Below are 72,089 nucleotides of genomic sequence, written 5' to 3'. Positions count from 1 at the left end.
ACACAAACTGACGGTAACACAATAGTTTGCAGATATCTAACTTTCTTACCAAATATTCTTGCATAAATCCTATAAATAGCAAATCTAATCCTACAGTACATGCAGTTTTACAGAAACACAATACAAAATGGGAGCTGTTTTTCATTTTTTATGTAGAATATTTGTCATATCTATGCAAAATGGAGTTATGGCTCCTATTTTTTTTTTAAGAATTAAAATTTGACTAGTAATAAATACAGTAATAAATTCTTGTAATATATAACAAATACATATAATACATTTGGGGACAGTGAATTATACTAAAACAGAATAAGCAAGATGTGCACCTGCAGGTATAAACCAGTGCACAGTGAATATAACAAACAAAAAAGTCCAGGTAATGATATCTTGTCTCAATATGCATGCTATATGATTGTTACAGTCATATCTGGAGATAGTGTTTTGGGTGGTTGAAAAAAATAAAAAATGGCAACTGTCATGTTTTATTTTGATCCACCAGCATCAATGACAAGAAATCAAGAAAAGGAAGAAACATTTGCAGTTATTTATCTTTCTGTATACAGATATTATTCTTATGTATAAAGATGGTCAAATTTATTTGAGAAGATCTGTGAAGAAGCCATGCACTAGTGACCTGCGAATATTTTTGCGAGGCATGGATTTGCAGTGAAATTCCGCATTTCCCAATCTGTGAATCTTTTCGTAAAACTTTTCTGAGACAACAAAATCATTGCAAGAAAAAATGCCCAAAAAAGTTGCGTGTATAAAAAAATGATGTCCACAGATTGAAACCAAGGTTTTATATTTTGATCACAGGTATTTAGATGGCGAATGGTTGAAGTCGGATTTTTAAAGAGACAGTACATGATAAATTTCGATATTGAATTATCTAATTTTTTTCAAATTTGAATCGAATTTGGACTATCGTCTAGTTGAAGTAAACAAAAATAGCTTGAAATTCAATTTTTCATTCAAAATTTCACCTCGACCATTGATAAATCTGCCCCATAAATATAAAACTCCTTGTAAAGTTCTACTAAGTGATAAACAATGTATAAGAGCATTCTGAAATCAGACCCTATTTCTCTATCATCCCTATTTCTTTATTTTTTTCAGATTTACAGGTTTTAGGTGGCGAATATTCTAATTAGAACTGTTTCCAGGGATGAGGGGTGATAATTCTCATATTTCAATTTAAATTCAAGTTGGCGATTTAACATTTGAATTTGTGAGTTTTGAAAGCTTAAATTCAAATTTACCATTCTAACTGTAATAAATCTGCAAGTGTCTGCAAGTGTCTGCAAGTTGAAATAAAGGATTAAACTTAATTGACCCCTCTGTGGTTAGCATAAAAGCTTACACTTTTCCAGACTTAAATTTGCCTTAGAATATTGTGTAATACTGTATAACATAATTCTGGAGGCAAAACAAACTACTTAATTTAAAATGATTGTTAGTTTTATTATTTATTATAAGAAGTAGTGATGGGTGAATTTAATCGCTAGGCATGGTTTGCAGGGAATTTCCACATTTTACCGACTCCGAATTTTTTTTTCGTGAAACTGACATGAAAATTCGCTGTGGGAAAATTAGCTGTGTCAAAAAAATTATTGTGTCTCAAAATTGTTGCACGTCAAAAGTATTCGGATGCCCATTGACTAATGCTTTTATACAGAAGAGTCACATGTGTAAAAACTGCAGTGCATCAAAATTATTCGGAGACTCATTGACTTTAATGCATTTGGACAAAACAGTCACGTGTATAAAAATTGTTGTTTGTAGGTTTATTTCCTCAGTATTATTTCATTTCTTGGAAAAAGTTGAGTTTTTTGTTTGCTTTGTGCCGGGGAGCCTAGATATTCTTTTCAGATCAGAGCCAGCATCCTAACTGACAGAGCAGGACCAATTAACCTGTATCTAAATGGTTGATTAACAACACCTAGGCCTGGAGAATCTCTGATTTAACAATGAGGGGCAGATTCATCAATGGTTGAATTGAAAATTCAAATTTTCGAGTTTTTTTATGGCCAAAACTGTCAAATCACATTAGGGAATTATTAAAATTCGATTTGAGTTTTTTTAAAAATTAGAATTTGATTTTTGAGATTTATATTATACACTGGCCCTTTAAGAATTCAAATTCGACTATTCCCCACCTAAAACCTGCCGAATTGCTGTGTTAGTCAATGGAAGATGTTAGTTAGTCAATTTGGAGTTGTTTGCAGTCTTACTTCCATTTTTAAAACTCAAATCGAATTTTGGTTGATTTTATTCACCCGAGTTTTGGAAATTCCATTTTTGTTTTTATTCATGGGAGTTTATGGGAGCTTTTAAAACTCACATAAACTCAAAATTCTCCTTTGATAAATGTGCCTCTGAGTGTCATATTGAATAGAAGCACTCAACCTCTAATCTTTTTAATGAAATCTAAAGCATAAATCTGACAGGAATGCAAAACTATTAAAGCTGACAGAAAAAAAAATTAATTGAATTAATAATAAAATGGGCTAATGATATAATGACAATAACCTTGTAAATATTTGTTTTGTGCTTGTGCTAAAAGTATGTGTATACTGTATTTTTCAAAGAAGTGATCTGCGCAGGAATTTAATCTAAAATAGAATCTTGCTCAAACATGTATATTTATTCACTGAGAGACTCTGAAAAGTATTAATCCTGCAGGCCATTGTGCAGTACATGGGACTATCCTTCTGATAAACTCAGTTTTCATTGTATGAGGCTGTTACAGCATATTCCTCAAATAAATGTAAGAAATGGTATTTGTAAGAACCAAAATATTATATAAATAGACCAAACTGATTGTCTCCTTAATAAGTAAAGTAACATGGAAAAATATAATGCAGTTTAGAAGTGTTAAACTGTTTTGGTCTGTGCATTTCTCATCTCTCTTTTGGCTACATGACAATAGATTTTGTTGTTCATTTATTTTTTCACGGGAAAAGATTTTAGAGGTAAAATATTTTGACAGAAATCCTTACACCATTTAAGAAATGAAAATTTGACATTTGTAGTTTTCATTAGAAAATCCTGAAAACATTTTGAATACAGGTATTGCCAAGGGTATATCTGAGGATACAAGTTAATTTAGTTTTTGTTTGGTCTACGTTTCGAAAATAGTTTGAACTCACAAAATATATATGGGTCATACTTTTTACTAGGAAACCATTAATGCACACACATGCATTAATTAATTGGACATGAGCTATTATATACCTGGACTATAGATGTAAAAAATAGAAAACTCCATAGGGGTTATTTATGACAAGAGCACTAAGAAAGTCTCATTGTGCTAATGCTGATATCACATATGTCTAAGTCTGGCTGCTCTCTGCAACTAGATCAGGATACAAAAAAAACTTATCACAGACAATTCTATGTAAGTTTATCCAGAAAGCGTATCCAAACAATGCAAATTTTTAAAAATTATTCCCTTTTTCAATTACTTGCTATATGTTCTGGGTAATTAAAGATCACTAGATCTAGTATAGCTTTTTTTCTTCAACAACCTGTGCCATATAAATATCATGAAACAAGTTTGTAGACTTGTTCCTGGCAGTACTGTTGCTCCAGTAAATATCTGGGTAATTGAAATCACCCATTATCTCATCATCTCTCACGTGTAAATACTGCATGGAGCTTCAACACAACATACATGTGACACACCAGTAAACCCACTTGCACTCATATTTACACTGGGTACTTACAGTCTCCCAAGTGGAATTCCTCAAAAACACCTTTTTTTTAAAAAAAACCTTTAGGTTTTTAACGCTGCTTAACACTTAATTCACATGCAACACTTGCTTAGCAGCTCCCATACTCTCTGTGCAGTCACATACTTATTGAAGTATCAAATCAAAGAACACTAAGCCTGATCAGAATTTACTCCACCCCTTAATTAACAGATAGTTTGCTACCAGCAGTAACAACCCCTTATCAACTTTTAAAAATGTTCCCCTTAGAAACTATATCTCAGACAAAAACACAAAAATAAATGCACAAAACATTCTTAACGCCAGCTAAACACTTAATTCACATGCAACACTTTGGTCACAGGCAACACTCACTTAGCAGCTCCCACACTCACTGTGTGACTTATTGAAGTATCAAACCTGTACTCCATTGATGCCTAAAGGATTAGGATACTCTTTCTTGAGGAAACGTATGTTTATGTGTGGATTTTGAGGTTTTTCAGAGAGTACCCTTTCATATAAAATATGCAAAAAATATATTTATAATTAACAAAAGTATTACATCTACTTTTTACAGTATAATACAAGCCACATTTCCCACTGCTTTTCATTATTTTGGTACTCAGCAGGTGACAGGTAGGATGTAGCAGAGCCCTGCAGAATAATAAAATGATTACCTAGAAATGATGTACATACTGTATATTCCTTGTATTTTACAGTACTGTATACTACACTTAATATATGCAACTGAAATGTCAAAATTCTGATCACCTATAACATAAGCTATAATATCAATAAACAGTCCCCTCAAGCATTAATTTCATTGGTTAAGAAGTGGCTGGGGAAAGGGGGTTGTTCAACAGTTTTTTTCAGTGTTATCACACTGTATGCCTAGTTACTGATAGGAAGAAAGCAAATGGAACTCACAGCATGTTCAAGCAGGGAAACCCTTGCGTATATTTATTTGCACACGATGCAACGTTTCGGGGAGGGTAAGAGAAAAATGAAAAAGCAACAAAGTATTGTTAGTTATAATTAATATTTGACATTGTGGCTGATTGCTTTGCTACTATCTCGTAATAATCCTGTACTTGTAAGACTGTTTAAGAAACTAGTGGAATAGATACATTTTGGTCTTGTTTTGGATTTTTTATGAGATTGCCGAAATGATTCTTTGTACTATATGTTTTACGTGAATTTTTGATCTCACTTCACTTTTACTTGTATTTATGCATTACACGTTGTATTTATGCGTCCTGTTTTGGATTTTTTTGTGACTTTTTAAACTTGTTTTGCTTTTTCACTTGTGATGTCACACGATTAATTATTCAATTTTGTAACTGACCAATCACTGTGAACGTGTGGTGTTAAAAGCTTTTCACTGTTTCACTGGAATATGCTTGACAAAGGGGACCTCCCTGAAACGTTGCATCGTGTGCAAATAAATATACGCAAGGGTTTCCCTGCTTGAACATGCTGTGAGTGCCATTTGCTTTCTTCCTTCGTTGTATGAGGAGGGTGCCGATCCTTCCAAGCAATTGAGCACCTGGCGGATCTTTAGAAGGCCTGGGTGTGCGAGTTTGCCATACTTTCTTAGTTACTGATAGGGCCACATTTACTATGGGTCGAATATCGAGGGTTAATTAACCCTCGATATTCGACCAGCAAAGTTAAATCCTTCGACTTCGAATATCTAAGTCGAAGGATTTACTGCAATTCCATCGATCGAACAATCGAAGGAAAATCATTTGATCGAACGATTAAATCCTTCTAATCGAACGATTTTAATCCATCGATTGAACGATTTTCCTTTGATCAGAAATTGCTAGGAAAGCCTATGGGAACCTTCCCCATAGGCTAACATCGGTGCTTGGTAGGTTTTATGTGGCGAAGTAGGTGGTCGAAGTTTTTTTTAAAGAGACAGTACTACAACTATCGAATGGTCGAATAGTCGAACGATTTTTAGTTCAAATCGTTCGATTTGAAGTCGAAGTTGTAGTCGAAGGTCGAAGTAGCCAATTCGATGGTCGAAGTAGCCAAAAAAATACTTTGAAATTTGAAGTATTTTTCATTCTAATCCTTCACTTGAGCTAAGTAAATGTGCCCCTAAGTGTCAGATATTTTAAAGAACTTTTCTGTGAAACCGCTATTCATAATAGATGAGTTTCATTGTATAACTACATGAATACAACTGACCCTGAAGCATATATTTATAATAATTACAAAGTACAATGTATTACACATTTATGATAACTACAATAAAAAATAAATGTTTCTGTGAACAGCTGTTGGATAGCAGCATCTGTACAGTTTACTGTACTTCTATAATATTTACAGTACTGTAAGGCACTTATATGATCATGTTCCTCAGCAACGGATACCTACTATTTACAAATGTTTTAGGATAACATTTTATAAGTGGCCTTTATAACAGTTAATAATGATATAGCTTTTGGGGCAAGGTGGGCATGTATGCAGCATGAAGGGCATCAGCACAATTAAAGAATACTTTTGGTTTTTTGCCATTGTGCTTCTCCATTGATGTTAAATGTCCAGTCTTTAATCAATTTGTCGGTGTTGCTTTCTGGGCCAGTGTAGTTTTATTCACGAGGAGATGGCGCTCCTGATGGTGGATTCTAGTGGCGGAATATGTGCCTCTGTACTAATACTGGTTGTAAATAATTGCATATTTATGTACTGGAAAAAATGAATTTTATGAAAACAAATGCATTTAACATTTAATTCAGTAAATTGTTTGATAAATGTGATTTCCCTTTTTCATTAATTTCCTTTTATTTGTAGTTCCTGTATATTCTCATGTTCTTTCTTTTTATGACATACTCCTTACTTCCCCCTTGTGTTATTCTCTGTCTCTTGCAGCATTATTTCAAAACTCTTTATTTTCAACCCTTGATATGCATTCTCCCCCCTTTCCAATGTCACATCCTTCTCGCTTTGTCAGGTCTGGGGCAGGGCCTGAGAAGGATGGTGATGCCATGTGACAAATATGCTCTGGGCTCACAGATCATCAAAACATCTATGGAAGGGCGAGAGGACACAGATACTGGAGAAAGATAAAGGAGTAAATCTTGAGTAGATGTTGAGTAGACTTTGGTTATGTGGTAAAAAAGGCAGGGAGGGTATGGGGATCAGGAAAAGTCCAGTGAGTTGTGTAAGAAAGCATAAACAATGTGGAAAAAGTGTGAAGGATGCAAAGAGGAAATGGGGGAGAGATATGATTATATTGACTTAAGGCAAATCTACCTAAAGCTATTACAGTGCAGCAATATGATCATTTTGTGATGCAAAGGTTTTATTGTTTTATTGTTAATTGTGTGAGCTAATACCTTCCTAAAACATGGCTTTGTCTTAGAATTATACAGTATGTACGGTAACAGAGATAATGACCGGGGGGTGGTAATGCTAGGAATGCAGAGGCTAAGGCAGTGGAAGCAGATTGTCAGCAAAGCAAGAGTTAACTGAAACCATTCATGCAGCATATCAGCAGGAATCAAAGCTTTATTTAAACCCATGGTGCACACCACTCCTTGCTCAATTTCGTTCAATTTTGGTTAACAAAGTAACTAGCAGCTCTGTGTCTCTGACAACGTGCTAGTGATTACTAAGGGGCCAATTCACTAACTTCGAGTGAAGGATTCGAAGTAAAAAAACTTTGAATTTCGAAGGTTTTTTTGGGCTACTTCGACCATCGAATGGGCTACTTCGACCTTCGACTACGACTTTGAATCGAATGATTCGAACTAAAAATCGTTCGACTATTCGACCATTCGATAGTCGAAGTACTGTCTCTTTAAAAAAAACTTCGACCCCCGAGTTCGCCATATAAAAGCTACCGAAGTCAATGTTAGCCTATGGGGAAGGTTCCCATAGGCTTGGCTAACTTTTTTTGATCGAAGGATATTCCTTCGATCGTTGGATTTAAATCCTTCGAATCGTTCGATTCGAAGGATTTAATCGTTCGATCGAAGGAATAATCCTTTGATCGTTTGATCGTACTATCTGCGCTAAATCCTTCGACTTCGATATTCGAAGTCGAAGGATTTTAGTTCCTAGTCGAATAACGAGGGTTAATTAACCCTCGATATTCGACCTTTAGTGAATCAGCCCCTAAGTATTTGCTAGGGTGGGGGGGCATGGTAATTCCCTGAACTGCTCTTTTCCTTATCTGATACAGAACTCATTTTAGGACACCCTGCAGTGAAATACGTGTTCTTCATGCGGTTGCTTTTACCATCACTCATCATCCAAATCTGCAATCACACCTCCGTCCTCTACCCTCCCTTCTCAGTCGTCAGTCATACGATCTCCGCCCTCAGCCTTCTGCCCTCAGCCCTCCATACTCCGCCCTCTTCCTTTTAGTCATCTTCCTTCCGCCCTCTTCCCTCCGTCCTCCCTTCTCAGCCCTCCACCCTCTTTCCTCAGCAATCCTGCCTCAGACCTCTCTTTTCAGCTGACAGTCTTATCCATATGTTGCTAAATTGGTGAGCGAGGGCGGAAAGAAGAGGACTGAAGGAAGAGGACTGAGGGTGGAAGGCAGATGACTCAGGGAGGAGGATGGAGGGTTGAGGGTGAAGGATAAGGGCGGAGGATGGAGGACTGAGGGAAGAGGCTGGAGGACTGAGGGCGGAGTTCGTATGACCGACGGCTGAGAAGGGAGGGTGGAGGACGGAGGTGTGATTGCAGATTTGGACGATGAGTGACTGTAAAAGCAACCAATGCGCCATTCCAAAGACATAGGACATTGTATGAAGGACAGGTATTTTGCTGCACGATGTCCCAAAATGCGTTCCATAATCTGATTCAGCTGTCTCTGCTCTAACACTTTGCCTCCCTTGCCCAGTGACGCATAGCAGAACCCCTTGTTCCTTCCTCTGAGAGGAGTTTATCACTGCAGCAATGCTGTAGGGTCCGTGCAGCCTGGCGTTTCTCTTCCTCTTTCTCCCCCTGTCATGTGCAAGGATCAGTAGCGTGCAAGTGTATACTGTGAGAAACACCAGCCAGCAGGCATTGTAGCAAGCAAACTTCAGGGTATTACTACATAGTTTTGAGGCTCAGCCACTGGGATCCCTAAAGTATTGCAACATTGTTTTGAGTGTCATAACAGAGAGAGCCTGATAATCTAGTTGCCACACTTCCTTGCTTTCCTTGCATAAGTTGTAACAAAACAAACTTCTTATGTAAACAATGCAAATTGATTTTTCAGATGCTTTTGAAATTGTTTTGTAATTTTGATAGTCGAATGCTAGATATTTGTTTCAAATATCCATTGGTCAATTGATATTATGTGTATGTTGTTTCATCTGCAGTGGAGTCCCTTTGGGTCTACTGTTTTGTGATGACCGGAGACATATGATGACAAAGAGGTTTGAAAATTAAACAACATTTAAGCAACTCATTTCACCTACCTAAACATTAGTCATGTAAAGAGATAAAAATTTCAGAACCCTATAAAATGGCTATGCAGAGACAAGACAAAGATATGCACATAAACCTTGGCTTTACAGGTTGAGATTGGTATAGCAGAGCCAGTATGAGAGTTATTTTGATTAGGCGGATCCATACACAAATAGAATATTATCTTTTCACAAGTTTGCTAATGCATTCATCAAAACACTTATGCAATCAAAGACAATTATGTGCAAATAAATACAATTATGTGCATAATACAAAATTAAATCATCTTATGTTCAGTCCATTATGTCATCCTTGATTAAATACATTTTATTGATCCCAACCTATTATATTCTTTAGAGTTTCAAAGCCCAGCTGTGCAAGAAAACATGTATATAATGATTTAATTAATACTGAGGTACAGCGTTGTAAAGTGGCAGTCAAGTTAAATTAGTTAGTGCTTGCAACATTGAGGCAATCAAGGCCCAAAAGCAAACATACAAAATTCCAAAAGCAAAGAGCTTAGCATTGTACAAGAGTTGTACCTTAAGGGTTAGTTCACATGAAGAGATTCGGGGAGATTTTGTCGCCTGGCGACAATCTCCCTGAACTGCCTCCTTGTGTCTTCCCATCCGCTATAATGAAAAGTCGCCTGCGCTAAACCACATGCGGCGCTGCGTTTTCAGAAGTCGCCCTAAGTTGCCTCACGTGGAAACTTTGGGTGACTTCAGAAAATGCAGTGTTGCGTGTGCTTTAGCACAGGCGAATTTTCATTATAGCGGATGGGAAGACACAAGGAGGCAGTTCGGGGAGATTGTCGCCCAGAAGAAGAGGCGATTAGTTGCCAGATGACAAAATCTCCCATAGAGTAAATTTTAAGCTAAATATTCTACTTTTTAAAGATTATTTCCTCTGTAATTATAAACCTTGTACTTATACTAGGCTACATGAATCCATATTGGAGGCAAAACAATCCTATTGTGTTTAGATTTTTAGGTATGGTGATCCAAATTACAGAAAGATCCCCCTCCACGAAACCCAAGGTCCCAAGCATTCCAGATGATTGATCCAATATCTGTACATACAGAAAGACAGAATTCCAGAATTCACACAACAGAAGACTTCTAGGTGTGGATACATGAACTCATCGATATTGGGAAAAGAACCCAACTCCAATCATTAAAAAGCATGAACAGAAAACACAAGTCCAGGTACAAGTGAGCAGCATTAGTTTAGGATATTCTAATCTAGGCCATTAATCTAGTATGAGTTTGGAATCACTCCATAAGAAGGGTGTCTGACCAAATATTGACAGCAAAACAGGAAAAAAAATGTCTTTTTACGGGAGAGTTTCCAAAATACAGATAGAAGTGGGAGGACTCTCTGATCTGACAGTTGGAGCAAGGAACCTAAACTGTATGTTTTTCTTGACATGGAAAGTAGGCAGGAAATACAATTTTGAAGCAAATATTCTTTTTTTGCTTGCACAAGGAAATATAAATCATGCTAATCTTTTGCCTTTCTGTGGTTACAGGATACTAGCTTTCTGTATCATAGCAATTTAACTGAATGACGCGTTTCTTTTAGAGCAATGGTAAATGTCAACTTTGAGTTTCAGCTAGTTCCACAATTCTCCTACAGTAATCAATAGTGGATGTGATGGTAAAAATGCTACCCAAAACTCCCAAACAGTGTAGGAAGAGGCCAAGACTGAATTATATTCAGTTGACCATTTGTAAGATAGTAAATCTAGCATTGCAAAGGGGTTTGTAGTAAGGGGAGCACAAGAAGCAACTACAAATTAGTAATCCATATGGCAGCCTAATAAAAACAGATGGGTGTAACTAACTTTGCAAGTAGTTGTCATGTATTTTTAATTGAAGATGATAGGTGTATTGTGTTTAGTATAGCACATATCAATACATGCCTTGGAAAATAAGGTGCAATTTAAATAAGAAAATGGATTAACCTATTTTAATCAATAACAACAGAAGAAAATAATAGCAAAGCTTTCTTTACCATGCCAGTGCGGATAGGAGCAAAAAACAGTGACAAGTGAAGTTATTAATGCAATTATACATTATAAGAATGGGACTGTGTGTTCACATAGGGGCAGATTCACTAAGCTCGAGTGAAGGATTCAAATGAAAAATACTTCGAATTTCGAAGTATTTTTTTGGTACTTCGACCATCGAATTGGTTAAATTCATTCGAATTCGAACGAAAAATCGTTCGACTATTCGACCATTCGATAGTCGAAGAACTTGCCCTTTAAAAAAAACTTCGACCCCCTACTTCGGCAGGTAAAACCTACCGAAGTCAATGTTAGCCTATGGGGAAGGTCCCCATAGGTTTGCTAACCTTTTTTCGATTCGAAGGATTTAATCGCGCTAAATTTAATTAATTTAATAGCGCTAAATCCTTCGACTTCGATATTCGAAGTCGAAGGATTTCAATTCAAGGGTCAAATTTCGAAGTATTTTTAACTTCGAAATTCGACCCTTAATGAATCTGCCCCTTACTGTCTCATATAAACTCTGTATACAGCTGTCTGTTTCTTCTTTATTTCATTTCCATTTCAAAGCATAAAGCCAATGTCTGCTATAAGAAAGGGAGTTTTTTTGATAAAATACCTTGTCGACTCCAAGTTAATAATTGCTTGACAATTAAAAAACAAGGAAAGCCGATTTTACTTGATTGTGCCAATATGTTCAGCACACGCCATCCCCCCCCCCCCCAGTGTAATAACTCACTACATTTTTACCACAGGATTGTCCTCCTATTTGGAGAAAAATGCACTGACTCACGGAAAACCTGTCTAAGTGCTGTGCCGGATTTTACTTACCTTTTCCCCATCGTCCCTATCACAGATTTACATGTGTGCATGCACAATGGAAAAAAAGTGGACAGTTTTACTCTACGACACATGCACATATGCCCAAGCTCAACACATGAACATATGACCAAACTCAAGAATGGACAAATAGATGGTAAGGAAATGTTGGCACTGACTGCAGTTTTTCACAGGCTGAAACAGTTTTCTCCAAAGAGGAGCACCATCTGTGTAGAAGATTTTAGGCAAAAGGTAAAAACTGTAACACTCAGAACCACAACCAGCAAACAAACATACATACCCCTTTAAAGATGTCTGCCAAAAGGTTGCTAGGTAATGGTGTATGCAGACAGTACATGTGTTAGAACTGTTAGAACTGTTATTAAGCATTGATTTATCACTTGTGATGAGCTTATTTATTTGCCAGCCATGGATTTGCAACAAAATTCCGAATTTTGTCACATGCAAATTTTTTTGTGAAACTGCAGTGAAAATTTACTGCGGAAAAATTTTCAGAGGAAAAACGCCCATAAGAAAAAACGCCCATTGACTTTAATGCATTTGGACAAAAAAAAGTCACAATAAGTAAAAACGCCAATTCAATTTAATGCATTAGGACAAAAGTCTGCCATAAAAAAAAACGGCCATTCAGTTTAAAGAATTAGGACAAAAAAAGTCACCATAAGCAAAAACACCCATTGCAGAAAAATTTCACGTGTAAAAACGCCTATTGACTTCGTCATTTCGGAGATTTTTTCTCAGTTTCGCATATTTTTTGGCAAAGCAAAATGGGACACGCTCATCACTATTTATTACTGTCTTGAATAGCCTTTCTCTTGCAAAGTTTGTTAGCTAAAGAAATTTTTCTTTAACAGAAGTTTTTTCTGGCTTTCAGTAGTTCCTGCCAGAGACATGTGGAATTATCTGTATACCTACAGATGCTTTATTTGAGCTCTCTTATATTAATTGCTAGATGCTAGTTGCTCTTTTTTTTTTTCCTGACCAGAAATAATTGAAGCTACTGTATTTCCCTCCTCCTATGGGCTTCCCAAAGGATAGTTACAGAGCATACAGACTTCTTATTTATTTTGAAGAAATCTTTCAGGGTTTTTTAGATCTTAGTTTACAGTTTTGGAATACAATAAGTTTCCGTTCATGAGTCAGTGTGGTTGCCTATGTGGAGGTTGTATAATAAATATATATGTATTAGCAGTATAGGAATGTAATTAGACCAGGTGATGGATAATACATTCATATGAAAAAGTTTGGGAACCCCTCTCAGCCTGCATAATAATTTACTCCACTTTCAACAAAAATGATAACAGTGGTATGTCTTTCATTTCCCAGGAACATCTGGGTGTTTTCTGAACAAAGATTTTTAGTGAAGCAGTATTCAGTTGTATGAAATTACATTAAATGTCAAAAACTGGCTGTGCAAAAATGTAGGTAATTTTGCTGATTTGAATGTGTGTAACTGCTCAATACTTTACTGACAATGCCAAATTGGTTAAATTAGCTAGTTAAGCCTTGAACTTCATAGGCAGGTGTGTCCAATCATGAGAAAAGGTATTTAAGGTGGTCAATTGCAAGTCGTGCTTCTGTTTGACTCTGAAGAGTGATATCATGGGACCTTCAAAGCAACTCTCAAAAGATCTGAAAACAAATATTGTACAGGGCTATCTCAGAGGTTTAAACTCTCAGTTTCAACTGTAAGGAATGTAATCAGGAAATGGAAGGCCACAGGCATAGTTGCTGTAAAACCCAGGTCTGGCAGACCAATAAAAATACAGGAGCAGCATATGCAGAGGATTGTAAAAATGGTTACAGACAACCCCATATATTAAAAGGAAGTTGCTACTTTGAAAGCTCAGCCAATGATAAACAAAACTCTAAAGAATTAAGAGGGGTTCCCAAACTTTTTCATATGGCTGTTTCTCAGAGGAAAATTTAAGATTGAAGATGGAGGCTCTACAGATTCATAATTTCACAATGGAACAAGACATGGGGTTGTATTACTCTTTGGGGCTGAATTATTATTACAAATAGCATCCCCTTTATGAGTATGTATATGCTACACAGATAAAAATCTATGTTTTCTAGCTTCAAGAATCTCAGGACAATTAGCGCAACCCAAGGGCATCCAGGCTTAAGTGACCTTTATGACTGCACATATTTTATTAGGGTAAACTGTGTTCTGTGAGAACCATTAAATTAAGTTTTACCCTGCTTTGATTCTGTTATTCACTACAGGTAATAAGGTCATGCAGGAGCATATCCTAAATAGCTAAGGAGTATTGTTGAAGAAGCATTGTTGGTCTAAAATGTCATATTTTCTAATATATCTAATATCCTTTAATGGGATTCCTAATCTTACAGTCAGGCTTGGGGGATTGAAGTAGCTATTGTTGATCTCCTAGAAGGACCGCAGTCATACAATATGACAATGAGTCGCATGACAGCAGTTAATATCAGTAGCTATACTTTGTTTTGGAGGGACAGAGGCAATAGAAAAGGAGGAGGGGTATGTCTGTTTGTTAGGCAGGATTTAAAAGCTTATATAAAGGAGGAGGTTATGTTAGAAAATGTGGGGGCAAAAGCCTTATGGGTAGAGTTCTTCACCAATTGTAAAGAGTCCAGTAAATTAATTGTAGGAGTATGCTATAGACCCCCTAATGTAAGTGAGGAGGAGGAGGCTAAGCTCCTGATGCAAATAGAAAATGATGCTAGTTTTGGTAAAGTAATGATAATGGGGGATTTTAATTACCCAGATATTGACTATAGCAACCGTACTGGCAGATCAGTTAATGGGAACAAGTTTATAAACTTTTTGCATGACAATTTTATGGCACAGGTTGTTTAGGAGCCAATCAGAAAAAATGCTATTCTGGTTCTAGTGAGGCCAAGACTAACCCCAAATTGTTTTTTTTAAAATATTCTTATAGTAAAAAGATGCAGGTTTAGAGTGTTGCTCCATAAAATAATGGTACCAGTATGGTTGTAACAGATACAGAAAAGGCAAATGTGCTAAATCATTTATTTTCTTCAGTGTATACAATAGAGGAGTCTGAGTTCCCAGGCTCACTTCATAGTTTCACTGGTGGCTCAGCTCAATCTAGTCAGTGGCTGACTCAGGATATGATCCATAAAGCTTTCATAAAAATTAATGCAAACAGGGCTCCAGGGCCTGATGGCATAAACCCCCAGGTTCTAAGAGAGCTTAGTTCAGTTTTAGACTACCCCCTATTTCTGATTTTCTCTGATTTTCTTTCATCTGGTATAGTACCTATGGATTGGAGAAAAGCTGATGTCATTCCAATATTTAAAAAGGGATTATGATCTCAGCCTGGCAATTATAGTCCAGTTAGTGGTGAGCAAATTATTTGAAGGCTTTTTAAGGGATCACATTCAAAATTTTGTCCTAGTGAATGGCATTATGAGCAGCAATCAGCATGGCTTTATGAAGGATAGGTCATGTCAGACAAATTTGAATGTTTTTTATGATGAGGTAAGTAAGATGATGGACAGTGGGGGAGCAGTAGATATGATCTATTTGGATTTTTCCAAAGCGTTTGATACTGTGCCTCACAAACTACTGCTTTCTAAACTAAGGTCTGTTGAATAAAGTCGTTTGCACACGGATAAGAAACTGGCTACAGGATGGGGTACAGAGGGTGGTTGTTAATGGTACATTCTTACTTGGAGTAAGGTTCTTAGTGGGGTCCCTCAGGGCTCGATATTGGGCCCACGTTTATTTAACGTGTTCATTAATGACATAGGTGAGGGTATTGTAAGTAATGTATCAGTGTTTTCAGATGACACAAAACTATCCAGCCCAATTAATTCCATCCAGGATGTGGCATATAAGGTATGGGCTGTATTAAAAGGGGTATTGATTCATGGCAGGAAGCGGTCATTCTTCCACTTTATAGAGCACTGGTAAGGCCCTGTCTAGAATATGCCGTACAGTTTTGGTCTCCATCCCTCAAACAGGATATTATTGTATTAGAGAGGGTCCAGAGAAGGGCAACTAAGCTGGAAAATCTTAGCTATGAACAAAGACTAGCCAAATTGGGGATGTTCACGCTGGAGAAGTGGCGTTTAAGGGGTGATATGATAACTATGTATAAATATAAGGGGATCATATAATGATCTCTCTAATGCTTTGTCTTTCCAGCTGACACAAGGTCACCCATTCCCTTTAGAAGAAAAGAGGTTACATTAGATAGCTTTTAGAAGGGGTTGGATGGCTTTTTAGCAAGTGAGGGAATACAGGGTTATGGAAGATAGCTCATAGTGCAAGTTGATCCACAAGTTGCCTTCCTCTGGTTAGGCAAGTTAGGCAGGTTAAAAAAATTTAAAAGGTTGAACTTGATGGACATGTGTCTTTTTTCAACTTAACTTACTATGTTACTATGTAATATTTTTAATGGCAATAACAGTGCTGCTCCATTATTACAACCTTTAAAAAAGAACTAAACCCTAAAATGAAATATGGCTAGAAATGTCATATTTTATATACTGAACCTAAAGCCTAAAGGTTCAGCATGTCTACAGTAACAAGGATTCAGGTTGTCAAAGTTGTCACAGGAGTGACATCTTGGATTTGGTTAGGAGCATTTCATTTTGCCAAAAAATCGCTGCCGGTGAAATGTCGTGTTAAAGGCTATGGGCGTCAAAACTTTTATTGACACGCAGCTAATTTTTTTTGATGCGTGTAATTTTTTTTGACGTACAACGCCATACAAGTCTATTGGCGTCAATTCCGCATCAAACAAGGTGAAAAAATTCACCCATCCCTAGTAAGGAGTGTCAGTGACGCACATGCTCAGTGTGTGAGCAGTAGTGATGAGCGAATATATTCACCAGGCATGGATTCGCAGCAAAATTACACTCTCCGCCACCTGTAGTTACTCCCTAGTTAGGAGTGTCAGTGACACACATGCTCAGTGTGTGAGCAGTAGTGATGAGCTAATATATTCGGCCTGGCATGGATTTGCAGCAAAATTCCACTCTCCGCCACCTGTAAATTTTTTCATGCAACTGAGGCAAACATTTTCAACAACAAACGTTTCCACACAAAAAAAGTCTGCATAACAAAAAACGCCCATTGACTTTAATGCATTTAGACAAAAAAGTCCCAGAGATACAAAAGTCACCAAGACAAGACTGCCAATGAGACAAAAAAAGTTGCCATAAGAAAAAATGCCCATTGACCTTAATGCATTTGGCGTAAAAAAAAATTGTCACACGTAAAAAATTGCACATAAAAAATGTTTTGAAATTTTTGCTGTTTTGCTGTTTTCAGCATTTCGCTAATTTTTCAGCAAAGTTAAGTGGGACTGATTTGCTCGTCTCTATTGAGGGGTTGTTAAGAAGCTAAGCTTAGGGGTCATCAGAAATCATCAAGCAGAAAATAAGGTTTGCCTACTGATGCTACAGGACTGACTGTTACATTCTGATGCTAACTGTGCTGGTTTCTGAGCTGCCATGAACTAACAATTGGAATTATTTTCTAATCAGCCTTATATTGTGACATTTACTGTGCTGGCCCAAAAAAAGCTCAATAACTGATAGCAGCCAAGAGCATGCACAATGAATCAGCAGAAAAGAAGTTGGAGTGTTACAGGGCCATCTTTGGAGGCACAGAGCTTCACTGCTACATTGCTCCTTTGTCAAGGATAAAGGCCCCAATGCATGCTGAAATGTTGGACACAAGAGTGATGTTTGAATAAAGAAATTCTTGATAAAAGCTTTTGGAGTGCTGGTCCATATTGAAATATATATATATATATATATATATATATATATATATATATATATATATATATATATATATATATATATATATATATATATATATACTGTTTATATACACACTGTACACAGTGAGTTTGATTAAGCTAATGAAGCTCATGAGACTGATTTTATAAAAGATGAGCATACATATGGAATATTTTACCCAAGGTGATTTTATCTCACTAGATGGAAATGCCCTTGACTTTGCCATGCCAGAGTGTAAGGAGCCCAGCAGCAGGCAATAAAACCAATTTTCAATGCGTTGATTTAAGATGCTCTGGCATCTTGCACAGTCTCCAGTATTGTGAAGATTACAGCTGGATTGTAACATCCTTTCAGAGCTATATATTTTTTTCTTCTTAACTCATTGTATTACTTGTACTAAATGGATAATTCTGTTTTTTCTGAAACATTGTGCAATCTTTTTTTTTATACATATATTTTTTTAAAAATCGTATTTCCTAAAATATTTTGTGATTTATCTTATTATAGAGAGAATATATATAATCATTGTACAAAGAATATTTCTTTTTTTCTCTGTGTCTGCCTCTTTCCTTTTCATTGCTAAATTCAAATACACAGTATGAGCCAGGCATGAGCAAACAATGGACCTTCAGATTTAGTTGATCTAAAATCCATGCTATTGGAGAATCAAGGGAACTGACACATTTTCTACTTGGCTTAATCATTGGTCCATATCTAAACCTTTTTCTTGATAATATTCAGTGATAAAAAAAAGAGAAATGTCTACTATAGTCATATCCTAATGCTTATTTCCTTATCTCTTCCTTTCTACTTCGATCTCTTCTCTTCTACATTGTGGTATAAGAGGACAAGGAACCAATGACTCGTGGAATATTTCTCAGGAGATACTGAGTTAGAATCATAACATTATTCTCTCTCGTGAAACCATGCACATAGATTTCAAACTGATGATATTATCCTTTTTAGCAAATACTGTACGTTTGCATTTATACATTTCAGTTAAAGAACGTATCTAAGTTAACTGTGGTTTTGTACTGCATTTCCCTGACGGCCATGTCTTTGCAGCTATTTAAAAGCCTTCTGAGAAAACAAAATTTATAATACTCAAAAAAACAAAAAACATCCTACTCCTACATCAAAAAACAAAGCGATCTTAAAAGTCAATCAGTACAGGAAATATGACGAGTGCCTGTCTGATCACGTCTAGGCCTGTAAGCCTTTTATGATTATACTTTTATCTTATTCATTATTGTTCTGAGCTCATGATTAATTTGCATTAAAACTTATCTTGATGTCCTTCTGTTTCTAGAAATAGGTAGACAGCAGAGACACTTTTACCTGCTATGTGTAAGACTGATATATTATTTTAGGACTTTTTATTTGACATTGTTTAGCTGAAAGGAGAGATTTTTACTTTCCTCTGGGAAGCCAATTCTGTATCATGCATCTTGAGATCCCATTAATAAGTAAAACGTATTTTTGATAAAATTATTGTATTATTATTATTATTAATAATAAAAACATTAATAATAATAATAATAAAATACCATAATATGGGGTATAATGTACCCCAATCTAGGTCATTGAACTCTGAGGTGGCTTCTTATATCTGAATATTGTAGAATAGAAGATACAGTATTTTTAACAACACACATTTTGGTGATTTGTGACCCAAATTATTGATGAAATCCAATAAACGACATTCATTAGCATATATTTCACAAATATATTCATAGACTTTGTGTATTATTTAGTAATAAATAATTTTTTGGCCTACTTATATTTACTTTTGGTTTTGTTTGAATGTAGCATTTCATTTAAGACTGACAGGGTTATGTCATAAGATTTTAAATAAGTGGGGTTTAACGGCTGCTAATAATCATTGGTCAAACAACAGCACTGAACCAAATCTGGAAGCTATGCACCATGGTAGGAAAATGATGGCACAGTAAAATCATCATCATTGGTTTTATGTTCTGTGTGTATTTTAATAGCCATATTTGTTGTGCATATTGCAGATAGTAGGGATATAGGGGCAAATTCACTAACCTGCGGAAATTCAGCAGCAACAGCTTCACTCACATCGCAAAACTTCGTCTGGAGAAAATCCGCCAGTACAACGCTAATTCACTAAAATGCAAAGTTGCGTCCAGGGCGCCGAAAGATGGTGAAGTTTCACTAGCGTTAATTCAGAAAACAAAGCGAAGTTGCGCTAGTGTTGGCTAATTTGCATACGGCGGGAAGTTAAATTTCAATGGACGTATATGTTGCAGCAAATACAATATACTACACAAGCCCAGGAAACCTTAATAAAATAAACTAAAGTTGTTATAATGCCCTACACATGTGCACAGTGTATAGTTTATGTGCCATATGTAAGGAAATGTAGGAGGGAAGCGATCTTTGCAGCCTATCACCCTGAAAAACTGAAAAGTTGCCAGCATTTTTTGGGACTTAGAAAAATGTTCCAAATTTTTTTTGAGGAACTCTTATCTACTCTATTGCACTTCGCCTGGTCTGAGGTGGCGAAGGCAAGTCTGGCGCAAGAGGTAACATTCATTAAAATCCGGATCTTAGTGAATTTGCATAGTTACATCCATTCACCAGAGCGAAATTCGCCTGGCGTTGAGTGCGAAGTAGTGCTACAGTCTATCTCCTTCACTAGCGAATTCATACCAGTGCCCATTAGTAAATCGCTGAAGTCCCGAAATGATGTCACGCTGTCGAATTTTCGCCAGCGTTAGTCACATCCCCCTCTAGTAAATTTGCCCCATAGTTTTTAAAATCTACTGCACCAAAAGAAGAAAATACTGTGCATGTATATAGCATCTCTGGCATGATGGCAAATAATATGTAAACTAGTCCTGAATTAAAGTCTAACCTGGAATTTGAGGGTCACTTAACACTAACACTAGTTAATAAAACCTACTCTTTTCTTTACACACAACAACACAAAGAGAACTGTGCCTGTGATCCAGCTATTCATTTGCATTAAAATATAAACTTACATACTCACGCGCACACATTCATATATAGTTTATTGCCAAGTTCTGAGGCACAATTTACATTTACCCAAAGTGTTTCACACACACAGTCTATAGCAACGTTTAAATTAAGAAACAAAAGGAAAAAAAAATGATTTGTAGATGAGGAGTCCGGACACAGTGTATACACTTTGCTGGCTATGGCAGCAGTTCAGGAGCCAGAGCAGAGACATCTGTGATTATGCTGCCTGTGTCAAATTAAACCAAATTATAAATAGCTGGAGTACAAGAATGTAAATGCTTTGAAGAAAGGACTGTCTTTTTTTTCAGAGCAAAGTAATATTATAAACTACTAGACCCCCTTAGATAAAATTTCTATTTATCCAAATAATATGTTATTTCTATTTTCTTTTAATAAATAAAACACAGTACCTGCCCATCCATTATATGGAAACCCATTATCCAGAAAGCTCATAATTCTAGTTAAATAATCCAAATTTTTAAAAATTTCCCTTTTCTCTGTGATAATAAAACAGTGCATTGTACTTGATTCAAACTAAGATATAGCTTATTGAAAGCAAAACCAGCCTATTGGATTTATTTCATGTTTACACAATTTTCTAGTAGACTTAAGGTATAAAGATCAAAATGATGGAAAGATCCATTATTTGGAAAACCCCAGGTCCCAAGCATTCTGCATAACAGGCCCGTTACCTATACTAATTTTCCCAATTCCCTATGGCAACAAATCAGCAATTGGTTTTGATGTCAGCTACTAGTTAGAACATGTAGGGACCCATTATTTAGAAACCTGTTATACAGAAAGCTCCAGATTATGGGAAGACTGTCTCCTAAAAATAATTCAATTTTCTCTTTAATAATACAATTGTACCCTGGGCTTGATGGTGACTAAGTTGCATGAGTCCATATTGGTGGCAAAAAAAAACTATTAGGTTTATTCAATAATTAGAGGATGTTTACCAGACTTAAGTATGGAGATCCAAATTATATAAATATCCCATATCTGGAAAACCACATGTCCTAAGATTCTAGGTAACAGATCCTCCTAAACCTGTATCTGATTGGTTGTTGTAAACTATGTAATTTAGCCCTTATCTTTGTAAATCAGCCCCTATAACTTTATAAAAAAGTTTTTAGTATCAAAATGATAAAGTACAGGGACATGTTCTGCCTTGATCACCACATGCAGGATAGATGTAGCCATATTAGACCTCTTAAATATAAGCATCCGATAGGTATTGCAATATTTGTTGATATTTTGACAAAATTCATGTGTAACACTATGTGATAACCTCTGTCTTCATCAGGTGTAAGCATACATAAATGTTTTTAGGCTACTGTCATTTTCTGGTGTGACTGGTCTTTCAAGCTAGATGTATAGATTACCTGCAACAAGTAGAGCAAATGCAATATGCAGGTATCCTCTGATTGTTAGATGTTAAATGCTACCAGCACATTGCATGTACCTTCAAAGCAACACTAATATATTTTTAATAAGCTATGCAAACACCAGCAGATAAACAAAGAGAGAAGCATGTGACATGGATACCATAATACTCTAAACCAAATTGTCACAGTCTATAGTTCATTTTGGTTCTTAACTTTTTTTTCTTGCCTGTCTGCAACTGGACATGGTATATAAAATGTTGTTACTAGTCTTTTTTATGATTAACTTAAATTTAACTTTTACTGTGATTATTAAAAATTTATTTTTAGTTCATCTTACTATAATTTTTAGCTGCATTATTTGATGGAACGGCTCATTTAATTTCCTCATGTCTATCTCTAATTGGTCACCATATGCAAGGATATTTGAACAATATCCATAGTTTTCTGCATATAGAATTATTTATTTTCTTAAATGTCTTCTTCTAAACTTGAATATAATTCTCTCTTTTTCCTAACTGCATCTGAACCAACAGAAATATAGTATTACGTTTCTCATCATTTTTTGTGTGAATTTGCTCAAGTGTGAAGAAGCCAAGCCAGGTAAATGTTTCCTCACATTGTGCAAGGTTTCCAAAGAATTTAATGGTAGGGTAATTTGAGAATTTTAAAGAACTCGAGAATTCTTGAGTAAGGGAAATGCTAGAAAGATTTCCATTCAAACACAAGTTGATATGCATTGGTATAAATGGCTCGACAGCTTTCTGCTAACAAATTCAACCATTTTCTGACTAATAAGGCACTTAAAATTTTTAAAATATGTACTTTCATTTAAAATGACATAAATGTAAAATTTTAGGGGTTGGTTAAGGTGGCATACAAAAATTAACATTATATTTTTACTCTGTTTAGCGACCCTTTTGTTTCTAATTTTTTGTAAACATTTATATCTGAATTCGGGAATAAAAGTAGGATTTTAATCTAAAAGGGATTCCACTGTTTCCTTTCATAACAGTTTTGGATTCTTTATACTTGCGAGCGATTTGCCTCTCATCTAATACAGTAGATGCCACTGTTAGTATCTTGCCCTACTGCTTTTTCATAATACTTTCTCAGAGGCTATTTTGCTCCTTTGTTTTAGAAGCATTCCTATTATGCATTACTGGGCAATCAATACTATGCATGTGCTGATGCATTATGTCCTTTGTATTATGTTTATGTAATCATAGGTGCTACCCCACTGCTAGCAACACTTTAGCAGCCAGTCATTAAGTAGCATTCACTGTTCAAAATGTTATTCTGCATCAGTCACTTACCTAATTAATACACAATCTCTAACTATGGAGTGTAAGCATGGCAACATCCACAGTTTTTGGTTTCTTGTAGCACATCTGGGTACATCTTGACCACAAATTGAGGCCTCTTATCTTATCTAAACATCTTATAAGCAATGCCCCATCTTAATGACCTTCTACCAATCCCTCTGCTAAATTTAAATTGCACGCAAAGAGATTGCAGCTGGATTTTCTACTTTTAGGGAGCAATACATAAAGACCCGTAAGTGGTAGTTAGAAAAAGCAAATGATACAGGGAGAAATGAGGATAATGGCTTATATGCAAGTCAACACATGAAATATCGATTTAACAGGTTCTGTCAGTTAGGAAGCCATTAACACTACAATATAAAATCCCTAGACTATACTCAGTAGCAAAGGACTGATGAAATGCAGTAATTTGTACCAAATAAGAATTAAATTGTACCAAATAAAAATTTAAATAGTAAATCTGGATAGAAGAGAAAATACAAGTACTTATCAAAATCAGGCAAGCACATCAACCCCCTAACCCCCAACCACAGGTGTGTACGTGCACATGCATGTAGGAACCAAAGGACACAAAGGCTCGGACTAGGGGTAGGTGGCAGAAACGGTACGTATCTGGTGCCTTCAACTATTGCACCATAGTCACATGCCTCTTCTTCCTACCCCTAATTCCATCCTTTATCAGAATGAAGATTTGGATTCATTTTGATGATACGGGTATGGGATCAGGAAACCTGTTAGTGCCAAATTACAGAAAAGCCATCTCCCATAGATTCCATTTTATCCAAATAATCCAAATGTATCTCTTTAATAACAAAACAGTACATTGTACTTGATTCTAAGACATAATTAATGATTTTTGGAGATAAAATCAGTCTATCTGGTTTATTTAATGTTAAAAGGATTTTCTAGTAGACTTCTGGACAGGGGTGGGCCAAGCTGACTGGGCCGTAGGCAACCCAGCTGGCCCCCTCACTCACCTGCGCATGCTTGCACAAACATGCTCGTGCACAAGTAGTTCCAGGGGGAGCGAGTGGATATGAGGAGAGCCAATAACTGCAAGAAATACCAGACTAGGGGCAGGCAGAAAGCTTTTCAAGAGATACCTGCCCAGTGCCCCCTCCAAACATTGCTCCCTAGGCAGGAACCTATTTTGCCTACCCATAGTTCTAGCCCTGCTTCTAGATAACAGGTCCAATATATGTATTTGATTTTATCTTTGTTTTTTATAATTTTAATGGACATTTCATGAAAAGTTTTTCAAGTATCCAATTGAATGACACACTTATAATTTTTTAGAATTGTGCCCTGGGTAAGTCAGTTTATCTAGGCAGCTATCAGTGTCGGGTAGAAACAGTTTGAACCAATGCCAACGTATGCAAAATGTTTAGGTACATGTGTGCCAGGGAGTACATTTACAAAATGTCAGCAGGAGCCCTTAAAATGTGAAAGCCATTATTAGATACATACAGAAAGACTGTTTATAATAAAGGCAAATAGATGACAGATGTGAGTAATATAAAGAGACTTGTAAAAACTATGAAACCTGGAACTTATAGAACCTTACAATGACTGACTGATAAATCCATAACTGTCTGCTTGTATAATTTACTGCAGGTTATCAGCTATCTGAACCCTAATTCATGATTAGTTGAGTTTCCCAGGTACATTGTCTCTAGCTAGACTTCTAGACACTAGGGCACACAATCCATGTACTGTATGAGCTGGAGGACATCATTCAAAATAGTCAACAATCCTGATTCTGGCACAGTTGTAAAAGCTCCCTCTGGAAAACTACACAACAAAATATGGTAATAATGCAGTTCAATTTGCAAACCAAGATTCGGTCTTGGAACAAATGCAACAAATAGGGCGAGAAAATGTACAGTCTTCTCTTGTTATCCCATTCTTGGCATGTGGGTAAAACCTAGTGACTTCCCTAAAATGCATTTTCTGCTTTGTGTAGAAACTTTGCTAAAGGTGTTCAGTGGGTAATGTCCTTATACATCTCACCTGTGATATATTTGAGAGGTGTATGCCAATCCTGTTCCAATAATAAATTCTAGATTAATGCTAATGACTTCACTGTCATAGGGCAAGAGTAACTGGTATAAGAATAAAACAACAACACCTTTTTATCCAAGGTCGAGGTGAATTTTCAAATGAAAATTTTTTTAATTTTGAGCTATTTTTTTGTGTACTTCGACTAGGGAATAGTCCAAATTCGATTTGAATTTGAAAAAAATTTGAATATTGAAATTTATCATGTACTGTCTCTTTAAAAATTTGAATTAAACCATTTGCCATCTAAAACCTGCAGAATTGCTGTTTTAGCCTATGGGGGACCGCCTAGAACCTATTTGAAGTCAATTGGTGGACTTTGAAAAATCAATGTTTTTTTTGGGAACGATTCGAATTCGGCCGAATACGGACCTATTCGACCAAAAAAAAACTTCAACTTAATTTTGGTTGGTCTTTTTGAATTGGAATTTCAAAATTTTTTCAATTCGATATTCGACCCTTGATAAATATGCCCCCTAATGTCCTGTTTATTTTTCCTCCTAGACTAGTCACCACTTAAACCAACTGCTTTAAAAATAGAGACTCAGAAGTGGTACCGCATCTAGACTGCAACCCCTTCCTCGAAATCTGCATCCTCCCTTGGCACATTACCCCATCTTATCCCTCAGTGACACTCCACTCTTGTATAAGAAGCACTTAACAGTAGCAATTAACACCTTCTTGTCCCCAAGAGGATAGAACCTAAGCCAGAAGCAATTCTTGGTTCATGCCTCCTTTTTATTTGTTCCCATCCAAAGCTGTCTAACATCCCCTCAGGACCCCGGTCATACCACGCTACTCAATTTACCTACCACCCCCCCCCCCTTTTAACTTAGCCATGGGGTTCAATCAAGGTTTCCCAAACCAACTGAGTCAAATATTTATCATCTGCTACATAGAGAGAGAGGATTGGATTCTAAAAGCTGCAGGTATTCCCAATGGCTAGAACAGGCAAAGTAGGTACTGTAAGTCTGCATGACCCCCTTTTCTATGCCCAAGAACTATCCACCAGTCCCAGCTTAAGAGGATGGGGTAAGGGTTGCCCTACCGGGTCTGCCATGTCCTGCTTCCATACCTGCCTTTCAAATCACTCAGACCCAAGACAAATGCTGTCAGTGTAGATTTGTATCCTAAAATCAATATATTGTAAGTAGGAAGAATATTTAGCTTTTAAGATGTGGGTTGTTGACAGTCTCTCTGGGCACATCACATCAGCAAAGGTTTCCTAGAACATGAAGTCTTTCCCTTGCTGTCTGCCCATTTCTTAAAATTTGCTATAGTTTCATAGTCACAAAAAGCATGGGCTGAATGCTGTACTATTTACTCAAGCAATAATAATACTAATTGTTAAAATAATAATAATTATTAGAATAGATAATTATTAGATTAGCATTTATATACCATTTTCCCAGAAACGCTTGTACACAGAACAATGTACTGTTTCAGAGAAATGACGGTGTTGGAGTACTTGCATCGAGTGAGTGTTAATCAGCTCAATAGCAAAGCCAAGGCCTGCACAGCTAAAACACTGATTATTAAACAGATGTGCCCCACTATTACATGGATTAAATCAGCTGAGCTTTAAAAGAAAGCCATATATTCAATATATGTACTTTCCAAACAGGTGTGCCTTGATTGGCCTACATACCTATGTGATAAAAAAGCTTAAATGGTGACGTGTTGTAGGGAGTGCAATACAGTAACAGGCACACAGGGGTTACAGGGAGAGTAAACAACAGATGGGAGAGTGACAGAAGACAAGACAGAGTCAAAGAGACAAACAATGTTTCTGTAGAAATGCAGATGCATATGCACTGAGGTGAAAATGCGTTTTTTCCAGTGAAAAGTCAGTTTCTTTTCTCTGCAGATGGGTCCTCAGTCATTTCATTTACTATTATCAGGGTCTACTCCTTAGGTTAAATAAACATTAGTAAATTTCTCTCTATGTTTGAATGTCTGTGCCCTGTCATGTGTTCTCTAATTGTTAAGTTCACAGTTCTCATTTTTGTGTGAAATATTTAGCATGAAATGTCTGAGAAAATCAGTCCCAGCTCCAAAAAGAATCTTCCTGGAACCCTGCTGAATAAAAGCCTCTGCTCAATAGGATTCTGAGAGAAAAACAAAATAAGGGCAAATATAGTTTTCCTGGCAAAATATAAATGAGATTTCCGTGCTGGTGCAATTAACTCTATGTTATCCACCTCATAATGGGTTGAAGACAATTAAAATAAAACTGGCACAGGAGCTATTGTCTGGCATGTTTGGGATCTGAGGATATTTCAGAAGTTTGGAGCACCATTCATTAAGGCTACCAAAAATCACTAAAATACCCAATAGGATTGTTTTGTAACAAACATGGATTAAAGAGATAGTAGAGAGTGATATTCTGAGAAAATTTCCAAATGGTCTTAATTTTTTTGGTTTTTTTATTATTTTTTTAATTTTAATATAGTTTAATTTTTGTAATTTTAATTAGTTCCCCTGTTCTTTAGCCTAAAATCTTAGAAGGTATCTGGTTGCTAGGGTCAAAATTACCTTTGCAACCAGGCAGCGGTTGAATAAAAAACTGGAATATGAATAGGAGGGGACCTGAACAGAAAGAGACGCAAAAAAACAAAACAATATACCTATAAAACTGTATGATCACAGAGTAATAATTTATGGGCTATGGGGGTCAGTAACCCAGCTTTAAAAACAGGAAAGCGTTAGAAGACAAAGGCAAATAAAAAAATATAAAAAATGAAGACCAACTGAATATTTGCAAATAATTGGCCAGTCTATAACATTCTGAAAGTTATCTTAAAGAGGAACCACTCCTTTTTTTTTTATAACTCTTTATTTAAGTTGTTTTATGAGTTTTACACAAATAATAAGTAAGACATAATAAAAGACATAATAAAAGACATAAGAAAACAGAAAAAAAACAAAAAAAAAAAAACAAAGGAAAAAATAAAAAAATTACACAGTTGAGAAACTGAAGTATGCATAGTTGTGGATATGATTGACTAAATACAATTTCAAAAAACGGTCCGCACACACCAATGTTGCAGTCGGGGATTGTGCCCCTTTTATTAATGCCACCAACAATCAACGTTTCGGGGGGAACACAGCCTCCCTTCTTCAGGATAAATTTACAAAGTGCACAGTGCCATATTTTTATACCCTTAACTCCTCCCATCCCACCTGTGTGGCATCTCATTAGTGCCGTTTATACAATTAACTCTTAAAGTTCATTCAAAACCAATGTAAATGAGTATGCATCATATTATACATGTGTTACAAATGACCATACATATCTTCATTTAATAAAAAACTTTTTACTCACTGCCCCTGGTTGCGTTTACTTTAGTTCAACTATTTGGAAAATACCACCTCCCATGTATAATAGGGCTATCATGATACATCATCTGTGAAGGAAAAAGGGTGATTTTATAAATTATTAAATAGTGTATAAATATCTAAAACCTACAAAAACCACATATATTATAAAAAACATGTCAAATTAAAATCTTCATTGAGGCCTTTAGGCGAAAGTGTTTTCAAACGCCAAATCCAATATGCTTCTCTCCTCAATAAAGATTTTTTAAAATCAACACCTGCATTTTTATACATAACTTCTAAAATCTGCCATCTTATTTGGGAGACATTATGTTTCGCATTATAGAAATGTCTAGCCAATAGGGTTTCTCGTTTATATTTCTCTTTGCTTTTTTTATCTTTAGTGTCAGTTCCCTCCTCTGGTTTATAATTTCTAATCACGCTTTTGTGTTCATTCAAACGTATTTTAACCGCTCTGGAGGTTTGGCCCACGTAACCTAGGCCGCATGGCATCTTAAATGAAGATATGTATGGTCATTTGTAACACATGTATAATATGATGCATACTCATTTACATTGGTTTTGAATGAACTTTAAGAGTTAATTGTATAAACGGCACTAATGAGATGCCACACAGGTGGGATGGGAGGAGTTAAGGGTATAAAAATATGGCACTGTGCACTTTGTAAATTTATCCTGAAGAAGGGAGGCTGTGTTCCCCCCGAAACGTTGATTGTTGGTGGCATTAATAAAAGGGGCACAATCCCCGACTGCAACATTGGTGTGTGCGGACCGTTTTTTGAAATTGCACAGCAGTAAGGAGACCGGGCTTGGTCAACGGAGAACCAGCACCACCACGCAGAATAGTGGAAGGAGGTGTGCGGTAATACAATATTTCATTGACTAAATACAATGCAATGTCATAGCTTTATAAGGTTTCACAAGGTGCAGACCCACCCTACAGCAGAGTTTGGAGTGTAATATCCGGGCAAACCAGTCAAAAAGGGTTATTAATTTTGAAGGTGGAGGCCTACAGCATCCCAGAATAAATGGAACGGAGAGGAAGTAGCCGCAGATCAACCCTACTCGAGGAACGCAATTGTGTCCATTCTCTACAGCCACAAACCACAAATGTAGTGAGGACGCTCTGGGCCCCAAACCTCCTAAAAGTTGAAGCAACTAAGTTGTAGTGCAAATGTTGGGAAAATGGTATATCCAGTTTGTCCATAGTGTTGATACTCTTTCCCAGTACGGGACGATTATAGGACAGAACCACATTATATGTGCTAATGTGCCTCGATGTTTACATCCTCTCCAACATCTGTCTGTTGCGGTTGGGTATATGGCGTGGAGTTTATCCGGGGTGTAGTACCAATTAAGTAGAATTTTGTATACGTTCTCCTTATACCGAACACATGTGGAGGATTTTTTGGCATTTTCCCATATGTCTTCCCAATCCTCATAGGGTAAGTTAGTTGACAAGTTCTCTTCCCAATAGCGCATATATGCGTGTTTCGGAAAGGGTTCCGTAGGCAGTGTGACCAGCATGTTATATATGTTAGAGATCAGTTTTCCCTGGGAGGGCCCGCCTTTGGCAAGTCTTTCAAAAGGATGAAGAGATAGGTTGAGTTGTCCTTTAGTTATGGTTCTGACATAATTCGTGATTTGGACGTATTGATAGTATGGTATCGTTTTAGTCCCCATCTTCTCCTGTATCTGCGGCAGTGGTTTAATCTTGCCCGTTATAGGATTCATAATGTCCCATAAGTGAAAGCTAACGGGGTCATGCCAGACCCGCCGAAGGGACATGGACTGTCCTGGCGGGAATTGCGGGTTACCAGTGATGGACTGTAAAAGACTGGGTCTAGATATTAGGTGATGCTGTTTGACGACTCTGTTCCAAAGCGATATGGTAAACTTGATTGAATGTAGGGGGCAACTACTAAGTAGTGGAGGGTGGCTCTGTCCCCATATCGTGGTACCCAGGTGCAGTGGATGTACCACTAAGGTTTCAAGTAATGCCCATTTGCTGTATGGGTTACAGGTGGTCCAGTAAGTGATATGTCGTAAGTGGGCTGCGAAATAGTAAGCCTTAATGTCCGGTACAGATAGTCCTCCTTGTGATAGTCTTTTCGCCAATACTCCTTTAGCTATTCTTGGTTTTTTGCCAGCCCAGATGAAGTGTATAAGCATAGATTGGAGGGAGATAAGAACTTTGTTAGGCACCGGGGTGGGGAGTGTTTCAAACAGATACAATAATCGCGGAAGGACATTCATTTTAACTGCGTTTATCCTACCAAACCACGCCAATGTGCCTTGATTCCACAGTACCATCTCAGCCTTAATTTTTTTAATTATGGCAGGGTAATTGTGTTCGTATAGCAGGCTGTATTCCTTTGTCAAGTAGATTCCCAAGTAACGAATGGAATGTGTTCGCCAGCTGTAGTTAAAGTTAAGTATTAGAGTTTTAAGCAAATGTGGGGGAATATGTAGCGGAAGAGCTTCTGTTTTACGTTTGTAACCCGAAAGAAGACCATATTCCTGTATAACTTTGTGGAGGTTGGGCAGGGAAATTGCGGGGTCTGGCTAGCGTCAGGAGCACGTCGTCGGCAAAAAGTGAAATTTTGAATTCAGTATGTCCGTATTGGATGCCTTTGATGTCCGGGTTCTCCCGGATGGCTATGGCCAGTGGTTCGATACACAGTATGTACAGTAAAGGGGAGAGGGGGCACCCCTGTCGTGTTCCATTATAGATACGGAAGTATGGGGAGCGAGTGCCATTAAGGGTTACAGCTGCTGAAGGGGTGGAGTATAGGGCCTTTACCGCCTGTAGGAACGGATCCTGGAATCCCATTAATTCTAGGAGTGCCAACATATAAGTCCAGTCCAGGCGGTCAAAGGCTTTTTCCGCATCTAGACTCAGTATCAGCGCAGGTTCCTTCTTGGCGTTGATAAGGTCAATGAGGTCGATTGCTTTCCTTGTGTTATCGCCTGCTTGTCTTGCCTTCACAAAGCCTACCTGATCGTCATTCACCAAGGAAGGAAGGATAACTGATAGCCTATCAGCTAGGATTTTGCTAAAAATTTTTAGGTCGGAATTGATCAGCGAAATTGGCCTATAGTTGCCACATTCCAAAGGGTCCTTTCCCGGTTTTGGAATAACTGTGATGTGAGAAGTATTCATACCGGTCGGTTTTTCTTTTTTAGTTGGGAGTTTTTTAAGCGTTTCTTGTATATCTAATTCAGTGATGGGCCCATTAAGTATATCGTTCTGTGTCGTCGATAAGGATGGCAGGGCCTCTGGCGGTATCCAAGATGTGAGTTTAAGTTTCAAAGCCTCTACGAGAGTTCGGTCACCCTGTGGGGTTCTATTTGCATCATTCAAATTATACAAAGATTGGTAATAAGAGTGAAAAACGGTTAAAATTTTCTCCGTGATGTATTCTGTGCCCCCTTGTTTATTCCTGATTGCCGGGATGTTCCTGATCATTTGCTGATTTTTAAGTTTCTTAGCTAGTAGGGTGTGGGCCTTGTCTCCATATTCAAAATATCTGTGGCGGGTCCACAACATCAATTTTTGGACATGATGTATCGCTAGGTCTTTAAGTTGATTCCTATAGTCCATAACTTTGAGTAGTTGTGAAACTGTTGGGTTGGCATATAACCGTCTCTCGGCCTTTCTAAGCGCTTGTTCCAACTCTTTGGATCTAGCTTGGAAACTTTTTTTCCTGGATGAAGCTATCGAAATAAGCTGGCCCCTGATCACAGTTTTGTGCGCTTCCCAAAGTGTGAGGTTGGAGGGTACTGAATTTGTGTTCAATGCAAAGTATTCTTTGATAGAGTCCCCAATCCGCTCGACAATGTCAGGGTCAGTAAGCAGCGATTCGTTTAGCCGCCACGTAGGCGGTCGTGATGGAGGGGTGTAAATTGAGAGTATTAGTTCTATGGGGGCATGATCTGACCATGTTATCTGGTGGATACTCGTTGTGACAAGATGTGAGAGGGCCAACTGGTTCACAAAAAAGTAGTCAATTCTAGTATGCAAATCGTGCACTGGGGAGTAAAAGGTGTAACCCCTTTCTACGGGATGCTGAATCCTCCAGACATCATATAGTCTAGCTGTTTGCATCAATCGTCTAAAGGTTTTGGTCAATTGTTCAGTTTGCGTTGATGGGGTCGGTTTCGATCTGTCCCTCATGATCGATTGTGCCATATTAAAGTCTCCTGCCACAATAATTGGTAAATGAGAATATGGTAACAACTTTGAGAGGAGTCTGGACAGGTATGTAGATTGATTTTGATTGGGTAGGTAGACATTAAGTAGAATAACTTCTGCCCCATTCAATACTCCCCTAAGTAGCAAGAATCTGCTGGATGGATCTCTGGTGATGGAGGTTAAGGAAAATGAGACATTTTTGTGAAGCATTATAGCCACTCCAGCTTTTCGGGATGGGCCGGATGCATAGTAAACATTGGGATTCAAGTGCGAATTAATGGCATTTGATTTTCTATTGCAGAAGTGGGTCTCTTGTAGATAGAGAATTTCAGCTCTCAGCTTTTTGGCCTCCCTGAGCACTAAATATCGCTTTCGCTGGGTATTCAACCCCTTTACGTTAAAGGACAGTAACTTAGCCATGGGGGTTAATGTAGGGTGTTATTTGGCGGTGTCCCCTTTTAACTAACGACACAATTGTAGAGTGTGTCATGCAACCCTGTGCAACCATTCCACATAAAAGTTCAGCAAAAACAAGTATAGAAAAAAAAACATATACAGTTTAACATAGAAACGAACAAGGACAATAATTGAACCGGTTAAATTGGTCTCAGGGGGGTTAGGAGCCCCTAAAAGGAGACTTAGTGCAAGTGCTAAGATGGTTACCAACACTTCCCGGTTGTCCCGTTTAAGGGATGACCACTGTGGATGAGCGTGGTCCATATAGGGGGTAATGGAGAACTCGGTAGTCCAGAGAGGCCCGAGCCCCCGGGAACATCTAACTGTAAATACATGTTTGCTAGTATCATAAGTGCATACTTTCCAGTAAGGGCCTAGTGACTATCACAATGGGAACAATCGTGTGAACAACAATAAGTGCAGTATTATTGACTGTTTTAAAATAACCATGAAACTAACACAGTTGAAACCATTGAAACATTCGGTATCAGAAACAGATGAACATATCGCCTGGGCATATCGCATTCAAAAATTGTTCACAGTCAGAATATATACGTATATGTGACCCTTCTCGGTCAAAGACCTCCATCCGGAGCGAAACGATCATCCAGCATATAAAGGGATGGGTCCTGAGACATCATGGTGGTGCCGGTGGTTGTCTCCCTCTGTTGCGGCCAACTTCCTGCCATCTGGAGCGTTGTGGTAGCTGGTCTCCACGACGGGGATCTTGCCATTCAGGAAGTGTCATCTCAGGAATATCCCAGGTTTGCAGGAATGTCGGTAGATCTCTTGGCGATTTCAAGATGGCTGTTTTGCCTTGTGCTTTAGCTGTTAATTGGAATGGGTATCCCCACCTGTACGGTATTTTTCTCTTTTGCAGCTGTTCAAGAAGAGGTTTAAGTGTCCGTCGTCTTTGCAGGGTTTCTCGAGCCAAATCGGGGTATAAGTGGATCTGCGCCCCTTCGAATAGAATCGGCGTTGTAGACCTGGCCTTGAACATGATATCCTCCTTAACGGCATAGTCATGTACTCTGCAAATCACATCTCTTGGAGTGTCGTTGCTTAAGTTTTTTGGTTTTAGAGCTCTATGAGCGCGGTCCAACTTTATCCGATTTTCAGGCGCCATATTCAGTAGCTTATTAAAGATATTCTGCAGGACTACTTTTAGGTCTTCCTGTTGTTTGGCCTCAGGAAGACCCCGTATTCTGATATTGTTCCGTCTTTGACGGTTCTCCATGTCTTCCAAATGCATGGACAGTTCTTGGATCCGACTGGCTTGTTGCTGAACAGTGTCTTGTAGTTTAACAACAGTCTCAGATGTGGAGGCCTCCGATTCCTCAAGCACATTAATCTGCAGAGCCATGCTGTGTAGGTCACTTTTAACTTCTGCAATGGCCGTCGCATGTGTCTCCTCAATTTTGGATATCAACAATTCAAGATCTTTCTTGGTAGGGAGAGATCTAATGTGAGTGCGCCAGTCCCATTCACTGTCTGACGCAGGGGACTAGGGCGACATAGCATTGTGGCTGGAGCCGCTATTCTGCGTTCCAGCTTGCGTGTCATTGGGTATTGGGGACGGCGATCGCGTGTCTGCGTCCCCTGAGGCTCCTCGGGTTGGCGACACTGGGGGGGTCCCCTCTAACTGAGAGCCCATCTGTCCCAGTGTAGGTGGGGAAGAACCCGGGGACCCGGACTCACCCCTGTGCTCGCGGTCTTCTCTGGGAGGTGTCGGCGCCATTTTGGGCCTTCCCGGGGAGTCCGGCTGAGAATTTTGAAAGTATTGTCTCAAAGCGCCTCGTTCGCTGGGTGTCTGTGTCGCAGTCGAGGGTTTAGCTTTCTTTTGTTTGCCCATGACAGCGTTCAAGGAGGTGATATAGAGCTAAATCGTCAAAGTTTCAGGATATTCCCGGGAACTCAGAAATGATACGTCTCTACGCCACCATGTCCAGGCCACGCCCCCGGAACCACTCCTTTAATGCAGAGCAGGTACCATCAAATACGGATCTGCTGTGGATTAATGAATGAATGCTAACAATAGGCAGATTTGTGAAGTGCAGAAACCTGTGACGGTCAATCAAGTTTTTGCTCTCCTTGGTCTTTCTGGAACTGTCTGAACAAAGATAATTACTGACTATTTGTTATGGGTTACCACCCAGGTAAAATATGCCCAGTCTTGGTTAATGATCCCTAATTTGGTCGATAAATGCTTGTACTGGGTGTCAAAATCACTTTAATTCAAACCTCCTGTTAGTGACCCAAGGCAGAGAAGCAATCAAAGCAAAATTTGGAACTGGGGTTATGGGCTGAATGGTCTATAACATTTGTAAATGAATATGACAGAATAAAGACTCAAACTAATGATTGCAGGGCCTGTTCCTAAAGGGTAAAGGGGTAACCAACCCCAAACTAAAAAAATGTAGTCACAGAGCACTAGGATACTACTAATAGACTCTAATTATAACCTAGTTTATGATTATACAATATATAATATTTGTCTTGGCTTGACTAACTTCAAGATATGTTAAATGCCTGCAGGATATTAAGGGGGTTATTTATTAAACTCTGAATGCAAAAATCCTGACAAATTCGTGATTTTTTAATAAAATCAGACTTGTAAAAAATCACGAATTTTTCAGAATTTATTAAACCATGAAAAGTCCAATTTAGAAAATCCAGCAACTCAGACCTGTCGAGGTTGCATACAAGTCAATGGGAGAAGTCCCAAGGATTTTTCGATGTGTGCTGGGTTTTGTGTAATACCCCAAGTTTTCGGGCAAAAAAAGCATCAGAAATCGGAGTTTTCGCGTAGAAAATCCGAAAAAATTTTGAAAATTTGTTTTTTTCTCGCAAAGCAAATTTTTGGGTGAATGTAATAATAAATATATGTAAAAAACCAGAGCGGATTTGATCGGAGTTTGTAGCAAAGAATGTTGAGATAAAATTGGACTTTGATGAATAATCCCCTAAGTGTGTGGTGCATTATTTCTGTGCATGCTAAATACACAAACATTAAAGGGCTCATTTATGTCTGAAAGCACATGCAAAATGCACATTTCCCCGCAGTGAGTTGCACTTTAAACCACTTTCATTTAGGGGCACATTTACTTAGTTCGAGTGAAGGAATAGAATAAAAAAAAAGTTTGAATTTCAAATGATTTTTTGGGCTACTTCGACCATGGAATTGGCTACTTTGACCTTTGACTATGACTTCGACTTTGAATGGAACGATTCGAACTAAAAATCATTCGACTATTCGACCATTCGATAATCAAAGTACTGTCTCTTTAAAAAAAACTTCGACCCCCTACTTCGGCAAGTAAAACCTACCGAGGTGCAATGTTAGCCTATGGGGAAGGTCCCCATAGGCTTTCTAAGGTTTTTTTGGTCGTAGAAAAATCGTTCGATCGTTGGATTAAAATCCTTCAAATCGTTTGATCAAACTAATTGCGGTAAATCCTTTGACTTCGATATTCGAAGTCGAAGGATTTACCTTCGGCAGTCGAATATCGAGGGTTAATTAACCCTCGATATTCAACCCTATGTAAATCTGCCCCTAAATGTACTTGCATCCAAATACTCTCTTCCATTTTGAAATGGGCACTGCTTTGCCTATTGATGCAGGGAAACTCTGGAGCTACCGACACTTACTGACCAGCCGGTAGCACCAGGTTTCCACAATCTCTGTAGCAGAGTTGCCGTTATAAAATCAGGGGCAGGTGTCCCTCGCATGCCAAAGCTGGAAATGATGTCAGACAGACTTTGAAAATATCAGGCATCCACTTTGCCGAACTGGATGCTGTTGCGTTGGACACAATTATGGCAGGTGCCATGCAGTTCCACATTGTGCATAAAAAAAATGATGGTGACATTCTGGGGGAAAAAACTGTTCATTGTGGAAAAAATATTGTGGCTTTTGTGTTTTTTGCCCCCAATGTTAAAATCCCCTTATGCACCACAACAAACAAATGCATACAGGGAGCTGTTTGCAGACAATTTGATATGATTTAGTAAACGGAAGCAACTTTGTTCATGTGAACTATTATTTTCCAATAACCTGAGCCATATTTCCTAAACTAGACCCTCCTCAAATAATACACAATTAATGAATGCTAATAGAACGTAAGAGGGTCGTTTTTTGAAAACTTTACACCAGACATCTTGCTAAAAACACTGACTCATTCATATTCATGGTAAACATTACATGAGTTTCATGGATTTCCATTTGCAGTAACAGCTCTAACAGAAAATGTACGCACCCAGTGGTTATAACCATAAAGATTTTATAGAAAATCAGACAAACGTGTGCTTCTAATGGGGTTACTATTGATTGTAGTTTGCAATCTTTAGAGACTGAGAGTTGTTAACCTTTGAATCATCAGTACCTTTTAAATGTGTGTGGGTTTCATTATGAGCAAAATGCCCTGCAGCTTTGAAGCTGCCCCATAGGTAGTGGGAGGAGGAGTGGGGAGATTTTTGACATGTTTTCAGTTATGAAGCTGTTACAGTTTTGGTTCCAATTTACATTCAGCCTAAACCTCTAATTAACAGAACATCCAATAATTTGCAGTTGTGTTTTGTAAAAAGGTTGGGCTAAGCCTCCACGGCATGTAAAATGATCCACAAACATCATTTTTATTCTCTGTCTGGGATGGGCTTGAAGTAAGTAAGAAATCTGTTTACGCCTACTTCCCTGCTTCTGGCAAGCTGACTAATAGTAATCTGAGCTAACAAGAAAGACTAGAAAAGAGAGGAGCGAGAGCAGAGACACAGGCATGTACTGGATCTGCACAGAAGGAAAGCTTTGCTCCTATAATTAAATATACAGTGCTTTGCCTTCCTTCACAAAGGATTGCACATCAAGAGAAATTCACGATAACTGACATGTCTGCTCTGCATTTTAATTAAGAAAAGAGAACATAAAATTGGATGAACTACTTTATCCTAACTGCAAACAGAACAGATCAAGCTTCAGTGTCTTCTTCCCCATTAAAACGTCGGTCTGAATAGGACTGAGTGTGCAGCTATGTGAACTGTGCGAGCAGCATGCTCATCCCCATTGAGGGGTTTTCCTTTCAAGAAGGCGAACACCAGTCAGTTAGAGTAGAACAGTTATTGCACCTTTGTGAGTAGCATTATTGCTTCGTCTGACCTTGTTGCTGTGTGTTCTCTCCAGGTAAGAATTTATCCTGGCTACTGCATAATGTAAGCTTTATTCATGCAAACAAAGCTTTATTCATGTAGTGCACTTAGTGACCTTCAGAGCAAATTGGAACTGTATAGCATTTGCAGAGATTTCTTTCTCAGAATAATGTTGTTTCTGAATACTGTTAATCTGTACAATATACAGCATACAAGCATACAGAATGTCTTATCTTCTATTTAAACTTTTGCATCAAGGTGAAAGCTGTGCTATAATTGTAATAGTGTGCATTTGCCATGCATATTCACAGGATGATTTGGTCCTTGGTGCTATTACCCAAATGATAACAGGCAATCTGAGCAGGATGATGTGTCAAGATCCACATACATGGAGGGTTTTGGTAATCAAAGGAAAATAAATGAAGGGTCATAAGCCAACACTGTAACTTTAGAAAGTTATTTATAACCATGCATGTCATTTATACATGTAGTTTGCCATGCTTTGCATACATGAATAAAAATCATATGTATGTCTCATATACATATATACTATGATAATTATGTTTTATTCCCAAAAAATTGAAAGTACACTACTCACAGGAAAATATACTTTTTTTATTGCCTGTAAAAAAAGGCTGACATGCTTGAGAGCTTGTACTTTATCCAGTGGGCAACTAGCCAGGGGTGGCATGATGGTAAAATTTCCTCTGGCAGGATTTTTATTAGGGCCAGTGGGTAGCTGCTAACTGACAATCACTGTTAATTTAAGCCATGACTTTAAAACTTTTACAACTCTTTTGACAGCTATTTAAGTTAATTTGGTTGCTTGTTAGCCTTTGTAATTTTCTGGTTAAATGTATATTCGCAGTGATATGAAGCATTGTCAGGGAGCTGAAGTCCAACAACAGAAAGTTGGCTTTCTTATATCATCTAAATTGCTGCTACTCAGTAGATGGAAATGCCACATACTGTCCCACCTGTGGATCACACCTGGGTGACAATCACCAGATAAGTGATAGTTACCAGGCTTTCCAATGGCCTTAAAGAGAGGTGCCGTGCTGAGATTTGATTAACACAAGTGGATATGCTAAAGAGGTGGTTCACCATTAAATTAACTTTTAGTATGTTTTAAAATGGATAATTATAAGCAACTTTACAGTTGCCCTTTTATTGTTATTGCTATTACTTTATATTACTCTGCTTTTTATTAAAGGCCTCTCCTATTCATATTCCAGTCTCTTATTTATATCATTATTTTGACCCTAGCAACCGGATTGCTGAAATTGCTGAAACTGGAGAGTTGCTAAATAAAAAGCTAAAAAACCCAAAAACCACAATTAATAAAAAACATGAAACCCAATTGCAAATTGTCTCAAAATATCACTCTCTACGTCATACTAAAAGGTGAACAACCCCTTTAAGGTAACATAACATGGGGCTGTTCCAGGGCCTTTCAAGAGGTGTAAAGAGGTAAAATAAAATTATCTGAATGTTTCGATTGTCGTGCTCTTATGGTGTTAGCTCTTTTTTTTGCCCTGTTGTTTATTTTAATTCCCCCTGCTTAACATCTACGTCAACTGCATGCTCTTTCAACTATCCTGACCTACTTAAACAAGTGGGTTGGACTACACCCAGTCAATGTGTGCATATTTAAAAAGCTGTGAATTTCTCTTAAGATGTGTTTCTATGTTGTTCATTACAATCCCCCAAAATCATCCAAGCACTAGTCTTTAAAAGTCATTAAAATGTTTTCTCTTTCAAAATAATGGAAAATAATTCAAGAGTCAAGAAAGTTCAAGGAGTAGCAAATACATTTTTTCAAATGGTTGATGATGTATTTATGTTAGAATTTTTTATGATTTATGACTACCTTAAATAACTACACAGGAAAAATTCTGGCTTTTCTGCAATATGCCTGGTGGTCAGATGGCAATATGTGGTGTATTCTTATGCTGTTTTGTCCTCTGCTGCCATTTGGCAGAGAACAGCAGTGAAGAAAATAACCCTGTCCACTTGTTATCATTCCTAATACTACTGAATGTAACTAGACCCCAGTTAGGCACATGGAGTAGTGTAAGGCAGACTTCAGCACCAAAACACTTTCTTGAGTGTATTGCCGCCAAGGTCTGCCAGTCACTGCTCCATGTGCATTACATAAAATAGTAACATGGACTGGAGTGTACTGTTTGTCCCTGTGTTCTGCTGAATGGCAGCAGAGGACAAATTAATCTTGTTCCATTGACTTAAATGTGCCCAATCAAAAAAGATTCAAGCTGATTTATCAAGATGTATTTATGTTTCCTAAGAATAAGGCAATATTAAACTTATGGATACCAAGCAACCTATTAAAGCCATTACTGTCAAAAAAGTAGAGAAGAGTAGAAATTTCCCATAAATGTAATGACATACCACTTCCATTTTGCTATTTCTAAAATGCAAATTCTGGTTATTCAAGCCACAGAGCTTAAAATGTCATATTTTCCATTATTTTGCATTCTAGTATGTATGTATGTATGTTATACATAACAATATGGTCTGGAATGTTTCTAATTTTTAAAGAATAACATGCAATTATCCTATAATTGATGTTTGATACAAAGCAGTGAAATTGGGAAATAAGGTAAAATAGAGAAAACCGGACTTTTAAATCACATTATTATTATTATCTTTTATAAATAGTAGCTTACCATTATTAGTTTACCATTTAACTTTTAAATACACAGTAGCCACACATATGTACATACAGAACACTCAACATGCAACACGCTATGCTTTAAACAAATTGTAACACCAACAAATTAAAGTGTATTAAAGTAATAAAAATATAATACACTGTTATACTGCACTGGTACAGCTGGTGTGTTGGCTTTAGAAACTCTAAAACTATAGTTTATATAAACGAACTGCTGTGCAGGGGCATAACTTCAGAGGAAGCAGACCATGTGGCTGCAGGGTGCCCAGGAGGTATATTGGTAAAACAGGTCAACCTCCAGACGTTTTGGGGGCCTGAAAAATAATTTGGTGTGGGGTCCAGTAATATATAGTTATGCCACTGCTGCTTTGTAGCCATGGGGGCAGCCATTCAAAGCTGAAAAAGAGAAAAGGCACAGGATTCACAGTAGATAACAGATAAGCTCTGTAGTATAAAATGTTATTCTTCCGACTTATCTGTTATCTACTGGGTGTCCTCTGCTTGAATTGCTGCCCCCATTGCTACACAGCAGATTGTATTGTATATGTAAACTATAGTTTCTGACTGTTTCTAAACACACCCGTTTTACTAGTGCAGGGTAACAATACAGAGCATTGCCATTACTTTAAAACACTCACTTCAGGGGGTTATTTATTAAAGTCTGAATGCTAAAAAAAAAAAAAAAATTAGAGGTTTTTTTTTTTACAATAAAATCAGAATTTTAAGTTGGAGAAAAAACTCTTTATTATACCCCGAGTTGCAAAAAGTCAGAATCCTAAAATCCGCCATATCATACCTGCTGAGGTTGTATATCGTCAATAGGAGAGGTCCCTATTCTATATGGAAGTTTCTGTGGTCTGTACTGGAGTTATCCTAAAAATCCGGCTATTTTGGGCTTTTCAGACAAAAATCCAAAAAATCTAGTTTTTCCCCGATCCGATTTAATCGAGCTTTTTAAATAATAATTCAGGTCAGTTTGTGGAATCTAGTTTGTTTGGACTTTTTAAAATTAAATAATCAGAAAAATTAGGATATTGATAAATAAAACACTAAGGGGCAGATTTATCAAGGGTTGAATTTGAAAAACTTCTAAATTTGAATTCAAAAAGACCAACCAAAATAAAATCTACGTTTTTTTTTGGCCGAATATATCAGTTTTCAATCGAATATGTCAGTTTTCTATCTAATTTTAATCGTATGAATCAAAGTAATAGTGCATTCGATTGAATTCGATTCAAAGTGTTTCCAGAAAAAAACTCCAAATAGGTTCAAGGAGGTCCCCCATAGGCTAAAAGAGCAATTTGGCAGGCTTTAGATGGCGAGTGGTCAAAGTCGAATTTTTAAAGAGACAGTACATGATAAGTTTCAAAATTCAAATTTTCAAATTTGAATCAAATTTGAATCGAATTTCGAATATTCCCTAGTCAAAGTACACAAAAATTATCTTGAAATTCAAATTTTTTAAATTCAAATTTTCACTTCGATGTTTGATAAATCTGCCCCTTAGTGTGATAGTATTTTGGAAGACTAAATGCTGCAGGGCATTTTTTTTCTTTATAATTTAATTATTAATAAGGGCAACAGAAAGGACAGAAGTGTGTGGGTGAGTGAGGTTACTTTTACAGGGCTTATAGATCAATTTACCAATCACTTTTCTAAGCAGAAATGTCTTTGTCACTAATAAAAGGATATACATAACCTTTCTCTGATTATTGGTAGCCGATTTTACATTGACTCTTGTCATATCCTTATATGTGTAGGCTTTTATCCACAAATCATAAACTGCAGTGTCGGACTGGTACACCAGGAGCCCATACAAAAACCTTAGATTAGGGGCCCACCAAAGAACGATAGACCAGGGGCCCACTCTCAGTACTATTATTATTATTCTCCTCACTCAACCTCTATTCTCCTAGTATCTATTCTTTACACACTATAATCTATTATTCCATCTATTTAGCCTCTTTGTTCTCAAAGAAATAGGAAATGGCCATGAAATAGGCCAAATCTTTAGCAGCACAAGGGCCCCCTGACACCTGGACAGCTGGGAGTTTTCCTGGAATCCCGGTGGGCCAGTCCGACACTGATAAACTGATTGCCATAGAGCTTGTTTTGAATACGGCTGTATGCTTATACTCATAACTGCGTATATGAGGTGGTTCAGGTAGTTGGATAGATGATGGTTTTTTATGAACTGTTAATAAAACATTTGTATGAGACTTTAAAAAAAAACTTCTGTATTTGGTGATCTTGGGTATTAATTGTTCCATGTTTCCAAATATATTTTAGAAATGTTGTCATGGTCAACTATATTAACATTATTGGAGATAGGAATTGGTATTTGATTGTTGTTTTGTATGTGAACTACACATGCCCTAAATGAGCTCAGTTTGGGATATAACCATGTATGTGTATAGGTTCCTGTATCGGTATTACAACTCCAACATTTTTCTGAATAGGTTTAAAACCTCTTTTTCATCTAACTAGTATTAAATACCAGCGCAGGGAAAGTTTTTATTTCCACTCCAGTGTTCCACCATATATATTACATTTGTGCACGGTCATGCAGATCTACATCCATTGTGTATTGTTAAGTGTTATGTTGAGCTCTTTCTCCTATTTTAAAGCAAATGGTAGATGTATTCAGTGGCAGAGGTTAGCTTGAATAGCAAAGGAATAAAGTTACATCAATGTGAATATTTCTGTCAATTGTGGGTTCAAGGCCAGGTGAGTGGGGTACACTGCATTGTGTTTTTATATCCATGTATCCATATATCCATAGTAGATGCCATATTTTTCTATCAATACACTGTCTATTTTATGGACACTGATTGGATCTTGTGTGCAACTAGCAAAAGTCACCTACCATATGCATCTAAAAATGTTCAGAGATTTGGGTGACAACCCCCACACATACACTTTTTCCAGTAGCCAGTAGAAGGCTTCTTTGAATTAAATTAGGATATAGATGGCCACAAGAAAAATTACAATTATATTTCACAGAAATACAAATTTTAGACCATTAATTTCCTTCAGTGACGAGCATCAATTTTTGACTCAGACTATTTAGTCCAAATGCATTAAAGTCAATGGGCGTCCAAATAATTTTAATGTGTGACAGTTTTTATGTGTGCAACATTTTTTTTGTCACGGCGGATTTTTTTGACGGTGAATTAACGTCTCAGTTTCAAAAAACAACTGCGTATTGCTAGCAACCTGGTGATTATCTGCATGGAAGAATGAAGAGTAAATAATATAGCATCTTAACAGATAGATAAGTAATAATAATTATAATAATCATCTTCATCATAACAAAATATATTCCCCCTGTAAATATGCTTTCTAATGTCCTGAGCTCCAAAATATAGCCACCCAATGGTATTTAAAATTACACTTTGGAGAAAAGCTGAATAAAGGGCAAAGTAAATGAATTGTAATGATTAACAATTGCACAAAGTGAAGAATAGCTAGCATTATCCATATAATAAATACTAAAATAAATGCAACATCTCCTTTAAAGGAAGACATCACTTTAGAAACATAACAGTTGTGCTGCTGTGCTTCTTGGAACTGGTTTATGACTTTTAGGGATGGTTTTTCTTAGGGGGCAAACAGTGGTTGAATGCAAATCAAGTGTAAAAGACAGGTCACATTTAATGACACTGACTTACACTGTCAGGACAATAGTATAAAACACTAATTAATATACCTTGCTGAATTCATCATGCACCTTTGACCTTATTCCTCTATCTCTCATTCTCTATCTCTAATTCTTTGTATATATTCCTATCTGTTCCCCTTTTTTTGTTAAAACTTGATCCACTGTTCATTGGCAAGCAGAAAACTATCATCTAAACAGCTTAATGATAAATGGTCTTCATATGGGCTTGGATTAGCATTCTAAATGCCACATAGCAACCTAATCATGACATTCATTACCATAATGGATATACAGATATGCTCAATTTATTATTTATGTACTTGTTTGAGAAATAAAATATTTTTCTTAAAACAATGACCTATTTAAATACCAGCCAACAGCTTTGTTAGTGAACACTTTGAGAATAAAATGTTATTAGTCAAGGTTGTTGTTAAGGAAAAGAACAAAGCTAAAAACTGAGCTAAAGGCTAATCGCTATTGCTATTGCAAAATACATACCACTACCAAACTACCATTCAATAAAACTGCTCGTTACCTCCAGGCAGAATATAACATTTTAGTCTGAAGTATTTTAATACTTAGTTCCTGAGTGGGCAGGTACAGTATTCACCACATTATTCATGTTTAAGTCAACTGCCTATACTTGCCTTCATGCATTTCTCATAGACCCTATACATTATAGACTTTGGTCTTTCTATGCAACACCCAAGTTTGCAAATTATAGCTTGTCTGAGTGGCATGGTTAATCTATCAAATCCTATGGTAAAAATCCACTGAGAACTGTGTTAAAACAGAAAATGTACATGTATCTAGTGTAAAAAACATGATAAAACAATTGTACTTAATTTATTTCTCAATCTTAACACTGAGGGCAAGACTTACGGAAAATAGCCTTAGATCATTAAGCATTAGTTATAATAATATTTTTTTTTATAAGTAAGGCAGGCTGTTGCCATCTAACACAGCCATGATCCCAACAAGATGCCCTTGATTCCAAACTCCTTGCGCTTCTGCTTATAAAAGTCACCTTAGGCATTGAATCTGTCCATTTATTGCCATACTATTAACATACAAACATCAAAAAAATCCTGTAGATGTGAGCAGAGAGGCATAACAGGCAGGGCTAAAGAGGCGTGACATAGCTGTACAGACCAAGTGTTATTAGAACAGGTTTAAGAGTTTTGAAAGTTATAAGGCAGAAAGAAACTCAGGCTAGGTTACTAGCAAACATCAAGGCATGCAAAGTGACTAGTAGAGTAAGAAAACAGAATAACAACAACAATCAAGGCCTATATATATATATATATATATATATATATATATATATATATATATATATATATATATATATATATATATATAAGCCCAATATGAAAGCACTCACAGCAGATTTCATCAGTGTATATAAAAATTTATTCACCGCTCACATCTACGCGTTTCAACCCTTAATGGGTCGTCATCAGGATCCTGATGACGACCCATTAAGGGTTGAAACGCGTAGATGTGAGCGGTGAATAAATTTTTATATACACTGATGAAATCTGCTGTGAGTGCTTTCATATTGGGCTTATGTGATATACGGTCAGCACCCAGCTGTGATACTTTATATGGTGAGTGCCGTTACATGTGGAATTATATATATATATATATATATATATATATATATATATATATATATATATATATATATATATATATATATATATATATATATATATATATATATATATATATATATAGACAAATATAGTTGCAGGTAAAACGTATTCGTCCCTTTTATAAAATGTATAATTAAACCATAGAATTCTTAATGAATCAGATGAAAATTGAGCATAGGACTGGCCAGATATGGGATGACTTTGACGTAGTTGGCCAGCTTAAATATATTGCAATATATGGACAAACAATCCCTGTTTTGTTTAAAGGGTAAGGCATTTTTCAGTAGCAGTATGCACAAAATGTCTCTGTCTTAAATATATTGATAATGGGTTGAGTGCAGAGGAATCTTGTATTTGTCTATATGTATTTTGTGGTCACAGCCTCATTGCACCCCCGCCTAATGATTTTAAAAACTAGTGGTGAGCACAACTTTCCCTTGTTTGTTATATATATATATATAATTTTTATTTTTTTTTGTACTTGCCCCAAAATCTCACCTTAAATTAAAATTTTATATAAGCTTCAGCATACTGAAATAAATACTTTCTAAATACTGTACAATCAATTAGAAATGCTGTACTGTTTCTGAAATAATCAAGTTCAGCTTCTCTATTCCTCTCTCAAAATTTGTCTCTCTTCATGCAGGAGTTGGGTGTCAGATAATCATTGACAGTTAGATCCAATAGGGGGTTCCTTTTGCCTAGAAGAAGTATTAGACTTATTAGAGCTCACTCTATTTAAATCACCATTTAAATCCTGTCTCTACATGCAGAAGTTGTGCAAAAGGCAATTATTTTGTTAGTTTTTGTTTGTATTGGAACCCGTTATTTGAGTGAGCTCTAATACATCTGCTAGGAAAGTAAGCATTCCTATAAGATATATTGGATCAAATTGTCCATGAATATCTGACACCCAACTGCTGGATGAAGACAAAATGAAGAGAAAAAAGATTCTGAGAGAAGGATAGTGAAGATAAACGTGATTATTTCAGAAACAATGCACAATGTATAATTGATTGAATTTACAAAGTTTCTTGTTTCAGTATGTTGAAGCTTACACCATATAAAATTTTCATTTTTGCTATAGTTTCCCTTTAAGTGACATTCAAGCTGGCCTTTCATGGGATCCGATGACAACACTACATGCCCTCAGGACAGGCCCTCAGGAGACACAACACAGTTTGATCTCTGTTCAAGTAAGACATTGCTAGAAAGCATTCTATTTAGGTATTTTCATATATATTTTCCTTCAAATAAATCAACACACTGCACTATTGCTAGAATATACAGTAGATGTATGCAGGGAATGTGCCTAAATATTATTTTGCAATTTGGCAATGCAGGAGAATTTTTAGCTGATTTATAAATAAAGTGATAAATGAAGATGCTCCAGAACTGACCTTTGTATATACTTACACGGATTGAAGAGAAAGCATTGCTCTGACACTGAAAGAGTGAACTGTGCTAGAGATGTGCAGTGATGTGAATGTGAATTTGAATTGCTTGGGGAGACAAAGCTCCACCTGGATTTGTCTTGGCTCATTGAGCTACATCTCTTGCTACTTGGTCATATCTAAGATATATGACAAACTCAGAATATTCTGAAAATAAAACCTGCACAGTTTAAATATTTAACTACTTTTGTTGATTTTATTATGTGTTAAAAAAAACCTTTTCCTCATTAGTAGGAACTGAACTGTCATCTATACCATTGCTAGTCAATAATACACCCATTAAATATATTATTATTATTATTAATATTATTATTATTCATCCAACAATGCTAAGTAATGAGCAAAATTTTACAGCCAAGGTTCAAGGGTTAAATGGAAACTCTGTGTTTTTTGACATGCATATAGTAAATATGCAGCATTGGATGGTGTCCAGGCCCAATGGGGCTGCCAATTCAAGGACCAACCCCTACAGGAAAATCAGATAAATGCAAATGTAAACAATATCAGTTCCCACTTCAGTATGCTACAGTATATAAAAAAAAAATATTAAGAAGAAAGGAATGCACTTTGTACACAACATGGAGGGCTGGGGGCAGGCTGAAAATACACAGTAGTGCATGTAGTGTGTAAAGATATAGAGAATTTTACTTACCTACTTGACGTAAATTCCTTTTCTTCTAGTCCCTCCATGTCAGTACACATGGGCATTGCCCCTCCCAGACCTGGAGGTAGGACCTATAACATAGCCAATCAAAATGAATCATGACCTATAAGACCACATGACCTCCTCCTCACCACAGTTATACTTTTGCCATAGCAGTAAAGTAACCAAAATAAATAATTGGGATGGGAAACCCTGTACTGACATGTCGGGACTAGAAGAAAAGGAATTTACGTCAAGTAGGTAAGTAAAATTCTCTATTTCTTCTACGTCCCTCCATGTCAGTACACATGGGATCTACCAAGCCATGCACCGAAAACAAGGGGTGGGAATAACCAACATAATGCAAAAACTAAACTGATGCTAAGGAGGCCCTGAGAAAAGGCCAGCATCACATCCATCCAACAGGGGAGCTGATAAATGTATATCTCCTGAAAAGGGTAGATAAAGGCACAAGAACAACATGTCCTAGGACATGGTAAACGATTAACAAGAGCTACAAAATAAACCACAAAATTACAGAGATCGGTACTTGAGGATCAAGCATTGCAGATTACGAACAAACATATTCTGTTTAAAAAGGTTCCCTCAGTGACTAGAGGGATACCTGCAATATGGTTATCTGACAAAACCCCACCTGGGGAAGAACAAAAATCCTGCAACTGTTAAAACAAAAAAGGTGCCTAGGACAAAACCAGAATGATGGCAATAGCCATCTCAGAACAAAAACACCCTAGAAACCACCAGGAAATCAATCAGATCAGAAACTAAACACAACTTGAATGCATCCATCACCAGTGCTGGAGAAATACACGATCCTCAGCAATAGCAAGTGGCCCTAAAAAGACTTGGCCCACATTAGCCTGGTCCTGCATCTTAATGGAAGCAGCGCAAACCAGTGCTGACCGGAGTCAACTCCACACCAGAGATCAGTCCAAGATCCACCAACTCCATGCTAATAATACCTAATGAAGACTTAACTAAATGAACACCAACTCTGGGTTATCATAAATCAGCATATCATTGTAACCATTGTAGAGCCATGCTGGTACAGCCCAGTAGCTCCACCAACCACCAAATCTAAACTGGGTATACAACAACACAAGGATAAGCTGCTGAACCAACCAATGTGACTTAAAGCCATCTACCAGTAAGCTATGCTGTTGCCCCAGCCAACTGCTACACAAGCAAGCAATGGGACCCAAGCCAATTACAGTTCTAGAAAACACCCACAAAAGCCGAGGCCACTACAGCTCAAGCTGCACAATGCTACAGTTTATGCAAAAACTGAACCAAATCTGTGACCATACATAGAAGCTACTGAACCAGCCAACAGTTGGGATCACAATCCAAAATCAGGCATGCCAGAAGCTTATAGCCTACAAAAACTGGAACCAGCAATGATGCACAATCCACTGGCAGAGAGCCAGCCACCATACATGCAACCAGTGGTGGACCAGCCAGGTATTATGTATTCCAACATAGATGTGCAAGGCCATTGTCACACTAGCAGGCCAAGATGCCCGTCAGCTGAAGTGTTTGCAAAAAACCAGAGTGGAATTCAAATACACAAGCAATAGAAAATAAGCCAGCTATTGTGAATGCCACCCTTAAGGACAAGGTAACCAACTGCACTGGCACCTGACACAAACGTCAATTTCCATACATGCAACAACGGAGCACGTCAGTTGTTGAACTTGCAAAACCCTGGTCCACAAGCCAGCCTTATTGATAATAAGCAGTGGCATACAAGACCAAAAATATTGCATGTAAGGCAGAAGAAAAGGTTAGCTGTAAGCCAACATATGACCAACATCAGCTGCTGAATACCAATCAGCAACAAAATTAGCCATGGGCTGTGAAACTCAGAGCAAACACCAGCTGATGGTACAACCCATGCTAGATCCAACCAAATAGTCAATCATGCCTACGGTGTAACCAGAACCATACCTGCAAGGATTGCAGACAAGACAAAACCAATGGCTGTTGTCCTGCCAAGGATTGCCGCAAGGCAAACAGACATGCCCACCAAGGGCCACAGCAAGAATAGTAACCATGCCTATCAGCCGCCACAGCCTGGCTGGTGACCTATGCACCATAGGTCACAGCCAAGACTGGCAGCCACAAGCCCACAAGGACTAAAAACTAGCGGCCACCTTAGCCAGGGGCCACAGAAAAGGCCAACAGCCCAAGAACCCTGGTAAAAGGCAAGCAAGCGCCTAAGTTAAGGGCCATGAAAACAGGCCCGCTCATAGACTACAAGCTGGCTTCAAGCATGTTAAGGTGCCAATAGACATAACAGTAAGTGCCCTTTAATCTACCAACAATTAAAGAAGGGAAACCTACAGTCACAAAAACTCAGTAGATGTAGTATAACTACAACTGAGCTCCCAACAAAAGCCACCAGATGGGAATAGAATATCTAAGAGAAGGCCTATATCACACAAAAAGACACCATATAACTCGGAACACTGCCTGTTAAGTGTGGAAACATCATAGGAAAAAATGGGGTACAATGCTGCTACAGCAGAACAAACCCCTAGCCGGTCCTGGAAATACCAGGTGTAATAAGAGCACACTTGCCTACTGTGTCTGCGAAGAGAACTCGGGCTCACAAACCTAAGACCACAGATGACAACTATACAAGAAGTCAGAGGAATACAGGCACCTAACCAGATAATATGCGCTAGACAGTAGGAATAATCCAGACAGATCCTTGGTGGCAGACTGCTTCTAAGGAGCAGACTCAGGGGCGTAACTAAAGAGGAAGCAGACCCTGCGGCTGCAGGTGGGCCCAAAAGGTATAGGGACCCATGAGGCCCAAATAAGAGCAATTTCAATACGTATTGGTAAAAAAGCACAACCTCTGGATATATTAGGGGCCCTAAAATGAATTTGCTGTGACATCAGGTTACAGCACTGAGCAGACTCAATGTAAGGAAGGGGCTACCATACTGCTTCAGCAGTGCAAGCCTCCAGCAACCCTGCAAGCACCCAGTGTAATAAAAGGCAAATATAACCTGTGTCTGCACAGAGGACAATAGAAACAACAGAAGCAAACTGAGGAGTATCTGCACATTACCTGATAGCAATGAAAATCCACAGGTTGGAAACTTCGGCTAGAACCCAGATAGCTTTCAGCTGAGGGACATAATTAGCTTATTAACATGCAGACTTAGTACCTTGTGTAACTGCATTTTGCACAGAGGACTCCAGCTCACAACATACGACTTCATATAATATAAGAAGGAACACAGGCAGCTTAGCAGATAGCTCAGACTTGTCAGCAGGAATATCCAGTCCAGTGGAACACTGCTTGTTAAGAGCAGACTCATAAGAAAGGAAGGAGGTGCCATACTGCTTGAGCACATGAGCCAATATAACCACTGTGTCAGCCAAGAGGATGCAGGTTCACCCATACAAAACTTAAAATATTAAACAGCAATAGCAAATGGGCCAAAGGAACACCTGCACCTTACCAGATAGTGACTAGTTAGCTTGATGGAAACTCCAGCCAAAGCCCTGATAGCTTTCAGCTGAGGGACATATTAAGCATATTAACATGCAGACTTCCCAGTGAAATTAATGTTTCAAATACACAATGGATACTGAGAAATCAAAATCTCTGGATTCAGGTACCACACTGCTTAGGCAGAGGGATTCACCAGCCAGTACTTAAAGTGTAGCAAGAGCCAATACTGTATTTTGCACAGAGGACGCCAGCTCACAACATAAGACTTCAGATAATACAGGGGAAGTCAGGGGAACACAGGCACCTTACCTGATAGCTCAGGCTTGTCAGCAGGAATATCCAGGTGGAACACTGCTTGTTATGAGCAGACTCATAAGAAGGAAGGAGGTGCCATATTGCTTGATCAGTGCAACCTCTAGCCCTTCCTGGAGGTGCCAATATAACTTCTGTGTCTGCACAGAGGATGCAGGGTCACCCATACAAGGCTTAAAATATTAAACAGCAATAGCAAAACGGGGCGAAGGCACACCTGCACCTTATCAGAGTGGCTAATTAGCTGGATGGAAACTCCAGCCAAAGCCCCAATAGCTCTCAGCTGAGGGACATAATTAGCTAATTAGCATGCAGACTTCCCAGTGCACTACACACAGTAGATAATGAAGAATCATACTCACCAGCTTCAGGCAGTTATAACTAGCCCATATGCATACCCACGACCCTTTTGCAGAAGTTCTGTAGAGCTCTGTAAAGTCTCACATAACTCAAAAGAAAAGGGGAGTCCAAAAAGCTCACAGGTAACAATGTGGGAAGCCCACACCTGTGTCTGTTCCCAAAAAAGCACTAGATTGAATCTTGTGCCTCGCTGGGCATATAGCAGGGGGGCTGTTTTAGCACAGGGCTAGGACCATGGGTATGCCCACACCTGCACTTCTTCCCAATAAGCGATAATTTACAGATTATGCGTCTTGAGGCATCCGGTAAATTCTTCTCCATTACCTGGGAATCATCCCTCTGTGTCCACACAGAGGTAAAAAATAAGCAAAAATAAATAAATAAATAAATAAAAATACAGAAGAAAAAACAAAAGGCTCACAGGTAATAATGTGGGAAGCCCACAACTGTGTCTCTTCCCAAAAAGCACTAGATTTAATCTTGTGCCTCGCTGGGCATATAGCAGGGGGGCTATTTTAGCACAGGGCTAGGACCATGGATATGCCCACACCTGCATTTCTTCCCAATAAGCGATAATTTACAGATTATGCGTCTTGAGGCATCAGGTAAAATTTTCTCCATTACCTGGGAATCATCCCTCTGTGTCTACACAGAGGTAAAAAATAAATAAATAAATAAATAAACAAATAGAAAATGCAAAAGAAAAACAAAAAACAAAAACTGTGTTTGATTTCTCTCAAAATTTAACAAAAAACAAAAAGTGAGGAGGGAGATCCTACCTCCCTGTCCAGTAGGACAAAAAATAACTGTGGTGAGGAGGAGGTCATGTGGTCTTATAGGTCATGATTCATTTTGATTGGCTATGTTATAGGTCCTACCTCCAGGTCTGGGAGGGGCAATGCCCATGTGTACTGACATGGAGGGACGTAGAAGAAACACAGTATATGCAAAATAGGAATTTTGGACAGATAGGGAAAGGGAGAGAAAGTGAAATGTTGCTAAAAAATAAGTGTGCCTATTCCAGATGATGAAGGGTTAAGATACCTTATCTTTATGATGTGGATTATAGAAAATTTTCTGGCATTGAAATTTTACAAAACATTGGATCCTAATGTTTCCACTCATTTATGTTCATTTATGTTAGAATTGTGAGTGAAATCTGAGAGCTTGCATGTTGTGTTTAAACATTTTATATCTTAACACTGCATGAGATACTGAAATATCTAACTGTAGTACTGCAGGAACTTATCTGTTGACAGCACAGAAATATATCTAAAAGTAAAAGTCAAGTAAAGGTAAAATATTGTAATCCAATAGTTCATATAGAAGCCTTTTAGTAGTGTCATGGTCATATTATCTACTATTACAAAAGGAATTGTCACAACATACGCTGAAAAAGGTTTATAGTGAAAATGTTATGTCCCCCAAATTTTAAATTTGCATTCATGGGACCCATCAGTGTACTACGTTATAAAAACAATTATTCCTTAGTTGATATGTTGCATTGGTCTTGCCCATCACTCTAGTTTTGAAGTTTGATGATTATATAGTTAGTCTTAGTTTACATTCTTATTTAATGCATGGGATGACCACAAACAGTTACCTAACCTAAAACCAATGCCATTTTTGCCACAAAATGATTTCTTTTGATTACTTTCTTTGACACAGGTATTCCTCAAATTAACACACACACCCTGTAGCTTTTTCATTCACTTGAATGGAAGGTATCTGGTCAACTGGCTCCAGGTTGTGCATGTTATTGTTAATTTGAGGAATGCCTCTGTCAAAGCTAAAAGTAGTAGTGATCAAAATGCTGTGTGCCTTTTTTATTTTTGTCTAATTAGTTTTTTCCTCTGTGTTAATAAGACACTGATAAAATAGATCCATGCTGATGAAAAATCATTTAACCTTTAAATGATTATTGTTATACTTATGGCATGGTGTTAGATTCCTTATCCAGAAAAAAACAAATCACTGGCTTTCTGTATAAGAGATGCCATACCTGTATTACTTGTATTGCTCTGTCTAAATATTTATTGTCAGGCACTTTCTTAATGTGTTAAGCAAACATTTATATATCATACATATTTCTAAAAATATTACCAAGTAAGCATATTATACCTAACATCCAAGATGAAACACCTTTTGCTGACCTTAGTATTTTGTGTGTCCATGTGCTGCCAAGAAACAAAACCTCAAACCAGGGCTTGACTCTTTTTGTCTCTCACCTAGAGATTCAACTTGCTGTTTAATTTATTGTAATTAATTAATGAATTACCTCATTTATTTTTAATGTGCTATATAAATGGCAAGAAGACAGGACACTTGCATGCAAACATACAATGAGGCAGGAAAGAACTGCAATAACCTCTTTCCTTTGACATGTATCACTTCCACAATGACTTTCAGCTGGGTAGAAAAAACATTTCAAATCACGGAATGTGTGGGTAAGGATGTACTGATATTTACCATGTGAGAAGTAAATACCTTAAGAGCAGGAACTACAGTATGAGTTGCATTTGTTTTCTTCTAGCCCAGTTTTATAACTTGTTTTTCACTGACAGAAATACTTAAGTAATTAGCCAGAGGGTGATTGGAACTAGTTTGTAAATATATAGTACAGTAAATAAAATTCCATAAAATTCCAGCCTGAAACCACAAGGTAGACATGGCTGCAAATTATATATAGCAATTATATATAGCTTTATTCTAATCCAAAGTGTTTAAAGGAAGAAATAAAATCTTGTTATTCTGGCTGGCTGGTGTTGATTCCAGTTTGAGCCACAGCTAAATACCATGCATGGGAGGGCTAGAGTTACTGGGGTAGGTTAGTTGCCTAACTTTTTATATCAGTAGGTTAGTTGGCTCCCAATTAAATTTACCCTAGAATGTGATAGCTCTGTAAAGTGCTGTGTAAATTTGTAAGTACTATATAGATAAAGGATAATAATAAATAAATAATTTGCAAAGATGGTGCAGTATAGACTTAGCACTTTTCAGTTATGCTTTTCTAGCATTCTGCTCCTTCTATACTGGTATGCTGTGTACAGGTACAGACAATTAACACATGCTTAGTGGTTTGAATGCTGCTGCTTCTGGTCCTTGTAAAAAGGGATTGTGAAGGGGTCTTTTCCTCACATCTATAATCTTTACTATGTCAAGTATATTTAAAATGAGTATAGATTAATTTGAACCTTTTGAGGAGAAACCCCATTAATTAACTTGTCATCATCCATCCTCACAACTTCTCAACATACTCTCAAAATATGGTGCAATTATCAAGCAGCATGCAAGAATGTCTTCTAGAGCCAATAACAGGCCCATTACCACCAAAAAGGGAATGCATGGATCATGAGATTAATTAATCATAATGGACACTTGCCAGGTGGTTGCCCTAGACCTGATTTTGATCTCCCTTCCCATCCCTGCTAACAGAAAATTGCACCGGCATGGGGTACTGGCAAGTGAGTGATCCTCTTCCTCCCTTTCTTCAAACTCCAGTGGCTAACACCTGCAGTAGAGCAAAAAAGCCTGGTTTTACTGTACATGAAGAAAGAAAGAAAGAAAGAAAGAAAGAAAGAAAGAAAGAAAGAAAGAAAGAAAGAAAGAAAGAAAGAAAGAAAGAAAGAAAGAAAGAAAGGTGAGGGAGGGGGAGTGTTAAGTCATTACAATCCTTGGAGGTGCCTTAACATAAGGCACCCCCATGGATTTGACATTTCTCTTTTAAAAAAGGAACCAACCCAAATGTTACACACAAATTTAATGCAGCATGGTATAATTTTACCAACATATGGGGTAAGCTAAACCCTTATCTTTTTGCTTTTACTGCTCCCCTTCTATCATTATTGGGATTCTATCCTATGCTTTTTCCTTATCTCTTGATCAACTATTCATCATACTTACCTTTAACTCTTTATGTGCAACCTACAAAATTTATATTTATAATTCATGTATCCCCTTTTCACTTCTTACTTTCTGCATCCGTTAATTTATTATGCTTACCTTTTCCCCTGGAATAAATAAAAAATGTAATTTTATCTGTTTTTCTCTGTTGTGACATGAAATTTAGCACATCTCTGCTGGAGGCATTTTACTATGGTAACCATGATCTAGTTTGTATTTGCCAGAATGTGTTATTATTACAATTTGCTGTGTCAATGAACCACAAGTACTGAATTGGAGTGTAGGGTGAATAACAAGTGTGAAGGATCACATAAACTGTGAGCAGTTAAACAGCATTTAAAATATTCAATATTTACATTAAAATACAGGGATTATACAGATTATAGATTTTAGGTTGGAATTCAATGGGCAGCAACATTTCTTCTCACCCGTATCTAGGATAAAGTTTTTACATTTGTGTGTATTTCTATATACTGTAATTACATTTCCTGCAAAGTAACAAACTTGAGGGCAACATTCAAGAAAAGCTTTAGCACTGCAGTGCTGGGGCTAAAAGTTATCATTATTATTAAGCATTCAGAGTTTAGTTAGATCTGCTGGGTAAACCCCTCCAGTCATTGTGATGTCTCCTAGAAACCTCTTAACCATTCTTAAATGTATAAAAAAAAATGCAAGCAGCCTTATCCAATATCCACTGGATATAGTTCTTACAAAATTTGGAGGAAAGGAACAGTTTAAACTCCACAGCTAAAGTAGGATGGAAGGAAATGTGTAAGACATGTTCTATGATGTTTCAATAGTAATGTAAAATCTAATAAGTACTGACAAGGTGCTGATATAATCAGTATAATTTAAAGATTAACCAGAAATTGATCCTATGTACTAAAACTCAACTTTTTCCTACTCTGTAAAAAAAATCAGACAAAACTTCCAAACCTGAATCCCCTTAAAAGAACAGTTCAGTGTGACAATAAAAACTGGGTAAATAGATAGGCTGTACAAACTAAAAAATGTTTCTAATATAGTTAGTTAGCCAGAAATGTAATGTATAAAGGCTGGAGTGACTGGATCTCTAACATAATAGCCAGAACACTACTTCCTGCTTTTCAGCTCTCTAACTCTGAGCTAGTCAGTGACTTGAAGGGGGCCACATAGTACCTTTTTTTTTTTTTTTTGGCTAACTAACTGTATTATAAACATTTTTTATTTTGCACAGCCTATCTATTTACCCAGTTTTTGTTTTTACACTTCACACAAGCATGTGCAGGAAAAAGTTGCGACAAAATTGCGCGTCAAATTGAATCATACAACTTTTTCTATTTTGACACCCAAAACCCACAACTTTTTCCAATTTGACGCCAGAAAAACGCAACAAAAACCAGCCCAAAAATCTCTAAGGACATGAAGGCAAAAAACATCTTCAAATTGTTAAAGGGACATCTATCATTGACATTTACATGATTTCAACAGGTTTTAACTGGAGTATTTTGGGATTCTGGTTTTAAGCATCTTTGGAGCATAATAAATCTTGAAAAATGTAAGTTCCCCTAAAAAACTTGTCCAGAAAAAAATTGAGGCTTCTTAAATAGGCCCCTTAATCTACATTAAATTTTTGAAGTATTTTTGTGTTGGTATCATTTTAAGTCTGCTAAAAAACACAAAAACATTAAATAAACCCAATAGAATTGTTTTGCCACCAAAATGGATTCAAGTGGTTACCATCAAGTACAAAGGTAGTGATTTATAGACAAAAATATTTTTTTATAAAATAAAATAAATATATGTGCTAGGTATGCTGAGGCACACAAAAACACTAATGTATCCATGTGTGGACACATGCAAAATTTATGTTCAAGTTGTGTTGTATGTTTGAGGCTGACTTAATAATATTTGGCTTCACCCTCCGGCTTTGTTTTCTGCACATATCAGCTTTGCATCAGCTTTGCATCAGCTTTTGTCATGAATCATAACATTAAAAATAAAAGGACCAGGATGCCCCTGTATCCTTTTCCACTATGGTTTTTTGATTTTACAAAATATTTATATTGTGCTTCGGTATACACAGGAAATGACAAAGCATATAAACATACCAGGTTTAAGAGATTATCCCTGGGTCTTACGAAGCAAACAAAGAATCTATATATGTTTAAACAGGTCTGCACTCTGCTGCTTGCAATTATTTACAGCAGAAACAAGTATTACTTGGTGGGGGGGGGGGCAGGGTAGCTCCAGAACAGCATATGAGATCCTAGCAGAAATATTTAACATTGATAGAAATAAATTGCTTGGCTCCTATTTAATCTTTCACTGCTTACACTTTGATAACCATTGTAGGAAATAAGAGTTAATGGGAAAACAATTTCCACCAATTCCTTGTTGTATGCACCACTGCTGGAGCATCTTAGTTACAGAAACTTTCTATTGTAAGAATCAATGCTCTGGAACTTTCATTATAAAGAGAAAAAAAAGCAAAAGATAAATAGGCATGTTTGCACTTCATGCTTTTATTTCACTCTTCCTCCATAAACAGGGAAGTTGCCCATTCGACTATTCGCCAGCGCGTAAATTCGCCCAAATTCCCTATTCGAATTTCTAGGGATTTAACCCTTCAAAATTCGACCCTTGATACATCTACCCCTCAGTGTATTCATTTGTTACATGAAAACAGTTGGACCTCACTGTAATAAATGAGGTGAGCACATTTAAAAAAAATACAGTCTGGGTAATACACAAATCACCTTGGGAATGATAGTGAATGATGCCACAATTAATACATTATATTAATACATTAATATCACAAATTAGGAAAAAGAACAGTGAACTGTGGAAAAAAAGTAATAATACAATGGCTGTCTCATCTTTATACCAAAAAAAATAGATGTGTTTCTCAATTATAAGTGAACTAAATTCTTTGATCCATCTAAGTCATGTAAAGACTAAATAAAAGCATAAGATATACAGTATTTTTGGGGCCCTGAAGTATAGCAATGGCATTTCCCACAGATTCCTTGTTCAGTTTTTGAGTAATTTACTTATCCCAACTGTAAATAGGTCCCATAGGCAAAGCTTATAAGGGCTGCATGTTGGCAAGACGCAAAAGGATCATGTATAGAGTGAAATTGGATGTGGTAGTATGATGATGATGATGATGATGAATGATCCTTCTAAAATGTGATTACACAATTATGTTTTGAAACCAAATCACATAAGACACTGGACATCACTAAAACACTAATTCATAACGGCAAATATATATATTTTTTTAAATAGCACATAACTGGGGAAGAACTCAGAGAGTCTGCCATGGATAAGCCAGTAATAGCACCATCATATTAGCACAAACACAATAACCTCTCCATTCCACCACAAAATGTCCCTCGTCAGACCTCTGAGTGAGTGTGATTTCTAAGATCTCCTTAGAAATGGAACCTTGTGCTAAATATTATAGTGGACTTTACTTGACATTTAAAAAGCAATATACAATATTTTCCTTCCAATACAATGTTTATTATTCATTATATGTAGACGTGAAACACAGGAGTATACAGAGAAGGAATATGCCAATTCTTCCATACATGTGGCACTTTACAGTATATGCCTGAGCAAACAACGATACCACAGGCCCTGCTTATAATAAGACATGAGAGTTAATGCCATATTGACTGGACTGAAAGGCCTTAGTTGACAAGCCTCCCTTCTTGTTTTTTAATTCTTGAAAATGAAAGAGTTCCATATATCTGTACTGACAGTGAGTGATGATCTCAGAAAAACAATGCATGAATTTCCTGTTGTTTTTTCTTATTGCATATATCTCTTCTTATTACCTGCATCTTATGCTTCATTGCACAAAAACAGTGTATGACATTCTAGTCATGCTTCATATTTCCCCTATGTACCGCTCTTAACACTTCGTGTATATTATGCCTTCTAGGGATTTTTTCTCTTTTTTTTCATGGCTGTCATGTTCATTTTATTCATGACAGTGATAATGAAAACATTCATGCTGTTTTGTGCACACATAAGCAGGCAATCTGTTTTCTCTTTAATGTTACTTTATCCCTATAAGAGATTTTTTATTGTACATTGCAGTGTTTTATTACACACTAAGAAAAAGTTGTGATCGACTCACATACAAGAGCCCTCTAACTGTCCTTTAATATATTGCTAATTTATTGACAAAAATTATATGTCCACCTGCATCCATGGGCATTGTACTGAGCTGGATTCTGTCTCGCTATGTGAGAAAACAATGGTCCAGTAATATTTCACAGGGGGGGTTTTCATAACCACATCCATTTCTTACACTGAATCAGGAAATAAATCACAAATAATTGTTAGTTAGAATTACTCTCTTGGTTTGTTCAGTATAATGCCAGATCTTTTGTTCAATACTTGTGATGGGTGAATCTGACCCATTTTGCTTCGCCCAAAAATCTGCAAACAGCAAACATTTGCTGAACTACATAAGTCTGTGGGCAGCAAAGTTTTTTTGACACACAACAATTTATATTGTTCAATGGTAATGAATTACATAACTCTCTAATTCAAAGCCACTTAGAATTGAGTAGCATGTCAGTTAAAGTGAAGGGACTATATTTATATGAAAAACTGGAGCAATATGGGTTTATCTGCAGTGTGGGAAATAGTTTGTGTTTGGGGGTCTCCCAACATTACAAGAAAAAGCACACTTGTTTGAGTTGAGGGCTCATCATGTGGAGCAAAATGTGTAGATAATAACTTTGCGTGTTTCACTTGATTTGGCTTTGAAACATTTGCTTGCATTTCTGTGAAATTTTTGTAAACTTTACCAAAGTACTATCCTTTTGTCACACTTTAATAAAGCAAACTTTCAAAATGACTGTATCACTAGTTACTATAATTTTTGGTAGACTCTACTGAAAATAGAAAAACTGTACTAAAAGAAATAGATCTACAATTAGTCTGCTGTAATAAATACGCTTTACAGTGCCACAGGCAACAGGAAAATGCTTTCAAAGAATAATAGGTGCATATTTAGTGCTATGAATCATTTATAATCGACACATTAAACCTTTCACCTTTCCCTTATCTTTGTCGTTTGCTCCCAACATTATTTATGCATGAATATTATTTTATGCATGTGTTTTATGGCAAACAGAACATTGAAGTAAAAGTATCTGTTAAAATATGAATGTCCCAACATTCAAAGTTTCCAGAAAGAGACATGTAGATAAGTGCTGCCTTGCAGTGCTGGGATCTTGAATATGTTTCCAGCCTAACCACTATCTGCAAGAAGTTTGTATGTTCTCCCAGTTCTATATTGACTCTTCACATGAAATTGTATAAGTTATGAACCATCTATTAGCAAGAACTTAGTTGACAAGCATAATTTGCTGAAATACAAATAAAATATATTAAAAACAAATGAGAGAGAGATATTTCTGTTCAACTACAAAATATTCTACAACACACGATAATACGAGTATATTTAACTACAATAAAAATTAGATAAATGGTTGGTGATTATTTACAAGTTTTTATGTTTGCATGCTATTTTACGTATAGTATCATTAACAGTAACTTGAATCTGCATTTGGTATTTAACATTTTTTTTTTCTTATAGGTGTGAAATTAATCATCGGACATAATGATTATCTACATATTCCTCTCTTGTATATTCTTCAGTATACCATCTGGAATGACTGACTCTGAATTATTAACAATGGCTGCGTGTAAAACATTATGCTTGTGCAGTGAAAAGGATGGAATATTTTTTGTGAATTGTGAAGAGAAAGGCATCCTAAATTTGTCTGAAATAAACATTCCACCATTCCAATACATGGATCTTAATCTTTTGAACAATGGCTTGTTTAAAATTCACGAGAATGAGCTTTTAAGCTTAAATAATATCATCTCTCTTCACCTTGGATTTAATAACATTGCTGATATTGAACCAGGAGCATTCAATAACCTCAGCATCCTTAAAAAACTTCATATTAATCACAACTCTTTAGAAATACTAAGAAATTACACATTTAAGGGGCTGGAAAATCTAGAGTTTCTTCAGGCAGATAACAATTTTATCAATACAATAGAGTCAAACACTTTTAGCAAACTTACAAAACTGAAGGTGCTTATTCTTAATGACAATGCCATTGAGTCTTTGCCAAGCAATATTTTTCGTTTTGTACCTCTAACACACTTAGACCTACGTGGAAACCAGTTGCAAACCCTTCCATACGTTGGGTTATTAGAACATATTGGACGAATCACAGAGCTGCAGCTAGAAGACAACAAATGGGTTTGCAGTTGTGACTTACTTCAGCTAAAACTTTGGCTTGAAAACATGCCAAGACAATCCATAATAGGGGATGTTGTTTGTAATAGTCCACCAATTGTAAAAGGTACGCTATTGAGAAGATTAAAAAATGAAATGTTTTGTACCAATCAAGATAAATTTGATAATCCTTCATGGCCAATGTCATTAGTTGGAACTGCTTCAATATATAATGATCGGATACCAACAAAAATTGCATTTGTGCAAAAAGCACCAACTAAGGATCCAACATTATTTATTCCCCCAAAATTGCCTACACTGCTACCAGACTTTTATTGTCCTATTCCATGCCACTGTTCAAGTCACACTCTTCCAGGAACTTTGATCCATTGCCAGGAGCGTAACCTTGAAAGTCTTTCAGATATTGGGCCACCACCTCAAAATCCAAGAAAGCTAATATTGGCAGGAAATCTAATCAATGTGTTACACAAGGGAGATTTTACAGATTATGCAAGCCTTGAAATGCTTCACTTGGGTAACAATCACATTGAAATGGTAGAAGAGGAATCTTTTTATAGCTTGACAAAATTACAAAAATTGTATCTAAATGGAAACCGTCTAAGACATTTAAATCCAGACATGTTAATAGGGTTGACAAATCTTGAATACCTGTACTTAGAGTTTAATTTCATAAAAGAAATTCTACCAGGAACATTTTCTTCTATGTCAAAACTTAAAATTCTTTATTTGAATAATAATCTTATTCAGTCTTTGCCAGATCATATTTTTTCTGGGGTCCCATTAACAAGTTTAAATCTGAAAAGCAATCAATTTGTTACTTTTCCAGTAACTAATGTTTTAGAGGATGTAAGTTCACTTCTACAAATTGAACTTCAAGACAATCCTTGGGACTGCACATGTAACATAATAGGACTCAGAACCTGGGTACAACAAAATACAAACATAATGGTTAGCGAAATGCTATGCAGCAACCCGACTGAGTTACTGAAAAAAGATTTGAAATCCATTCAAAATGAAATATTATGCCCAGAATTATTAAATATATATCCAGTTCAATCCAGTTATCCACCCCTAGTTACAACTAGTACAGTTGACTCTATACTCAGATCACTTTCGGATTCAATACCACTTTCTGTTGTAATACTTGGGCTTCTTATCCTTTTGCTTACAACTGTTCTTTGTTCAGCAGGGATAATTGTTTTAGTTTTACACAGAAGGAGAAGATCTAAAAAGAAACAGGTTCATGGGGAGATCAGAGAAACAAGTCCTGTTCACATCCAATATAGCATGTATGGCCACAAAACAACCCATCATACAACTGAGAGACCAAGGTCAACACTTTGTGAGCAGGGACTTTCAAACCCCATGATACAAGTTTATCAGACTCCTCCATTTATTACAAAACAAGAAGAAGACATAGAAAAAAGGGCAGAAGTTGATTCAAAAAAACATTACAGAAGTATTTTGGAAAGGGAAAATGATTCACCCCTAACAAGTTCCAAAGCAAACTTTAGGGCTAATGACCCTCAAGAATGTATGGCTTTTCAGGATACCAGCTATTTGTACCGAAACATGATGGAAAAAGAAAATGAAATCAAACAGCTTGGCATTGCAGAATATTTAAGAAAAAACATTGCTCATTTGCCACCAGATCTTGATATACATTATCCAAGGAGTCATGAAGAAATAAAATTGATGGAAGCTCTTTTGTATTCCAGACCACAGAAGCTTCGAGTAGAACAAACACAAAATGAATATTTTGAACTTAAGGCTAATCTCCAAGCAGAGCCTGATTACTTAGAAGTTTTAGAACAAAGGACTTGAACTACTATCATGAAATTACAAAAGACTCTCAACTTTGAAGGCCAAAATTCAGTCTGGCATTGCTACAGTATACAGTATATTTGTTCTAGTGCCTCTTTTGATAAAAAAAAAACCTAAGAAAACGAACACATATATACAGTCTCAGGGAGAATTAAGATGATGTTCGTAATGTAGATTTTTTATTTACTTTGGTTTACAAAAGGCAGAATAATTTCCATTTGCTTTTTTATGTTTTATTGTTACATTAATAATATTTTTATATTTTAAGCAATAGATTACTTATGGAAATTAACATACTAGAACTGCTTGGATATTTTGTATAATGTTGCACCAAAAATATATAGTGCTAAGAACTAATTAAGAGAAGTTAAACACTTACTAATCAAATCTTGCCACTTATAATTAACTAATATATGTTTAATATGCTTGCATGAATTTTAGTTTTCTGTTTTCAAAGTCTAGTTAAAATGTAATCAAAGCAAATGTACAGTATGTGAACACAGTACTTGGCAAATGCCTCAATGTGTAAATATTTGAGTGGTTTCATACAGAATATCTTTAACTACTGAGATTAAAATACTTAAGTAATATATAAAACACTCCTTTGCTGGACAACGGAGAAAAGAAAGGAAATACAAAAAGGTTAAATAAAATAAAAAACAAGCACCTATTGCATTGGTGTGTGTGGAAATACTTTGATGCTTGTATCCATATTTGCCTGTGAAATCCCATGCCAAAAACTTCTGAGGCTTCAATATTTTATTTTTAATTAATAATGGGTGAAAAACCCATGCTTAAGTTTCAAAATTAAAATGGTGACATTTTTTGTTCATGATTTTCATTGCCATTGTGCATGTATACATGTAGGTGGTAAATAGGCACACTATAGGGTTCATTTACTGATGGCGGGGGAGGCACACAGGGAGCACCAACATGTGCATGGTCTAACTGAGCCCTGTTCTCACCACCTGTAAGGAAAGTGACTGCACTTTGCATTTGATGTAAGCGCTTTCCGAATAAGCACTTAGGTCAGTAATTGATGACTCAAAATGGTAAAACATATCAGTCAAATAAGTCATTGTTGTCATGTATATGACATAATTAATTATCTAATTGTGTGGCCAAATTGTAAGATGTCCTATCTGCCTAATAAGCTTAAAGAGTTCTAGTTTATACAGAAGAGGCTTGACCACTATTTAACTTTGCTTTTGGGATTTTTGTTAAAGAAACAGCATTTACTTGCATATTCTGTCTTATTTATATCAATGTGATTGCCCACCAGGGGCGCTTCGCCAATGAGGCGGGTTGAGGCTGTCGCCTCAGGCGGCAGCACCCCACTAGGTACCAGGGGTGGCAAAAATGCCACTCCTGGTACTTTAAGAGACAAATTTCTGATTTTCAAACTGGAAATTTGGCTCTTTTAGCGCAGAGTGCGCAGTTAGTCTCTCTGCGCTAGCGTGCTGGCCCTCTCTGCCTCCCTTGTGGACCCCCCTGGACCCCCTCAGGCGCAAAAAGGTAAGAGCACGGGGGAGGGGGGCGGCAGCAACTGCTGCTGCCTCAGGCGGTGGAGGGGCCCGGATCACCCCTGATGCCCACAATCATTTCTCTAAAGTATATATATCAAATGTCACAAATTGATTAAACCTTTCCCTTTAATGATCAATTATTCCATGATAAAGCTTCCATGTGTATCTCCTGTAAATGTATTAACTGTAACATTTTTCCAAACCTATATTTCACTCTGTGTTGCCATTGGTGCATAAATATACAAACATAGATTACGGTGGACTGAGAGTCACTTTCAGTGGCCAATTTATCTTTATGACCCTCAAAACACATGAGTTCGTATTGCAGACTCTTGGATGTTGCAGGATGTTCACCCACCTTTTACTTATTTACTGTAAATAACAAAAAATCTGTTTTGTAGATTTGTAAAAAAAAAAATGGAATTGCATTTGTATATTTGTGTATTTGTAATAAATTAATTTACACTTAATATATTTATATATGAGTGGCATTTAAGCTCTTTCTTTATGTAATCATTTGAAGAGACAAATAAATATTGCTTATAAATTAATTGTGTGGTTGAAAGTTTTACATGCAAACATCTTTTTTTTTATTTTTGATTTACAATTTTACACAGTTTTTTAATCTAGCTAGAGATGAAGAGAGCAGCAGTATCACAGATTCCAACATGCACTATCACAGATTCCAACATGCAATTTTGACCCTGTGGTCATGATAAATCAAACCGAGTAAAACAACATGACATAACTAAACAACTGTGCTAGGAATTTTGGAATTCCACAATACCACCAATGGATAGTATTCCATGTACTTGATAGTACTGTAAAGTGTGTCACTTCTTTATACAGAACTTTCTTACAAGGAACTACATATAGAAATTTCCCAATGTGGAATGCCCCTATCCAGCCTCTGCTCGATTAAGGCTCAACCCTGCCCAAAGTGTAAAAAGGAATTTATGGAAAGTTAAAACTATTATCATATTCTGGGATGGCATGACTCTTCCATGAAAAATGCCGATAGTTTTCAGAAGGGCAGACCACCACTATCTTCCCCTTCTGGCCAAGCAACCATCACCAAAATTAAACTTTCAGATATAAGAATTACAAAACTTTTCTAACCAGTGCTGAGCATGTCAATAGTTCATAGAAAAAGAGGAGAGCACTTCAGACGCAGATTAACTGCTTGTGGTTGGTGTTTATTTCAAACTGCTGTACACAACAAGTTCCGGGCTGTTAATGCTCTTTCTGCACTTGAGAAAGGGCATTAACAGCCTGAAACATGTCGTGTACAGCAGTTTGAAATAAACACCAACCACAAGCAGTTAATATACGTCTGAATTGCTCTCCTCTTTTTCTGTGAACTATTGATATTTTGGATGGTCGGTACATCTATCTAAGGGGGATTGAAGCACTCAGCTAATGTCTGCAATTGGCTGTGGACAGATTCATCTACCTTCTACAGTGCTGAGCATGTGCCAAGTCTACACTGGAGCAAAGGATGCCTGAGCAGGTAGGGAAAAATTGTAGACTACTACTACCCCAGGCCGCTATGGTTTCCATTTAAGAGGAGTGGTAGTTCAGGTGTTCTGGCGGTTGCCTTACAAATTATAACCCCTTTATGTCTCTGACATTTTAATGATGTCAGTGACTCAAAATGCTATTTGTTTATGTTTGGACTCATACAACATTAAAATACATATCCACAGGACTTATTTACAAACTGAGAGCAATGTTTTTAGCACTTTATAACCTGGTATGCGCTGCATTTGTAAATAGTGATGAGCAAAGTTTTTTACCTAGTTTCGCCTGAAAAATGACACCTATAGACTTCAAAGGGTAAAAAAATTGTTACGTGTCAAAAAGAAATGTGACGCGACACATTGTGTGACAAAAATTTGACACCCATAGACTTTAATGCATTTTAGCGAATTTTCACCATGTTGCGAATTTCTGGCGATGTGAAATCTATAAATTAACCTTAACACATTTCTAATGATAATCAATGACCATTGTCTGTTACTTAAAATAGGTGGCGAGTAGTAATGGGCTTTGCCGAAAAATTTGAGAAACTCTGAAAAAAGTTAGTGAATCTCTGAAAAAAGTTTGCAAAACTGTGAAAAAAGTTTGCTTGCGTCAATTTTTTTTTGTTGCAGCAAATTTTTTCACGGCAAAAGCAATAGCAGTTGCCGAAATTTGACCGCAAATCTATGCCTGCTGAATAAATTCGTCCATCACTAGTGTCGGGAATATTGTTCAACAAACAGGGAGCTTTAGCTTTTAAGACTTAACTTTGCTAAAAGCAATGTTTTATCTGTTAAGTGTCTAAAACCAATTAGAATCAGCACATACAAAGTAACATTCCTGCAGAATCCATCCTTTCTCCAAATAAATGTGATGAAGGTATATCTATAGTTCAAATATCTTTTGTTATGACAACTGCCAGACTGGACAAAAGTTTGAATTCATTAAAGGGGACCCGTCACCAAAAAAAAATATTCAAAATCCTATTTTATCACATTAGTCAAGCAAAATGAACTTTATTAATTACACTATATAAATTATTTGAATCTTGTTTCCTTCAGTCTGGGATTTCAAAATTATAGCAAGTAGGCAGGAGCCATTTTGTGGACACTGTTATTAAGGCAAAATTTGCATCATCTCAGAATGGTGTTTGTGACCTTATGTCCATCCCATGCCCTGGCTACAGATTTAAATGGTAAAGAGGACGGGGGAATATGTGGAGAGCAGTGATATTTAGGAAGTGCTGAATGGAAAGTGAAAGTAATTGTTTGCCCCGCCTCTATGCCCGTGGCATAGAGGAGTGGCAGACAATATTTGATTGACAGCTGAGATTTTTAAATGAGCGTACAACAGCTATGAATGCTTTAATAAAAATAGAAATTAGATTTCATGTTTAATTTGAAAAGGACTTTTATTATACAGAATTTGTGGCTGGGTGACAGGTCCACTTTAAGTATCTGTGTCTATTTGTACAAAGGCTGGAAATGTCAGAACTATAGGCCAACAAGCTTTCACTATATCAGATTTCGATGGGAGATCGACATACATAGCAAATGAAGGTTTGTTGCAAGAGAGTGGCTGCGAAAGTGCAAGACACCACAATGAAGAAAATGCTACAAGAAAGAAACGTTAAAGATACAGAGGGTCCACGTTTGCAAGAAAATTCTGTAACTCCTCGATTGAACTCAGTAACAAATGTGAAAATACTTGTACATTCAACAAAAAGAAATTTAAAAGATCTTAAATACCCAATATGGTCAAAGAGAGACAATCATTTAGGAAATTAAAAAATTGTCAGGAAGTGATTTTGGCAAAAAATTGTATTAACATACAGAAACATAGAATTTGTTTTTAGAATTGGTTCTATTATATTTTTTGCTTTTTTGATAAGAAAAAATCTTACCTGCAGATAAGGTAAGCACCACCCACTTTGAAAAATAACTGTTTAAAAGTGTACCTGGGAATTATGAAATGTTAGAAAACTGTTGGGAGTTGGGAGCACTCATTGCAATAACAGTGTACATTTTTACCTATGGTGTAACAGTAAAGACATTTACAATGTATGCAGCTACATAAGTTATTTATTGTTGCTATAACCACAGTTTATGTTTGTGACAAACCTTTAACCAACTTTTTTGTTTTGTGTTTTTAAAGTGAGGGCTCATTTACAATTGCAAATTACCATGTTTTTTTTACCCAAAATTTTAGATTTATTAAAACATAATTTCCCTTAATTTGCAAACAGGAATTATGAAATGTGATAAATCTGACAATTTCACTACATTTAATATTTGGCTATGTATGATATAACAATGGATACATTTTGTTTACTTATACTCGGCTGAATAACCTGGGATACCAAATCACTGGGTACTGTATATTTTAGGTGAGCTTCTTAAGCGCATTATTTTGCATGTTTATGTAGGTCACATTTTTGAATATGTGAGCATGGAACACTGTGAGGGAATATGGAATGGTGCATACATTTTTATATAAGTAGAACAAGAACCAGTACTGAGCTACAGTTGAAATTTTGAACTCTGATCCTCATGCTTGTTTTGGAGCTCTTTCACTAACAAAGAGAAAAATCTGTACATTCTCCTGGAAGCTGCATAAGATTTGCATATAGAACAGACAGTCAGCTCCAAATATGTGCCACACCCCTGAGTCTATTTACCCCCAAGCAACTCACCTGATCTGTGACAGCAGGACCAGACAGGGAGATAAGTAAATTACTCTATGGTTCACTGAAAACAAGGGCACAGAGGAACATGTTTTGTCTATTTCTGTGATAATAGACAAAACTGTAACTTTCTTAAAAAAAGACACTTTTAGTTACAAAGTTTATACAAAGCATGCATAAGCTGATGCGCCCCGTCAAGGCAGTGTCCAAGTGTCAGTCATATCCTAAGTGAAAAAATAAAGTGTTATCTTTGGGGGGAGAAAGACCATACCTGCTTTTCTCTTTATTCAGCATGATCTCTTCCAAAGACACCATTGGGAGGGGGTTGGGAGAGCAAGCATATAAGGAGAGAGCCACCTCCCCAAAATATAAAGTTTTTTAAAAATTAAAAAAAATTAAAGCCTTGCCCACGTGCACCCAATAGGAAAGGTGAGGAGCGGCATTTCAGCTTGTTTCATTTTAAAAAATGTTATATTTTTAATAAAACTGTATCATGGGTTGGATTATTTCATTATTTTTTAAGGCCTCCAATTTTGGATTGTATGGGAAAATTAGTGGGAATCAGTTATTTTTTTTGGTTTGATTGTATCGGAGGAGGTTGCCAATGGGTGTAGCAAGGAAAGAGGAAATTAAATAAACAGTGCATTATTTTTTATGCCCCATATGTGCTATTAGGTGTCTTGCATGTGTAAAATGCCTATTAGCACACACAGGGCATAATTAATAACAAGGGAATAAAAATGCATTTCGTTATTATATCTTAATGAATACAAATGCTTTTCAAGGGGCCATCATTCTACTTTTTTCAACATAAACCCTTTAAAGTGAAGCTGAAACATTCATGCCAGTATCATTTTGAAAACATAACTGGATCTGTTCATACTGATTTAATCTAGATAATTGTTTCTACACAGCCCCGGTAACAAATGGACATGAGGCAGGCCCTGCTAAGTGATGGGGCTGAGAGGATGCAAGGCTTTAGACTGTAACAAAAGCATTCATGTATTTCAAGTGACACTGTTCCTGTAAAAATGTGAAATGTCTAACTTTAGATTTAAAAATAAACCATATTCAATCTCCAAAGGAATTATTTTGTCCAGGAAAAGTAATGATTGATTTTTAAAATAAGTAATTTCCGCAATTCACAAAATAACTCTTATTCAGTGTCTCAAAGTCTCCAGTGAAAGTATGTTATGAAACAAAAAAAATGTACAATGTTTGAATATCTCCAAAAGGACATTCCAGATATGTCCATAGGAATGTCCCTGAAAGTGATACAAGTACTTTGCAGTATTCTCAATACTAGAATCTTATTATATTTTTTGTAAGACCTAACCAGCCCAACAGAAACTTAAAGAAAACCTTTGATTTTGTGATTTCTTAATGAAAAAAACATATTTCAGGTCCTTTCTGTAAGTCATTCTTTACAGGAAATTTCCAGAACTA

General features: G+C 36.9%; 1 protein-coding gene across 1 annotated transcript; it reads left to right on the top strand.

Moving 5' to 3' along the window:
• Window positions 1-37,961: 37,961 nt before the first annotated feature.
• Window positions 37,962-66,239, top strand: slitrk6.S (SLIT and NTRK like family member 6 S homeolog). Its single transcript, XM_018249886.2, has 2 exons — window positions 37,962-38,673; window positions 62,415-66,239. Exon 2 carries the CDS (start codon window positions 62,439-62,441, stop codon window positions 64,911-64,913), a length of 2,475 nt encoding a protein of 824 aa, XP_018105375.1. The 5' UTR covers window positions 37,962-38,673; window positions 62,415-62,438; the 3' UTR covers window positions 64,914-66,239.
• Window positions 66,240-72,089: the final 5,850 nt, after the last annotated feature.

Source organism: Xenopus laevis, chromosome 2S (genome assembly GCF_017654675.1).
Source record: "Xenopus laevis strain J_2021 chromosome 2S, Xenopus_laevis_v10.1, whole genome shotgun sequence".
Taxonomy (NCBI): Eukaryota; Metazoa; Chordata; class Amphibia; order Anura; family Pipidae; genus Xenopus; species Xenopus laevis.
This window is presented reverse-complemented; position numbering and strand designations above follow the sequence as displayed.

Coding starts and splice junctions, on each gene's coding strand:
- slitrk6.S (XM_018249886.2), top strand. CDS start 62,439: ATGATTATCTACATATTCCTCTCTTGTATATTCTTCAGTATACCATCT.